This window comes from Mizuhopecten yessoensis, unplaced genomic scaffold (genome assembly GCF_002113885.1).
Source record: "Mizuhopecten yessoensis strain PY_sf001 unplaced genomic scaffold, ASM211388v2 scaffold4537, whole genome shotgun sequence".
NCBI lineage: Eukaryota > Metazoa > Mollusca > Bivalvia > Pectinida > Pectinidae > Mizuhopecten > Mizuhopecten yessoensis.
This window is the reverse complement of record NW_018405596.1, coordinates 468,178-540,266: the sequence shown is the minus strand read 5'-3', so window position 1 is coordinate 540,266 and position 72,089 is coordinate 468,178. Positions and strand designations below refer to the sequence as shown.

At 36.0% G+C, this 72,089-nt stretch overlaps 1 protein-coding gene across 1 annotated transcript; it reads left to right on the top strand.

The window, feature by feature from the left end:
* The first annotated feature begins 27,976 nt into the window (after positions 1-27,976).
* LOC110449257 (thrombospondin-type laminin G domain and EAR repeat-containing protein-like) lies at positions 27,977-57,988 on the top strand. Its single transcript, XM_021496006.1, has 9 exons — positions 27,977-28,822; positions 44,414-44,937; positions 49,233-49,344; positions 50,305-50,448; positions 51,200-51,450; positions 52,698-52,884; positions 54,496-54,725; positions 55,451-55,638; positions 56,562-57,988. The coding sequence occupies exons 1-9, from the start codon at positions 28,729-28,731 to the stop codon at positions 56,821-56,823; spliced, it is 1,992 nt and encodes a 663-aa protein (XP_021351681.1). The 5' UTR covers positions 27,977-28,728; the 3' UTR covers positions 56,824-57,988.
* The last annotated feature ends 14,101 nt before the right edge of the window (positions 57,989-72,089 follow it).

The following is a 72,089-nucleotide window of genomic DNA, read 5'->3' as shown; positions in this document are numbered from 1 at the left end:
GCTACGACTGATAACGGAAGTTGTTTACTTTCGGTGACGCACGAGTGGTTTCCATTCCACAGAGGGACACACAATTCAACCAATGAGCATTGTCGATATCTGCATGGTCCTAGAGTTTCCTTGAAAGACACGAACACAATTTTATTTTTTAATATGCATCAAAATAGTATTATTATTATAAATTGTATAAAAGAAAACACTCGTATGGCTTTTGTAGTATGATACTATGATACTACTAAATAAATATGATATCTATTAAGTTTTTGCCACCTGTATTTGGGAGTCACACACGGCAGAGTTCCGGCGAGAAAGCACTTGAAAAACATGACAGTAGCAATACCGATGTAGTACCGGCGTCCCCGTTATCTACCGTTGTCCTACCGATGTAAGAGCAGATCTGCTACCGAATACCACTTTCCTGTCACCTTAGTGATACCGATGCGCCGCTGATGTTATACCGAGGCATCAGTACTACAGTGTACTACTTCGGTGGTACCCGGTAGTACCGGATAGCCGCCGATCCATTAGGGGGCGCTACCGGTGATCTATCAACATTAACGAAGCCATACCGGACTACCGAGTCGTAGTTCCGTTGCTCGCTCTGGTAGCGCAATGGAAATTTCTGAACATGTTAAAAAAAGGTCTACCTTCGCCTGCCGTTGCTAAATTTTTCGGCGATGTTCTGGCGATGTACTACCGTTCTTAGCGATGTTATCTATACCGCTGCGCTGCCGAACTAGTACCGATCCCAAAACCGCCAAATTTAAGCTCTGGTATAGCTCCGGCGATCCAAATCGGCTAGGTGTGACAGGCCTTTTACAAGCAAACATATTGACTGGATACAATATATATCTGAATGTATGTGAGCTTGTACCTTACAAGTCAACAGCTTGACCGGAGTCGACATTTATCTGACTCTATGTGAGCTATACCATGCCAACCAACGGATTGACTGGATACGATATTTATCTGACTCTATGTGAGCTGTACCTTGCCAACCAACGGATTGATTGGATACGAGTTTTAGGTGACTCTATGTGAGCCGTACCTTGCCAACCAACGGATTGACTGGATACGATATTTATCTGACTTTGTGTCAGTTGTACCTTACAAGCCACGGATTGACTTGAAACGATAATTAAGTGGTTAATATGGGCTATATCGGCTGAGATGAAGCCACAGTCAGATATTCCCAAACGAACCATTGCAATACCGTATTCAGTTAAAGCTTGACACAACCCGCACAAACTAATTCAATGTCATGCTCAAATAATATCCGATACGGCCCACTAAAACAGTATCGATAAATATGCATATGTCAGTTTCAGCGCACAAGAATCAGGGTCCATATTCATGAAAACGGCCCTGTGCTCAAGCATGGATTCTGTGCGCAAACCAACATTCTTGTAACTCACCGAAATCATGTCAAACAATAAAAATGTCAAATATAAACATTGGAAACAGTTTTCTGCTTTAAATCTCTTCAAAGTTTTTCAAAATCGTTTACAGAATCAGTTTTTCTGATCAATTTACAGTCAGAACAAGAAATTGGAGTTGAGCACAAAATCCATGCTTGAGCATGAGAACGGTTTCATGAATACGGGCCCAGGTCTCGAAGCGAATACGAACAACAGGATAGGAAGATATATCGAAACAACTAATGCTAATGCTAATCTAAGTCTGAAGTAAAACACATATATAATGTAATAGAAAATGATTATAAGTACTTTTATGGATGTGTGAGTGTGTGAGATGCTTTTTGATAGTTATGGGTTAGTATATTGGCAAAATATTGGTAAAAGAACATTTTTCCGAATGAACAAAACACAATAACATTTAATTACTAAAATGTAATAGCGTTATTTCAAAATGATTAAATCATAGTACTGAATATTATCTTCATCATATAAATCATCACAACGTTTAATAACTCACCGGAAGTGTTCTGTTCCAATCTAGTTTCATAAACACGTCATTTCTATTTCCTGTTGACACTTTGCTGTCGGTGTACTTTCCCATAAAACACTGCAGGGTTTCTTTGTTGTAGCTTAAGCTGACACATTTTGTTCTATGGAGACAGGCTATCTGACAGGATGTTAGACCCGCGGTGGTCAAAGTCTTGAACACTCCACTTGGTATTTGGTATTCGGGTAATAACTCGCTCCCATCCAGAATAAAGTCACAAGAGGCTACTATAGACCTTATCAGCCCAAATAGCATTAAGAGTTTAGCATACATTCGTCCCGAATTAATCAAACCTTCATGAAAAAAATGTGTTCCTATAGGGTTTTTTAGTCCAGAAAAAACCCTTTCACAGCTAGAATGTTAAAAAAATGAAAACAATTTAGGATAATGTTTAAATATAAACAAATGAATGAATAAATAAAAAGCAAATTAACGCATCAATATATGCATCCAAACCACTTGCTCTTTTTGCCTCACGGTAATTGGAGTGTAACTTCCAGCGTGTAACGTATCAGAGCCAGGTAATTTCCTGGAACACAATGTGTAAACGTACTTCTGCAGCTGATTTTACACGTGTTTGAGGAATGTATATTACTTACAAAGAGTAATATTCAATCAATGGTTCAACCTTCTATAAGGCGTTGTCATACCAATGCCAGACCTGGAAGTTCTGGCTTTGTTTACTGACATCGACCAATGATCTCATGTGAGCACCAGGCTTAACATTCCTGCTGTCATATTGTTTAACATATCTATGAGGCTATTTTAAGGTTTGTTCACGTGACCAGGCTTATACTATATCAAACAGTGCGCACTTACTTATGGACTTATAATAATAAATAATAATACGAGGTTCTTATATACCGCTTTATCACAACCCAGTTCGTAGGTCGTCTTAAAGCGGTGCACAAATTATTATCCGTGGTTATAGGACCTTTGCAACCAGTCAATATCTTTATGAACTCATTGGGGAGCATACAGCCGGAGCTGCCATTTCGGCGCTAGCAGCTAGCATTCCACAATTCTAGCGCTGCCCAGCCACGTACTCATTTACAGCTGAGTAGACTGGAACAAGCGGAGTAAAGTGTCTTGCTCAAAGATACAACACAGTGCCGTGCCGTGAATCGAACCCACAACCCACAACCCTTATGTCACGAGTCCGGCGTCCTACCATGCATTAGACTATCGTGCTTACTTATGCATAATTGGTTGTTAAGTAAAAAATCTTATTTTGAATAAATAAGCAGAATAAGGGACATACACTGGAGTTTAGAAAGCTACGCCCCTGTTTGAACATTTTTTTTTATTAACCGGAACAATTGAAAATTAATTTTATATTGGATATTTAAAACTTGCAAAAAAGACCTCTTAGTCCACAACATATTACAGATTTGTGTATACATGCCTTTAAAACCAGTTAGAATATCAATAATAATATCTCAAGGTGTTAGATGTACCCTTAAGTCGATATGCGTTTTAATTAAATATTACTGTTTCAGCATTTAATACAATTAGGTATTGGAGGATATAGTTTACATTCACCTCGTGACACATAGTTTTTATATGTAATATACAATTAAGTGTTTTACCGAAATCGATAAAAGAATTTGAAAGGATCCGGGGAGATTGAATAATCTACATTTTTCCAATACAAGCTGCGGAGGATAATAGATTTTTCTTCTCAATTATAAATGATTTCTGTTCTGTTTATAGGAGTTGTTCGTGGTCAACAATTAGTGAAACTACCGGTTACTGTCGAGTGTTCAACTAAGATAGACAATTTTACAATGACACGATGATGACAGGCATTAATCATTTGGATTTCACATTGAAATGTTAATTTTCATTTCCGTTGTAAAGCCTTTACATAAACCGGCAAGCAATACATTTTTGTTTGTTTAATCATAAAACATCTCAAACGTATAGCACATGCTTATTTTCCAATCGAGCACTGTTCGAGTTTTCCTGCATACTGTTTAATTAATTGAAAAACCCCAATCATAGTTTGAATTCAAATTCAACTTACAAAATTTCCGAATTGTTTCCTATTGAAGTTTGCTGTCTGACATAGATGTTTGACCACAGGTGACACGGCCTCCTTTCCACAATAATGCCTGTTCCACCATTTCGTTTAACATGTTTAAAATACTTCATGAACCGAAATAAATCACCCATATGCAAAGACAATGATACGGAGAGATTATGTTTGAGATAAAGTAGGCGTAAACGCTGTTAGATAACATGTTTGTTTATTAATGATAAGATGAATTTTATTACCATCCCTCTCAAGCCCTATACAGAAATACCTTAATGACACAACCTTTAAAGGTTTTACTAATAATTACAATACTTCGCATCAGCTATATATATCCAATGAATCGGCATACTTAAGTGACATATCACAAAAGTAGCAAGAAGCGGTCTGATGATATACAATAGATATACTTTTGAATTATTTAATGTCAAGGGTCGTTTTTTAATACCTCCCCTGTGTAGAATAGTTATAATAGTGACATTGTCGATCTTAATTCAACTATGAGCATCCATATACAACGATTTGAAAACAAAAAGTCTTAAACAAGTCTATTATCGAAATTCACCTAACTTTACATGTCATTATACGCTTACCCTCCTGGTACACCTGGTCTTATTCTCCTTGCTACTTTTAACAGGTCTCCTGGTGACGTTTTACTGGTTCTTTCAGACATACCCGGTTAATTTGACAAACATACCAGGTTAATTTGACAGACATACACGGTTAATTTGATTTCGAGTCCGAATTATGGTTTTGTTTAGATATGGTATGCTCTGGATGATCGTGCTCATAAATACAACACAGTGCCGTGACTCGAACCCGCCACCCTTCGGTCACGAGCCGGCGTCCTACCACTAGACGTCCGTGCCTCCAATATAAGAGATAACAACACTAAATTACAAACAATAACGTAGGTTCAATAAATCATATCTAAATGCTGAAAATGCTATTTTTTCACGAATGAACAACAACAGGAACCAGTCAACAAATCACATGAAAGATAACAAATTCTTCAACAAAAAAAGGGAAATAACCGGCATCAAAATCAAGCGTTTTCCGTATAACGTGTTGCTCGACAGCTTCCGTCTCCTGTTATGTATAAAATCAATCTACAAACAGGTTTAAATGAAGTGTATCCTACACATTTAGTCAAGAATGAGATTCTCGAGTTATCTCCCTTGCATTGACTTACAACCATCCACCGAGTGATCGAATGTATATCTGTACCAGTTTAGTAACTGCAAAACAAAAACCAACAACCTTTCCTTCATTAAAACTAACCATCAAAGTTAGATGGGTAGAACATGATTACCAGCATGGTCTATATAGATCAGCTGTAGACGGCTTTTGATATTGTCAAAATTCAAAGTGTACCTCAAGTAAGTAAGTCTTGCAACTAAATTTCTTATTTTTCACGCTGTTTTAGCGATACAATTCATAAAACCCGGAAGAGGAATTATCTTTCGTCAACATTGTCAAACTATCGTCTCGAACCTGCACCAAAATTGGTGGCAACGACCCTGAATAGTTCTTTCCTGGATAGGTCAAATGGCTCGTGTGTCTATTTTTAACCACAAAGCAGACGTCAACCAAATAAACCATGGGAAATCTCTTCAGGAAATGAACAATTTTATATAAAATAACATAAACAAGTTTTACGTGTTTATTGGCCTGGAAGGATACAAATTGAAAGACCAAACATTATTTGCGTATATTTGTCAGCAAGTTTTTAAGAATTTTAAACAACGAGAAACAGTAGAAAAAACCCTGCGAACTGGAGGGCCGAACATGATAAATCGTGATCACAGGTAATCTTTGACGATTTGACGTCATATTTTTATAATTTCAATCCTGTTAATATGTCTAAAAGAACTGTGCAGAGAAGACTTCATTTAGAGGAACATTATAGGAGGTCTGTATGTAAGACCCTACGGTTTCAGCTGTCAACCGTGAAAGATGTCTGGAGTGGTGTCACGCTCATAAAAAGTGACTGGAATTCTGTGATATTTCCTGATATAATACAGGTTGATCTGGGTAAAACCAAAAAAGTTTATATATAGAGAGGCCGAAGAAAAGATGTATCCCGAGCGATGATGTGACGTTCATCACTACTTCATGACAGTGGGCGTGTGACTCTCATTTTGGGGTTGTGTTTTTTCGTCGGAGTTTTGACACCTATTGAAGAAATTATGAATACTGATAAGCGTATTGAATTGTTGGATCAATGTTTTATGGCAGTTGGAGCGAAATATTGTAATAACAAGCCCTGAATGTTTCAGGATTGTCTCGCCCACATGTCTGCAAGGGCACAGCAGTGGAACACTGAAAACACTATCGTTTGCTTACAATGGCCTTCACAGCACCTGATATTAATTAATAGCAAATGAGTTGAGAATAATTAAAATCCGCATTGTTTCAACGAGTGACAACACGACACCAAAACACAACTGGAACTAACTGAAGCCGTACAAGATATAGATGTCTCTTACATCAAAGCTGCATAAATGAATTTTATTCCACATTGCATAGATGAATACAGACTTTAATTACTGCTTAAGGACATGCAGCAACGTTTTTAAATCTTTCAGGTAAATCTTTCTGTTATCATTTGAAACAATGTCTCCTTTAAAACGCTGATTTCTACAATCGTTTAAACATGACTTAAGGAAAATGTGAAATATGTTTGGCACGTAGCTGTAGATGTAGATCTTCCGTTTGGGAGAAGGAATTAAGTAGTACACTGTAAGTTTCGTGCCATCTCCCTTACAAAAAATATCAAAAGGCAACATTAGGGATACCTCTATGACATCAGCGTATATTGAACGCTTTTTAAATTCCATTTTTACCAAACTATTACCGGTACACGCATCTTACAAACCCATGTTTCAATGTCAATATAGATAGTTTTGAAATACCTCTTTTAAACCATGACAAAAATTGACAAAAAACGCAAGAAAGTAGTTCAAATGTGAATTTCAACAGATTAACTTGTTTGAAGTTAGTTTCTTTTGATGCTAAGTTTTTTAAGTATGTTATTTTCAAAATTATTTTATCATGTGTTTTATGCTTGAGTTGTTATCATGCTGATGCCCGGATATCGATTAAGCTCATTGGACATGTTTAAACTACAGTGTGGGCGTCACATGGTGAGGATATTCTGTAAGAAGGGGAATAACTCTTTCAGCTCTATCACAGTAACAAACACATATATTTTGACAAGAGTAAAATGTTAATAAATCAATGTTTATAATGAAATAATTACCAATTAAATAAACATGAAGCACATTTTATTATTGAATGCCTGTTTAACAAAAACAGTGTTACCTGATCTCTTTTCCTACCAAGTCAATGTTTATTAAGTACTCTGATGGGCGCGAAATACGATTCGGGAAATCTCTAACACATTTAGAGAGCATTCACGTTCGGTTTTCATTTCGTCGCTTATCAAATAATAATAATATACAACATTTATATAGCGCCCTATATAATCTGTAAAATTACTCTAATGCGCTTTTCCACACATTTATAATAGTATTTCTACAGTGACAGTTATGTGTACATGACGTCCGTGCCCAACAGCCTAAATTGAAGAAGTGAAGAGGTGGGTCTTTAAATCCTTCTTGGATTTAGCCATGCTTTTTAACTGCTCCATTCAACTCGCCCTGTACGTGCCTGCTCGTACAGTATCTACTCGGATATTCTCTCCCAGCTTGTTTGTGATTTGGCATATTTGTTTACTATTTTTCTATTTCACTTAACATTCATTTGTCAAAAGACAACATTGCGAACCTATGTCTTGATAAAAAGACGAATAGGAAGGGAAAAAACGTGTGTGTTTGCCTCACATGTATTGAAATCATCAAACATTCTGTAGATTGGCCGAGGATGGTCAAGATAAGCTTGATGGTATCATGAATACACCAACTGATCTCGATATTACTTACTTACTGCCTATTACGCCCGGTGGAGTTTAGGCAAGCAACGAAGTTCCTCCACACCTGTCGATCTTTTGCTTAACGCTCGATAGTTCCCTAGCTGTGATCCATGTCACTGAGCTCTGTTTCCACCGTGCGTCGCCGTGTGGTTTTTGGGCGACCTCTCTTCCGTTCACTTCAGGAGTCCAGTGTACTGCAACCTTTGTGATGGAGTCACCTTCCTTTCTTACGCATGTCCATTCCACCTCCAGCGTCTCTTGATGATGTCTCTCATACTCTCCGTGTTGAACTGTCTCAGCAGTTCATCATTGGAGATTACTCTTGGCCAGAAAATCTTCATAATCTCGATATAGTTATATTTAATTTCATCATGTATAATCGACTAGAAAACGAATATTTATGGCATGCATTATATTGTTGAAGTGTTATATTTTAATAATTTATGTTTAGCATACTGTATCTAATAGCAAATTGTATAGATGCAATTTCTGAGTGTGTACTATGTTTAACAAACAGGTTTTTCAATATACAGACTTTGTAACCTCACAATTTTTATTCATATCACAGTCCTAATCCGATAACTATCAATTTTGGAGTATGGTTTATTTCAAAATGATAAATCATGCTATATCAATATTAAAAACAAATCATAACCAACAACCAATGTTTTAATTCCTGTTGAGAGGTTTCTTGTATGGGAACAATGGTACACTTACATTTTTTTCATCAACGATTTGACCAAAGTGTATTGTTTTATATTTGTATTCTGAATTAGTGAAGACGTTGCGACTGAACTTATGAATTTTGATTTATTTTTTGAACCGATAAAAGTTTAGAGAAGGCGAATTTCTCACACTTCAAACTAAATGATCTTGACAGACAATTAATATCCCGTCGTTGTTTAAGAGGAATTCAATATTCTACTTCTTTTTTACAAACTCTTCTTTTTTACATTTCTGATCTTCCCGTGATGTTGATACCCGTCGTCTAATCTCCTATAAGTGTTGAATAGACAATAAATTGCTAACAAATTTAAAAAAATGTTTGCTTACATCTCGAAACTAGGTAGGAAGTGTTTCTGTTATAGTGTTGAAACAGAAGTACTGAGAAACAAACTACAAGATAATTAACTAGCTTTATAACTTATAACTCTTGACTCAATTAAGACAAAAATACAAAATGGTCAAGAACATTTTAAGGAGGCTGGTGTTGTGTGAAGGAGGGTGTCAATGCCAAGTTGTAGGCTTGTCCATATTTTACTTGATGGTGTACTGTTTAATACTTGTTGATCCTTCGTGTCATCTGTGATATGTTTCTTTGCTTTTTGTTGTTACGTTTGTTTGTAATAGTTATTTCGTTTCAAACATTAAGTATTTACACAGAATATAAACGAATTAGTTTTATAAAACAGAATATGCAGCTTCATAGTGTTATCTACAACAGGAATCTTCTTGTCTTTGCTAAAAATAATTTGATATTTTCAATAAAAAGTTTGTATTTTTGTAACATCCCCGGCAGATTTTTATGTTAAAAAACAATCCTACATTTTTTTTACAAGTCGATGTTACTATTGAAATCCTTCGATGTTCTACATATTATTTTGATATTTTATTTTTTCTGGAACTGAAAATTGTTTCCATGTAGAACATGCGCTTGGTTTGTCCTTAGCTGCAAAATAGCATCAGATGTTACTCATAAGTCCGTATATATATACCAGTCATACGTACTTTGCATTGAAATATGCCGAATTGACGTTCACAACATGCTGTGACGCGACTGTGACATCACTGTTAACACGCGTCATCATATAGTGTTGACAATATATTCACTGAAGCCAACTCGAATATTCTGCAGCTATACCACTGTATTTAGAATATTTTGATTTAGTTTATTCTTATTCCTACAGTTCAGTGCACATTTTTGATTTGTAACTACATTGTAGGCATGGACACATACTGGATATCTTTGATGTAGTGTACGTATTTCATGCATTTATGGAGCCCTAGTTTCCTCTAGCCCTGATACATGTACAAGACATGGACATTTTCTGGTACCTATCTGTCAAAATGTCTTTTGTCAAGGCCAGAGGAAACTCGTGCTAGCATTTATGTTATTTTTAAAAAATTCTTCTGAAGTCATTTATCACAAGTTCAATTACAAGGACATTTTCTTTCTAAATTTTCATCTCGGAATATTGTCATAGTTGTCCGTTATTTGGCTTTTTAAGAACATGATATATGTTTTAAAGGCGCATTTTGCTGTGCCATCTGCTTCTTCTCCTTACCAAATTATTTTAGAGAAAAATATGCAGTAAATTATCTTACAGTGATTGTGTGTATATATGATTTTTGTAATATGACCACCATTGGCATCAGAATAATTGAATGAAAACAGTGGAAATGCGGCATGAAATAAACAGAAAAGTATAATTATGGATAGGAAGACATTTCCGCTTGAAACTGACATGTATAAATACATGCCGTTACAAGAACACCAAATTAGGGACTAGGTCAAAATTCTTTTTTATAAATGTATTCATTATTTGATATTCGATTGTTCCTCAAAACTTAACAATTCCTCTGTTCTTTCGTGTCTATGAATGTTATTTGTCGTTAAAAACTGGAGAAAAGGCAGAATCTCTTCAATATGTACTGCGTAATGTAATCATATCCTAATTATATATTTACATACAATATTTCACTGTTAAAATGTAAGCATCAATTCTGGAGTAAGACCATTGATTCTTTTGACTGCATGTATTGACAAACACTAGTCTAAACAAATTGTGTAAATCAACTTTTTTATTTTCGTTCTTATACTCATCTAAGTACCTTACGATACTATCTGAAGGAAACAAACAAATAGACTGGTAGTTAATGCTAACAATTATTTTTGACTCCATACAGCCACTGATTTTAAACCTTCTTCTGATTTCTTGAGGCAGTCTACCAGATCAATAAAAATGTGTTTGAAATTGCTATTAACAAGTGTTGCTAGATCGATTAAGTTCTGAGATGTCCAACATGCATGATCTTAAATTATTCAAAAACCATTCATTTTGTTGTCCAGTTCATATTAGAAAAGAAAGAGATCAGCTATATGGGTCTTGTGATCCTCTGCTGACTATCTTCATTACAATTGTTACGACTGCACAGAATATAACGTCATGATCACTTTTTAGCAGAATGATTTACAAATTAGAATATTCAATACAAAAATAGTTTCTCTTGAAAAATGGAATGGAGTAATAACAGAAACAAAAAAAGCTATGAAATATTTTTTTAGAGTTTTGCGTCGTTGCAACAGCGAAGAAAAGAAACTCGAAGGAAAAAGAAGGAAATAGATAAAAGTACAAAATATCCCAATATGAACGGCAGCTCGATTTTTGTTATGTATAAATCCCTATGCAGATGATATCAAGATGAGTGATTTAATAACGCCAATACTTGATTTGCATGTATTTCTGAGGTGCGTTCAAAACAACGAACCAGGGCAGATCCATTGTGGCAGGGTTCAATATGGGTTTTGGGCAACTTTGGGGAGACCGGGGCAAGTTCGGCCCTTGGGTAACTACGGCCACTCCTGATAATTTTGGTCTTATGTTTACAACTTTGAAGATCTTCTTAGTGTAGTTCATTAGACAGGACATTCATACGTTTAAAATGTCGAGAAAACTTTAATTTTAGATAACGAAAAGCGAGAAAATTTATTTTTGGGATGATAGCAAGAAAATCATGACCTCGCTTCTTTCTAGTTTTGCAAACTTTCTGTAAACCGACATGCTACTTATTGATGTCAAACGTGTAACAAACCGACAGCTTCACATGATGGTATACATAAAAGCCTAGCATTCAATTTAAGTTTTGTATTGCTATTATATACAGATTTCTTAAAACATCAATTTGGGTCAGGTTCGTTTCATGACACCGTGGCAAGTTCGGGCCATGCCATACAGGGGAAGCGGTGAAATTGGCTGGAAAATAGGACGTTGCATGCTTGATGACGCCATAATTATGCTAATTCCAATGTGGGCCGAACTTACCCAAGACATCCTGTCCGAACGTACCCCAAGACGGTGCACATTAAGCCATACACTTTTCCGACGGTAAAGAGTTAAACAACTCTTCAAATACGATATGTTTTACCATTCTGTTATAGTTTTATGAAGGGCATGGAACATTTCTCTTCCGAATGGAGTAAATACATATACATTTAAAAAAAATGCTATCCAGAACGATTTTATTGAAAATGGGCCAAACTTGCCCCTGTCTACCCGATATTGCGAAAGAAAATTCCACAGGTTAGCAGAAGTTTGGGGAGGGATGATGAATCCCAAGCTACCCCCTACTCCTAAATACCTCCATTGCATTATGCAAGGATTGGATTATAACTATTCCACCGACTGTACATAAAATGAAACAGTTGTATTATGCAGAAACTGTTTTTTCATGTGTGCCCGCTGACTAGGTCTCACTTATACCATATTAAGGCATGTTTGCAAGAAAAATAATCGATTGTCCTAATTAGAGTATAATGGTGAACACTCCAGGCATTTGCAAAACCATATGCCAGTCTTTGTTATAACATCTTGATAGATTCACGCCTTAAACCGAACTCTTTGAACTTTCTTTGTGGGCCACAGTTTCGTATCATTGACCTTTTATAGTTTCGTATCATTGACCTTTTGTTTGGTTTCGAATCATTGACCTTTTTATCCGTAGAAAAATGTCGGACATGAAACAGATTATCAATAAAGTGATACATTCAAACAAAACTGAACAATGGCAATATCTTGTTTGTTTTAGATTTGAGCATGTTTTGTTAGCTTAACAAGGAAGAATTAGGAAAAAGAAACGAAAGTATATTTATTTAAAATAAATGTGATGTTTAGATTGTATTTGTAGCGCGATGCAACCTCCAATAATTTATAGATATTGCGATATATTAAGAAAAAAAACTAAGACAGTAATAGGGAGCAGTTTGGAATGTTTATGTTAAGTTCAAGCTAACATGTACGTGTAGTGTTGTTGGCAGGCATTTGAATGTCCTTTTGGTTATAATTGAATGTATCAAATATTTTGTTTGTTTTTGTCAGTTCTTTTTTATTGATAAAAATGGCACATGTTGCCTTTTAACGATAACCACCCACCGAGCTGTTGACTTTAAATTGCTATATTTTACAAGAGAGCGTTGTAGAAGAGCTCTCCACATCAAAGGGTCGATTCGGACAAAGAAACTCCCGTAGTGTCGACAGTGGTTAAACCTCCGGGGGCGAATCGTCTTTCACTCTGAAGTGGACATGAAGTGCCTCGAGATCGATCACAAACTCCTCGCAGAGTGTGGCTAGGGAACGTCTGACATAAAAAAACGAGTGCTTTGAACTTTTCATATGTATGGAAGCTCATGTTTGTCGGAAATGATATAGCTACTATGTACATAAAACTACGTTCAGACGTGTTACTAAAGGCGGTGACTTACACGAAACGGAAACTTATGTTTTCATTCCAGTAATTTTATTGATTTGGATTCGTTATTTGATACGCTTTATCCGTCATTTCAATTTTATTTGATAACTTAAGTGCTATTGACTTTGCAGATGAGTTACAAATTCTAGAAATCCAATTAGTTGGGACTTTTAACGTTTGTTTAAATGGGATTAAACTTTAAACAGAGGCGACAAAATAATTAAGCACCAAACAGTTTCAATATTTTGTTGAATTAATCTTCATAGGTTTAATAGATTTTTGGATATATGATCTTATTATTCTGCTTGTTGAACATAATTCAAAGTTGAATGAACTTCATATGAAAGTGAAGATTAATTCTGATTAAAACGACATCGATCATTTGATGTCAACGACTTTCTGGGTTCATTGGTCAGAGCCGGAGTTAATAAACACATTGGTAATTCAACTTACAGAACTGGTAACAATGTTTCGTTTAAATATTTAATCAACTCCAACAGTTGCTAAAGTTGATGTTTATTTCATAATACAATGTTTATCTTTGCGAGAGAATTTTTTGCAATCTGTATCAAAACATTTCGAGATGTTGAATACGCATTTATGTAAATATAAGAACTATGTGAACATAATAATAGCATAGAAGTAGCAATAAAATGAATGTCCCACAACTATGTTGAAAACCATGAATACTGAAAGCATAATTCATTTAAACACTTGATTGCACAGGACTAGATTTCTTCATTGATTGTTATGTATTTATCGCTTTTCACTTTTGCATCATCTGTATATCTGGAAAAGTCAACTTTTTACATTTGTATTTTTCATACTATTTAAAGATGAGTTCCAAACTTGAGTGAGGTATGAATTCATGTTTCTGAAAAGTAGGCCTACCTTGACGTAATACTGACTTCACCTGTTAATCTAACCTTACCCGTTCCCTTTCATCCTCGCCGCATTATCACCTGTGTACAGGTATGGTTGAGCCTACCTATCCGCTATCTATACAGGTTTATATACTAAAGACTTACTTGTATGTATATAAAGATGTAAGATATAGGACACAACAACCAAACATTTCGCATGTTACATACATTGTTTGTAGCTCTTAGACAACACGGACATCTTTACATAGAAATATGGTCTTAATCAGACAGAGGTGTTTGATCCACCTGACGTATACCACATGTGGTGACGGAAATGCTTCCACTTCCGGTTCACCTAGATACATGAACGACCTTGATTTCTGTAAAGAGTTGAAATCTTTATGTCATGTTTTTGGAACCACCACATTTTTTGTTGTTGTTATTTTTTTATGTTTTTGTTTTTCGTTTTTGTGAGTGTTTAGTGCTATGTGATGTTTTCTTTACTAAGCACTGATGTATTTTGAAATATTTCCATTTTCAATCCATCACACTACCTTATAAACACGTGATCGACCAAGTGTTGTTTCAACATTTATAAACGTCGCACTTTCGTGAGTTTTATAAGTCAACTTTTCAATGTTCACACTTCATATTTATCATTCTGTTTTCCGCGATTGATTTATTCCGTAGTTCAATTGATAATTGGTAGACGAATTTATCATTCTCCATTCCGATTTTTGATAGGATGATATCGCTATTATGACATAATTGTACATAATGGGATCAAATGATATTTTTTACCAAAGTTACTCCGTCGTAAATACTTGTTAATGACATAATCACTGCTTGACAAAAAACTACGGAAATACGGACCATTTTGTCGGATCAATGAGGCTGAATAACGATCAATCACCACATAAAATAGGCAAAATAATTTTTGAATAAATAAAATTCCATGTTGCATGTTTCTGGCATAATAATGCATCATCTGTGTGATTTCCTCTTTAGTTCAGAAGCGGGCAGATTTGTTTAAGGGTTGGATTAAAATCCTTCACCTTTTTGTTTTAAACTTTACAATCATCTCTCAATAGTTTGATTATAGAAATAACAACATTATTATAATAACGAAAACACCTTACTTTTAGTATTATTAATGAAATTGTGACTCAAAAACGTGAATTTATTGATAAAATAAACCTCTCGAAGCACATACAATTATAAACCATATTAAATATGATATGAAATTATATATAACACTTGATATAATATAATAGATTATGATGTATATTATTTATGAAATTTGTGCTCTTAAACGTGAAATTAATGATAAAATAAACCACTCGCAGTATGTACAGCTATAAACAATATAAATATAAGATGAAATGATAAAAATAAAATAATAACAGAAAATATATAAAACATTATAACAAATATAAATCATTTCGTTAAAGAGGAAAACGTTTGGTTCTAAACTGCACTTTGTATCGAAGCCATAACCCTTCTCTAAAGATCCGATGGCTTTACCTCTTTGGCATTATGTACATTGCCTTTATTATAGACAGTATGTTATTAATCATTGAAGACTCAATAAGTTTCAATGTTATCTCCTTGTGGGGTCAAACACAATATGACATTTGTACGCGGAGGTAAACATATTAAACAGAATTAAAAACCGCGGTGCATTGTAGGTTCATTTGAAAATACCTGCCATAGATCATAACCGTTAATTCTCTACTCAACGAGTTCTATTTGTCATCAGCACACAGTCAACGAGATAAGCCAAAAGTAAGAGATAATTTAGTCTCGTCCACAGAAAGTGAAGTGGTCAAAGGTCATGTACGCAGAACGTGTGTAACATGTATTTCACTTGTAGTGTTCGTTTTAACAATTTACATCTGACTGATTTATAATTGGAATGGATGATTTTACGAAACCAAGGCCAGACATTATATTTTTTTCGGTGTTAAAAATCTTTTATACATTTTTCATTATTTATAACATATTTGCAAAGCACTAAATGTGATATATAATTTTCGTTCATTCGTATTTTCTTTGACAACATACACACATATGTATTGCTCGACATTTTCTACAGAATGTGTTTTATGTTTGTACCGAGTAACCCCACGACTGCCTTCTGTTTTATGTCATGTAATGGCTGATTTGGACAAAACTATTTTTTTTCGTTATAGCAAACCATATTGTTTCTGGTTAAATGTCAACTTCCAACAAATACAGGGCTTCATTTACTAATTTTAATTTTTAGCTTTAAGTCATTTATATTCGAGTTACTTCACAGTGATATCATAGGTTTCAGCCAAAGTTCTTTTTCGAACTATCAGAGACAGCACTTTCTTCTCCAAGAAAGTACAAACATTACGTATTGAAAACAAAAGTTAACCATAAAAACGCAAAAATATTCGTTTATCCGATGAAAATTATTTCGAACTTTTACAATTATATTGATACTCTTTTATTGATTTCACGAAATCGTAACATATATCAATTTTCTTTTTAAAAGGACACTTGCAATATACAAGGTTATGTAACATTGATCAAATTCATCAACAGGATAATACTATGAAGTACTTAATCTTGTAACAATTGTCTACTTCCATCAGTAAGAAACGCGCTAATATATTTCATATACTTTTTCCTAGAAAAAAACAATACAACATTTATTTATAAACAAAAACAATGTGTATATATGTCTATTTACTGTATACTGGGAAATTTTCGCTGCAGTTAAATTTCGTCTGTTTCGCTCTCCCTAATTGAGAGCGAGTTTATACATTACAGCGAATATTTGTTAACAGCATAATATACGTAGCAATTAGATTTGAAGGGCGAATTTGATACTGGGCGAAAAACAAATTTACTGTCGAAGGACGAAAAATCGACTGGCTGAAAATGTCCTGATGTACAGTAGATTGATCCCGAGATCTCATTATTTCATAATTTGAAGACTAAGAAACTGGATATATGTGTCAGTATTACTTCATACAATATTTGCTACAAATACGAAGTCAGTATTCACCAAGAACAAACTTTAGTCTTGATGCAAAAAAACCACCCCAAAACAAAGAAAAACACAAAAACAAAAAAAGAAGCCCCAACGAGCTGTAATTTTTTTATCAATAATAAACCCAGAAAAGATCAGTCAGCCACCGAAAGAAATATTGAAAATATCACTGAGGCGGCAACAACACCAACGATGTTTCTCAATACAGAGAACGGTCATGCTTAACGTTTGATGTGGGATTCTAGTGAACATTTACGGTACCTACCTGGCAAACATCACAAGTATACCTCTTACCTGTGGGTCATGATATCCTTTATACGTACCTTGTACATACCTTTTAACTGTGACCAATTTCTCACAAACAATTTAGAAAGTAAAAAAGGCATGAAAAGTCACTTTGTCGTGAAGCCGAATACCTTATTGCATACACTTCAAGCGATAACTTTCAATTAACAGTCAATTTGGACAACAGCCAAACATGAAAATAATTCAGATCAGACGGGGCAAGCATTTCGTGAATTGAATATATACGATGAATAAGTAAATCTTTGATAATTGAATTCATGCATGTAAATCGAGTAAGCCCCCGACCTTTGAGGTCAAGTTGATAGACACATTCTACAGGAAGATTACAGACAAGAGGAATTCCTCGTGCCTAGTCACACGTGTATAATTAGTTAAGTACTTTATGTGGATGTTTAGATGATAGGTTCAATATCAGTGGTCGCCTTGAACACTTATGAAAACTTTCTGTGTAATTTCCTCAGAAGTTCTGTTGGTGAAAACGTATGATTTATCACAAATAAGTATTCTTATAATGAGTTTTGATAAAAAATAACCGTTTTATATAAAAATAAATGATGCATGTAAACATTATTACAAGCATATGACAAATAAAAATAATCAAATAAACCTTTAAGTTTTTATAAATATCGAATCTTTGTTATTCCATACTTATTTAAATGTTTAGTGTATTAAATCATTACTTATTCCCGAAAATGTATTTGGAAAGAAAGGATAATATTGTCCACAAACACAGTTTTATTTTTTTGCAGCAAGCGAAATTTGTTAGTTCGAAAACGTCTGTTTTTGTTGCAGTAGAGACAAAAAGAATGAAGATATATCATCGAGTATAATTATGATTTAAAACGACATCTACAAAAACAAATATTTGTTTTAATATGATATTAATGTGTGGTACTATTACGTTTAACAAATCTTACTAGAATTTAATTCAAATGTTTCTGTCTATTCATTACATCCTACAGTACTTGTACTTTGTTTATGTAATGATCAACACACGTATACAATGGATTCAAGATTTTACCACTTAAGTGTATCCTTCTCTGAAAAGTGTTTTCTTAGTCAGAGGTAAGATTTATTCTTTTTTCCATGCGAATTGTAACGTTGTGACTTTCGGAACTACATTGCTAGTGATTAAAATAGCTATTTATTTAATTTAAATGCGGTCGGACTTCCGTATTAATAAGAGTTAGCCTCAAATCCAAGTGGCATTTCTTAGTTTTACGCACTTTCTTTGACTATATTGTGCTATTGTTAAACATATCGTACGTGACGTTTTATGGCTGACATATGTTTAACCTCTAGTCAATACAAGTGAATAGTTTACATAATGCTTCTCTAAGTACTTGTCCATAAGTTGTGACGTACAACAATTAATTCAACATTACTGTTTTTGTCCTGTACGTAAAAACGAATTTGCAGACAAATTCAAAATGATCAAGTGATTACAATTACAGTAAAAAAAAGAAAAGATAAAATTCAACTTGTAACATAACCAGAAGCATCAATTTGAAACAAAAATAAATGAATACCAGGGCACAGTTGTTCAAAATGGGATCAGTAAAAAATTTAAATTTTGTGTATCTTTAAAACAAAACCATTGAATTAGTTACGACTTTCCAGATAGCAAATATTTAGTAGAGTGAATTTACATGAAAAATGATGTCACCTCATTAAATCATTTTAAGAGAAACGTTAGAAGCGCACCATACTCTTACGTTAAAGATATCACTTATATTACATACAGCTGACTTTAAATATTATTATCAAGCCTTTGCTACATCATCAGTTATATGCATTGTTTATTGTCAATTTACACTGTAGTTATCAACTAGGAACACTTGCTATATTACAAGGAATGTTAAAAGTAATTAGCTGGGTGAATATTCTTTTGGTTTGTGACACAATGAACTGAAAAATAATGAATGGCAACCGGAATTCTTATAGCACGCTCTATGGTACATGTATGAGGAGAACTCATGGTAAATTATTAACACGCCGAAAGTCATGAAAACATAATCTATTATAAACGTTAAAAACGTAATCATATAGTAATCTTAGAAAGCAAATAGTAAACATTCGAGTTTTACAAACTTCAGACATAAAGATAAAAAACTGAGCTGAATCAATTTTGTCTGTATTTAAAACTGAGAGAAAGAATATGAAGTCGACCATCGCCTTCATGACAGATTCAATCAATAGATTATAAATGGGATATTAAGATTTTGGTACAGATATATCTTGATTAAAATATGTTTATTACAATTTGCTTGGTAATTTAAAGTTATTTTCGATAAAAGTAGAAATAGCATTTAACAAGGTTGAATGAGTATTTTATTTAAGGTTTTATTTTGTTGGAATGACATGGCAATTTTGTTGAAAGTCATGTTTGTTATCAGTAAAACCAAGGTAACCACGTGCACTTCCCATGACCATTAAAACAGAAATTATCTCTGGTCAAAACTCTAAATATTCTTTGAATTCTACAATTTCAATTTTCGTTAATAATATATAATGCCTTCATGCATGATGAATTACAGAAATGAATATTGAATTTATACTTTCCATTAGACAAAATTATACATGAATATAACGAATAATTTAATTCACTTTTAACTCAAAATTCGTTTTTTAAACTTCAGTTAGGTACGTTACATCAATCACAATAGTTTTTTGACGATTCGAAATAGGAACGCATGGTAAGCTTAACAGTACATTTGCCAGCTAATGTAATTGAATTTACAAAGGACAAGAGCATATGTGCAGTGCATCTGTATTATCATAACAAACTGACAATGCTATCAGGTATTGTTCCATTGTTCTGAGAGGAAGCAAATCTCAACAGGTGTGGAGCGATGGAGTCACAAACTTTTGTCGGCATATGTAAATTGTCTTTGATCATCAGGCGAGCATCTAGATCAGCAATTACGTACATTAATATTATACCTTTTCCCCCTATTAAGTATTCTAATAAAATTTAATCTTTCAATCAAGACTCTTGATTTCCTGTCGATGGTTTTGAAGCGTGTTAAGTACACGACACTCGCTCCACACATATTACGACTGTTGTAACCAGCCAAGCATGGCTGACCACACACTTCAGCGATAAGCAGTCTGCTATAGTCGTGTTATAAGCCAGATAGAATATCGACATGAGAAAATGGAAATGTTTCTTTTTCTTCACTTGGCAAACATGTTTATTCTATGACTCAAAGATGAAGTTACACATACACTTTACAGGTTATTGCACCTTTGAAAATTTGGTCATGGATAAAATAAACCAAAAATGTGCAAAAAAGGTATAATTTATGAATTAGAGAAAAACACGAAATAAATTGCCATAACATCATCATCATCAGTAGGCCGAGGAAGCTTTACATATGGGTCCTGCTTTCAAATACATACATTGAAAGCTCGCTAGCTCCTGTTGGCTGTGTGAGAGTGTATGATTAATTATTTCAATTTTACTTCATATTGAAATATGTTTCCCATTCGTGTGTTAGGTTGTCTTGTTAGGTATGTTAAATCAATGACTTCAGCTTAGTATTTTGGATCCTGGTTTCATATCTCACCAGTAAAACTCGTTTGGAAATTAAGATTCGTGTATCTTGCTTAGTAATGTCCATGTCTGTTATTGATACTGGAACTAAATATTCGTATACTGGTTTGTTACTCTCTCTCTCTGTCGTACGAAGACGTCACCTGGTCTGTTCAACGAATGAACATTTTCAGGGTAAATGGTCCATTGATGATAATAACTAGCATATTACGTAGTCAGGGTATTTCAACGTAGACGTTTCAATGTACGCTATTGTGCGGTACATAAAACTATTCTTCCCAATCGTGATCTGATTTATACCAATGGTATATCAGTATTACCTTGATGTAGACATGTACTAATATACCTTCAAGAATAGGACTGGTGGCACCGTGACCTTACCACATGTGGTAAAAGGAACGCTAACCTTTCAAGAGCATTTACATCTGGTCTTTGTGTGGTTCATGATGTATTTTGTCTCGATTTTTCGACAGTTTCAGTTGTTTTATTTTTCACCGTTTGCGGTCGGATTTCGCCCTGTTGTATTGACGATGTGTGATGTGCCTTTATGTAATAAAGTCTTTCCCTTCCTCGCCAATCACTTGATAAACCGTAGCAGGTATGATACACAGAAATGTCAAGAGACAGTTATGAACATTTTTGTGTTTCGTACATGTTCAATTGGAAAGAAACGTGTTTGTGTATCTATAGTGCAATATATATGTACTAGTAGTGAAAGATGTGTTTCTTCCTAAGGACCAAGGTATGCAGATATTAGTACAGGTGATATCACGGTGATAATGACCTTATATCCCAGTCAAAATCAACCGTCTCAGATTACTCGGTATCCAAATTCGAAGACATTTTGACCGTTCAAACCAGAACAGAAACTTAAAATTCTTGTTCATTTGTATAAAGATATATTTCAATGTAATGGAGAAGGCCAAACCACCTGCAGTTTTCATGATGTTTAATTTTTGTTTAAAGTTAAACGTTGATGACATAATTGAATTTCCTTCATGTGAAGGTTTTTGTAGGTGTTAAACGACCGGTTATACTGTTGGAATGTCTATAGCAGTCACGACCTATTACAAAGATGACGGCAGTTAGCGCCGCTGGATTGGGCCTTTAGAGCAATCATTTGGTAGTTAGGGGGACACATCCTGATAACCGTGAATCAACGGGTATATTGTGTATTTAAGGATGAGTTTTATTGGCCAATGTTACCATTTTGTAATCCGAGTGAAGTTACTAAGTACCGACATTTTATGTCAGGAAACATTTTCAAAGTAATGTTATCCTCACGTGGTGCTGTTCCAATTTTCTTCTTTCAATGTCATCATCTTAGACCAGCGTTATGGGGTATCATTTTTATCAGGTTTCAATATACACATTCTGACAATTGTTTTCAAATTTTACTATAAGGTTTTATTTACTTGATTAAGAGAGACCTAAAGAAACATTTTCCATAGTTAAATGCTACAGGCATTGTAAAGACGTGTTTGTGTAACTGGGTCGTAAGCCAGATGTTAAAACAGAGATGTTATCATGGTAAAATGTGTTAAAGGCTTCCTCTTAAATAAATTTACAAGATAGTAGCATTAAGGTCACATTTTGTTTCAAGGTAAGATTGTTTTATGACTAGATGATAATACACCTGTCAAAGTAAATAACACTGTTGGATGTGTCCATTTCACAGGTAAATAGCACTGTTGGATGTGTCTATTACACTGTTAAATCTAATAAAAAGCTTGTTGATATCATTTTATCGGTCAGGTGACAAAACATTAAATGGGCAACGACATTATAAGATAAAATGAAACTAGCGAAATGCAAGTAAATCGTAAATCTGTATTAGTTACCATCAGGTTATAGAACACATAATAATACATTGTGTGACGTCATAGATTGTATATTGAATGACGATTGATTACTGTTTTTCGTTATTTTACCTATATAAATATCAATTAGAACATTACATGTACGCACAATATCGTTCAAGCGGAATAACAACTAATGTTGATATAGAAAACATATACAAACTAAGATATATAAAAAAAAAAAAAAACCTTTCGTTTTTCAATCAATTAATTATCCTGGCAGGAATTTTCACTTTTAGAGAACTGTATTCATTAATCAAACTACTCAAAGTGACATTTACAGGCAGGTGGTTATTGCACTGGATTTTTTTATTATTAAAGAATATCAGGAGTGCTTGGGTTTATTGTGGTAGTTACATTTTTTCAACCTTGTGCATGTAACGGGTTAAATGACATCCCGTCCAGTTCTGTTCTCAGAATGTTCCGAGGAAGAGTCCACCGAAATTGATGAGTAGGTAAGAGAAGAAAGACATATTGTTTGATTGTGTAGGGTTACGTTTCTGCGCAACGACTTAGATAAGAGATCCGAAGCATTTGCAAAGCGGACAGCAAATCAGTTTGGCCATTTATGTTTTCAAGATGGGATATGGGAGGCGGGTCGGGTAGGGGTGAGAGGCAAAAGAACGGATAGTGCTTACAGACACGGGCATATTCAAATCCACGGAAGAAACCTGTGTCAATATGCAACGTACAAAGCTGTTAAGTAAAGAAAAACAATTGCAGATCTTCACTTTATACGTCTATGTCTTCATGATAATCGAGTATTCCTGGACAATTTTGGTAGACAGATGTGGCTGAGCAGAGCTCATTATCGCAAATTAACTTCGAATAAATCCAATTTCTACAAGAATTACACTTAAGTGAAATGTTCCAAACTGAATCTGGACAAAAGAACGGTATTTTTTTTATTTAAATATATGTTATTGCCTTTTTTACAAAGCAATGAAACTGGGCACATGTTGTACAACTTATATCAAGCCCTTTCCCTGTACATTTTTTTTTTAAATTTCATGATGGCAGAACTACGACAATAAGCTATGTATGATAAATTAATTAATAAGTTGACATACATACACCCACACATTCACACACCCAGCCACACGCATGCGCACAAATATAAACATGCACATGTAGATAAAGGAAGAGTGAGAGATAGATGGGTGAGAGTGGAAGGAGAGAGGGAAGAGGGGGTTAGATAGTCCGATCTTTTAAGATTACTGGATAAGTACTGCAACAAAACAGTAAATTAAAGAAAATATGTATCAGACCACGTGGTTGTTCTTTCTCCATGCGAACGGAAGTAGTTATACTTTTCGCTGTTCACAACTTTCTTCTGATCAAATGGTCATCACATCCCCTGCTTTTTATCTTCCTCCTGTTCACTCCGCTCTTGCTGGTATTTTCGTTTCAACTAGTCCGTCCGCACAGAGAAAGACCAAACACACGGCTTCATTATATTTATATATACGTATATTTGTTTGTTGCAACTCGTGTTGTCAATCTATTAGTATTAGTAAGATATACATGTATTAATAAAGATGTCGATTTTGAGGGGTGATGGGTATTACAATCTGTTCCAGTCATGTATAAACTGCTGAGTATGCATGAATATAATTTTGTTATATCTCCAAAAAGAAGTAGATTCTATGTTAGGGGGATGTATTCATTCAGTTCATGATAAAATTTAATTCTCAGTACATTATGTTCTTAAAGGGCAAGTGTGTATATTTTCAAACCACAATGAACGCAACTCCAGTAAAACGACAAAACACGTCTGCACACGAAGGTTTGTCATTATTCGTGAGCTAGTTACCGATCAATACGGAATGAAAATATATATAGCTACAAAACAATAGTATACTATTGCATCCTATATATTAAATTAGTACTATCGAGATACAGTATACAATAAAACTGTTTTTATGTATATAACATATGTGTATGACGCTTGCCCGTTAAGCATTCAACTCATAAATATTACCTCTTGATAACCTTTAATGAACGTCAGAGTTAAAATACCACCTTAGAGAAAACTGAAAATTGAAGGAATGTAGCAATAATCTTCAAAGATCAAATGTAAGAAATATTTGTGTGTAAAATTAAAGCTACATCATAGCACACCTGTTAAATCTAACCATAGCGATACAGCCAGGTTTTCGGACTACAATATTTCTAACATGTAGGTTTTCGGGCTACACTATTTCTAACATGTAGGTTTTCGGGCTACAATATTTCTAACATGTCGGTTTTCGGACTACAATATTTCTAACATGTAGGTTTTCGGGCTACACTATTTCTAACATGTAGGTTTTCGGGCTACAATATTTCTAACATGTCGGTTTTCGGGCTACACTATTTCTAACATGTAGGTTTTCGGGCTACAATATTTCTAACATGTATGTCATACGGTGACATAACAAGATGGTGTTTCACTCCATTAACTAGTTCTCCTCTTTGACTTGAACTTTTCAGTTATTATAAACTGATCAATTTGATGAATCCTCGAAACATCAGTAGACTCAAAACATTAAAGTGCCTTATTTACACAAATGTGGCTTCGTCATTCCTTCCTCGACGTCATAAATAATTAATTTTTATATAATAATTAAATAATTTAAATATATAATATTTCAAAGCGCCTTATTTAATTTGCAAAATTACTCTTGGGTGCTTTACAGCACATACAAAATAGTATTCCTACAGTGAGAGTTTTAAGTAAAATAGCAAAAGTCATACAAATCTTTATTAAACATAAAATACATTTGTACCAAGATATTTATCTTCATAGTGTGTAAATGACGTATACGCAAAAGAGACTAAAATGCTGACGTTACAAAATTGTTGTTTAGTTCAAAATATACGCATAGGGATTAGAAATATTTTGTAGAAAATGAATATGTTTGTATATGCATGTAGAAAAAAACAAAAAGTTGGTATGCGAAAGCAACACCGCACGTGTGTTCCCCTGACAACAGATATTGTTCTTGTTTATAGTGCGGATGGATCTATTTCAGAAAAAATATTGCCCTAGTGAAATAGATACGTAATTCGTTAGTGCAATCTGCGACATTATATATAAACCTAATAGTAAATCAATTATAAAAACAATTGGTTGATTCGCGAGATTTATTGAATAGTGATCATTTTGAACACCAAAACGTACCGTATGGTTAACATATAACGGTCTCAAGGAGGTGTACAAGTAAAAATATGATGTGCTGCCCCTAGAAATGTGCAGTAATCCATTAATTTATTACAAACCTCTGTTTAAATGTACAAGTTGCCTACGATGCCGGGAGTCGAACCTGCGTCAACCGACACAGTGGGTTCAAATGCTAAAGACCTCATCACGACCGGCCGGGGTTGTTAAGCTAATGGAACTAGATACGGCTGATGTGTATTCTTAAGTGTGGCCATCACTTACTTACTAGTTCTATTTGCACTCCGTAAATTCCTTTAAGCAGGTCAGGACTTAAAAAGAAAAAAGGTGAAAATTAGGTTGTCTTCATGCGCATCCAAACCATCGGTACGAATCACGCTTCGGCGAAATTTAGGAGAAATTAGGACCTAATGCGTTTCTAGCTGTTAGTCCCGACATGGGCGGCCCGGCGTTATCTCGGACAGCTTAAAGACCCTGCCTTTAGGAATCAAAAAAGATTCTTGACAAACAACTGTTGATTGCCAATGCGTTCAGAAGTTAACTGTTGCCGAATTCAGCTTGATCATTTAGCCGATTATATTTTCTCTTTTAACCGCAACAAAACAGAAATGTTAATTAGAAGCTAAAGTTCATTTGAAACACTTAAAATCTCGCGGAGAAAACCCGCAATGAAACGTGATCTCAGAGTTCGCGAGATTCCATCGGACGCCCCGCCCCCTTTCAAAGAGACTTGGGGTTTTGTTCACTCACACGAAACCTTTAAAGGATCTATCGCGATCGGTGTCCTATCATAGAAGCAGATCTCCCGTGTTTTACATAAAATGTGTTAAATCAACCGATAGACTTGAGGTACGTTCGCGAGACCCAATTGACAGAGCAGTGCATCGCTTCGGTCAGAGATATACAGGACCTAGCTAAGCGACGTTCTTAACCGGAGTCTGCTGATGAACAGCACGTTTCCACCCACGACAATCGATTTCGGACTTACATTTCGGTACAAATGATGATAGACCACGGCAACAGTTTTCCTTATATGGACATTTGTGCAGTATAAGAGAACTCTTTGATACTCAGACAATCTTCATTATTTTCATCTTAAGTGACTTTGTCGTTAGCTTAAAACACGAGAGAATTTGTTAACTTCAAGTAGTGAAGTCTGAAGAGCAAACGTTTAGTGTCACCAAAAACAGATAGGGAAGTTTCTTGTTATGAAAAGACTCGGGACAAACCGGAACTTGATCAGTCTGTATGGTCGAGTAGACATTTCTGTCGAATGCCTTTATAATAGGATTTGTTTCATAGAGAATTACATAGAATATCGTGAATAATATTGAGTACCGTATCCGGAATATTGAGTACGTACATTGCGGAGACTACGGAGTACCGTATCGAGGACATGTAGATATTGTACACTTGGGGGTATTTAAATACATCCTAAGCACACTGAGTACTAGAGAATATGTGTATTACATGATACTAAAGGATATTAATTTCTTAAGGATATTGAATACATAGGTCAGGATATTGTGAACTTCAGGATTTGACGTATTAGCAATTCGGACATTTAGCAAAGGAAAAATGCCATTTCCTGAATATTAATTACAGAATTAAGATATTCAATAAGTAGATAATATAATAAGTATATATATAGTATATATTAAACGTAAATTTGGTACTAGATAATATTGCGTTGATGGTTTATGATAGTAAGTACAGGATGTATTAGGCGAATTTTACTTCCGTCTTATGTGATAACGAGTATGATTTAGGGGACATTGAGTATCAAATATAATATATTGATAACTGCATTTAATATAATAAGTATCAAATTATGAGTATCGTATAAGTACTGGTTACCCAGTACTCCGATATTTGGAGTAAAGCTACCCAGGTTTTGATACCGTGGCCTCCCGTTTAAAGACCCTTGTCGACGGTGGCCATACGTACGTGTCCCGGAGATAGTATTTACTCTAGATGTATACTGCGGTATTATATAGGTGAAACTTGATGATACGTCAAGTTAATGGTATCGCCGGCCTGATGCAGTGAAGTGGCTGTCGGGATAGACTAGATATCTATACTCATATTAATGATTTACACGACTCATCAAACTTAGAGAAAGGTCGTCTTTTCGCTGATACATCAATTCTAGAAAAAGGAAGGAACTATGAGGTCGTTTACATCGTTAATATACAGACAAGGAATTTAATGCACAATTACTGGTTATTCATCAAGGCTTTCATCTCTAAAACAATAGATGAATCATCGAAGATGACGGTGGGACGACAATGATGATGATACCGGAGAGGAGTACATATCGCTTGTTTCCACTAATTTTTGATCTGCGAGTTATGGTTTCTATATGAAGTGCATTTTAGCATTAAGTTTCGTAATGTTCAATATAACAGACAGTAAAACGTGACTTGGTGAAATCATACAAAACAGAAAATAACTTCTCTGGTTAGGTCTCACTTGAAACATGCAACGCATGAGTGATCACGTGACAAAGTAAAGTAAAAAGATCAACGAGAGATGCAATGAATTGTCCGGAAAAGTGAAACGATGGATATATCAGGCCTCTGGGCCCTCCTACAGATCGTAGTTTTAGGGATCAGTCGGACTGTCTCGGAGTCCGTCTATAGGAACCCTTGTGCAGGTGAGTGTTTCGTTTATTACCTTCAGAAAGGAACCTGGAAGATAAAAAATGTTAACATTATTTATTCAACAAAAAATGTGAAACAAGGTATTTCAACTTATATAAGTCAGTCTTGTTGGGCTGGATGTCGCGCGGGGGATGGGGGCGTTTGGTGGGAGTAGGGGTTCTTAATGTGGGAGGAAACCGGGGTACCCGAAGAAAAACCGATGAATCTAGTACTGTATTTATTATTTCGTTCATTTGAAAGACACGTAATTGTTTTAAAGAATATATATTTAGCATCCAATATTTACACTGTAAAGAGATATTTCTACTTTTTTTCCAGAAATATTTTAAAACTCTTCAGAAATTTCGGTGATGAATACGTAACATTTTAAAAGTGGTATATATGCTTTAATATTTCACCCATAGCTAAAACGACAGATATTGATCAATTTTAAGATAAAAAATACTTAGCCTGAAGCAGAATCACTTAAAATACCAATATTTTTCGTGGTAGTCATTGAATTATTTTGGTGTATATACATACATACTGTACCTTTCGGCTTCGAATACATGCGATGTATACCTAACTACAAGCTCTCCATGCATGAATAACGTATCTCCGCAATCTGTGATATAGACGTTACTCTCACCTGTCATACAGTAATGATTTCTCAATTTACTTACCTAAATGTGTGTCAGATTTCACAGGTAATGAATATACCTTACCTGTCATTTTTGGTTGTTTTCACATGAATGATTCAAAGCATAATGAAAAATTTGTTCATCGCTATAAGATGACAAACACTTGTAAATGCGTATAACGTTCTGCATGAATTTTCGTCAAAGAGTCATTTCATATTTAGTGTAAGAGAAAGACTTCGTCAGTGCGACTTACTATACAAATATGAATTTAGCGTTATAAAAATAAGGTCTTTCATCAATTGCATCACCTTTTGTCAGGGCGACATTTTGTACTTAACGTTAGATAGCTGGTTCGTCAAGGCAACTTTGTTTCCATATATCACATCTATAGACTTTCGTCAGGGCGACATTTCGTACATTTGTATGTTGCGTTATACTGAGATTTTGCCAGGCGACGTACTATCATGTACGTACATTGTATATGGATTAAGCATTATAAAAGACAGGGCGATAAGTTTAAAAATTGCATCACCCTTCGTCAAGGCAACATTGAGTATTTAGCGTTATATGCAATATAGATACATCATATATGTATATGTTTATTTTGCATTTTGCCAGAGCAGACTTATACGTACATTGTACATGACTTTAGCGTTAAAAAAGACCTGTTTATTAATGTCGTCAGGACGATATTTTGTATTTAACGTGATAGTCAGGGCAACCATACGTATATGAATTCAGCGTTATAAAAGACAGGGCGTTTAATAACTCAAGTATCCTTTCGTAAAGGCGATTTGTTATACGTACATGTATTTATTAGGGTTGCAAAGATATATGAACATGACGATACGATACGTATCTCGATACTGTGGTCACGATACGATACGTATCACGATACTGTGGTCACGATACGATACGTATCACGATACATATAGTAACAGTAGAAGAAAAGCGAAAGATGTGTTGTAAATTTGTAATGGCAATATTACAACTGGAAAAAGACTTTGAAGTTTCACACAATACACGCCTTTCGACGTGCATGCCGAGCTGGAGCTGTCACTCGCCATGTTGAAACCGATATGAGTAGACTAAATTCAGAAACGACAAACTCCTGAAAATATCATAGGTGAAAAGTAACCTCCGTAAACATATTGTGTATCATACGATATTCAAAATATCGCGATGTATCGTCGCACGATATATCGTTGAAGCCCTTGTATGTAGACATATAAAATATATAACATAAGAAATTGCATGTTTTTTTTTACCGTGGTGTAAATATTTCGTCAGGGGTATGATCTAGCATTATGAAAGACGTGTTAGTAATTCACATCACCTTTCGTCAGGGCGACGTGTTGTAGATACCGTTATAAAGAGATTCAGTCAAGATGATTTACTTCACGAACATGATTTCATTCCTTAACATTTAAAAGACATGTTTGAAAAGTAGATGACTTGAATTTCGTTTTCAGAACCCTTACTTTAATACTGAATTGAACGCGTCAGATAAAATGCAGAATAATATTATCGCGAAAATAATATTGCCTACAGTATTTGGATGCTACGGAGCTTGAAGGTACATTTTCGAAGTTTTACCTGATTCCAGTCATAATTAAGGGCATGCAAATAGGTTTTTTAATGAAAAAATAACCAGATGTCAAAATGAAAAACATATAAAAAGAAAAAATGTGTATATGAATATATTCATAAATTCATAAAATGGATCAACTAAAAGAAATATTGTGTCACGTCTCTTCTTCCGGCACTTGACAGGTATTTCCATAGTGTCTACAAGCATAAGTTACAGTAAACGCATCAGCTGTACTGTATAAGTGTGTGGCTAGATAACGGATCTTTATAATGTCTATAATTACTCACTGCAGTTTCCTATCTATATGTAAAGTGTTGATTATTTCGCCCAAAACATGTCATTTAGCTGCGGTGGCAGGATGGCAAACCGTCGCTACGGCTAAATGGACAGATATAGATTGTATAATTTGAAGACACTTGTATGGAATTTCCTTTTATATACCGTATTATTTTAACATGACGTTATAACGCACACGCGTGGTGATGAATTGTACTTTCATGCAGAAAAATATTTAAATTATTTCCTTTTTAAATTAACAGTAACCTTGCCTGGTTCTCTGAGTTACACATTGTAACTGGGTCAGTGAGATAACTGTGTTATAACAGTGTGGTTTTATCGCGAAAAAAATCTTCTAACACATTGAAATATGGATTTAAGGAGTTATTTGTCCCCCCCNCCTGCGTTCAATTCCTTTCGGCCCAAGTCGAAAGACTTGCGACAATAATCTGATGTCTATGTTTGGCCAATCATAGGAATAAACTATTGGCGACTTGCACTGATATAAAAAATAAAAACACGTCTAACAAGAGTTTTTTTGAAGAGATGTCAGATAAGGGAGATTAAAAACAAAACAAAAAAGGAATTGGAGAGGTTTTTGAAGGGAAAAAATGAATAAGAGTGTGAGGCAATTTACAACCGTAGTATCAAAAGAGTATTCGTGCTATCTGTATGACCGTACGATAAGGAGCCGAGGTAAACCTCATACTTTGCACGAGACAAATTAACGTTATCGAAATTGGCCACTCTGTTAAACATATCCAATAAATCTACTGATGGACATTGTAAATATAAAGTCGGGGAGCCCTGACCAGACCTTGGTCAGTTGAATGGTCAATATTGACTCTTCAAAAGAAATTTGGCCATATAATGCGCGCTCATGGCTGAATTGGTTATGCCTCTATTTGTTTGTCAACATTGCAGAAGGGTGATTCCTTATGACGTTTTGGACAGTGTAAACATTACATAGGGGCGTTTTAGGGTGTCGATGGTTTATGGGTATTGCGTCAATGTGATAATTTAGTTAGGCACCGTTGGTCAAACATTGCACGTGCATGAGATGTTTGTGTAAATATGCGCGTCTTTGTAAGTTTGTTTATGACCCCTAAAGGGTCTTTGCCATGGCTGGGAATCATACACTTTGTGATACAAGCGCATACGTAACATTGACTATTGGAATCGAAATAGCGTCAACGAAACATTGATTTTCAACTTTACAAAGAGACGATGCAGCAAGGGTCCTGTTACACCTGTCGTAACACGTGGCAGCTTATTTAAACGTGTACAAAAAGGTCGGTAATGAATTGATTGAAAAATAAAGGTATGCCTCATATTTCATGAAAACATGAAATATCCTGAAAACATGAAACGATAAAAACTTGCATGAAAACCCCGGATTTTGCATGGCATTTAATCTTTATTTAGAGTCCCCTTCTCCGATCTGATACTCAGCCCGATATTAATAGACATGCTAGGTATTTTGTGGTTACATAGTCGAATACTATGTCATAGGCTCTGTAATACGACCCAAATACCAAACAACTAACCGGAAAATTGAATAATTATATTATACGAGCGACCTCTAGTGCCAGAAACGGCTGGTTACTTAAGAAGAGCTACTCCGCATTTTTGAGGCAAAAACTATTTCTATAAAAAGTGCATTTTGTCTCGTTTTTATAAAGCCGTGTCTCACAGTTTAAGTTATTGAGATAAACATGTATAAAAATGCACTCGAGACGACACGTTCTGGTGCACCTGTAGTGTGCTTTGACTAGGTCCTGACTAGGTTTGCATGAACAGTGCGTGCTCCTAACCTCCTTGTATGATACACATGTCACTCACATTTAGTGGAAATCGAGGCTGATCAGACAGGTTTTAATTAATGAAGGGTGGTTCATGGACATGCCGTTATCTTTTGAATCAGAGGCTTTCATTCATCTTGACTAGATGTTGTCTTGAACCAAAACACTCCAACCACTCGTACTTAAAAGTAAGTATAATAAGGTTATTTTTTCTCTAAAAAAAAATATCGTATGCGAAAAAAGAAAAAAATAATATTTAAAGGACTTTCAGTGACGTAGAAAAAAGTACTAAACATGTCAGATGAATACGGATCACTTTCAATATTAGCCTCCCAACCTTAGCCACAGGTTGTTTATTTTACTAAGGAGTATCGTTTTGGACACTTGACGTCTACATTCGAAACTCAATTTTTCATTCTGGCCAAAAATCGGCGTTTCAACAACGTACATACCTCACTTATTCACCTCTCAAAACTATCTCGCAGTATTATAGTCACAGACTCATATGTTACTGCATAAAAACACGGGTTATCAATGTAAGCAATACATAACGCACGAATTTTGTTTATAATATGCAAGCTAATATTGAACTGCAACATTATTCAGACTACCAAGCAACAATAGCTGATACTAACCACGTGAAGGTAAATTTCGATATCAAATTTCTAAGTAATTAAAACTTTAAAAATAAACAAAAATATATATTGTGTGTGCATATAAATTGGGTGAATTTCAGTTATAAAATAGTATCACGGATGCTTGATGTCAACGACATGCTCTTATGAAAGAGTTATACACTTAAAAACTCTCATATATCTTTATTATGTTAACCAAACGCAAGCCTCCGTTTCACAAAGGTTCTTAACCCTCGAAAACGTTATTAATTCTCAAAGTCAGGGTAGGGTTGGGATTTGGTGTTGAGTGGAAACGTGACAAATATATGAATCATGTTAGAAATATCTTCTGGTTCACAATGACAGAATTTTAGAAAATGAAATTGAAACATTTGAAGGGAATATTAATATTGAAGACGTTTTTAGACCAAAAAGTGAGACAAGCGCTTGATATTCTTTAAAACGTTATGGTAAAGTAATCATGTAAGGGAGATAACTCTAACACAAACCATATATACACTGTTTAAGGTAGGATGTAACCTTAAATCTATTGAAGATCCACACAACGATGTGCAGCAGGTGATAAAACAGGAAATAAACGTATACTTACATTTGCTCTGTATCCTTCCATTGCAATGCATTGGGAAGGCAAATGTTGTTATGAGACTATAACAACATTTGCTATTTTAACGTCATCAATCTCTATTGTGACGTCATCAATTTCATTGTTGTCAATACTTTTTAAAATTTGCTGCTCAAAATTTGTTCGAAATAACTAAATAAGTAATGAATATTTTAGCAAATGTTGGTATGGTCCTATAACACACATTTCCATTGCTGCCAAACTTACATAAAGCCCTACCGGCTAAAACATTCATTGCTTCAACTATCTGACGCAATAATCATTTATCATATTTCGGAAGTATGATAGGTCGATATTTAGATTAGAAATGAAGTGCTTTAATTGAGACTTGTGTTTGTTAGTGTACACGTAATGTTCCTTCAATAATAAATAAAAGTGATGAAGCGTTTGATTTTATATTTTCTTTTAAAACGAATAGAAGTTTTTTGTTATCGAAGATAATAAGTAAAATTACATTATATGCTCTTTCTTATGAATTTTATTAGAGATAAACGATGAGATTTTAATTTAAAAAGAAGTCAAACATTTCAAACAAATCATGAAATATTCTTGTGATAAGATTAAGATACTCAAAATAATTCAAATAAATAATTCAAAAAATCTCATAAGATCGTTTCGGGAGTGAAGTAAATTTTGTAATATAGAATTAGCATAAGCGTTAGATTTCCTGATAAAAAAACTTTAGAAAATAAAAGAGTTGGGCCTTTGATCGATAGTGCAACGGCGATAGTTATCTTTATGACTCGTGGAATCTGTAATCAGAATGATCACGTGGTCCTCAGATTTTAAAGTAAAGGATTTTAATTCTACGTTTCAATTTTTAAAGGTGAAATCGCACAGCTATGACAAAGGATCAAGTTGGTCGTTGCACGACTGTGGTCGTACGGATGACCTACGATACAAGTGCAAGAACCTAAAATCTTTATTTAAGTCTCGTGTGTGCAATTTGTAGATAGAATTTTATTCAATATTTATGTCATGAAAATAAAAGTTTAACATTGAGCTCTTTGCATCATAGTTACGGCACCGACATTAATTAATACTTTATAAACCCGAGAGGTTAAAAGTTAATCAGTACATTTACCTGTCGTGCCATACCTGTTTATGATATCGGTCATTCAGCTTAACGATGTCTACTTAACTGTTGACGTACATTATCTGTAGATCTACGAATGAAGTCCACACTGCAAGTTTAGTTCTAGCCTATTTTATTGTACAAAGACACCAATGGATTGGACAACAAATTACTTCAACTTGATGTAGACCTCTCCTCAATACCTTACAAGACATACAGTGTATATATATATATATATATCTTTCTATGCATTAAAGGCATATAGGTATATGACAGGTACACATAAGATACTGTAAAGCACTGGTGAGTTAACAATAACATCATGTTCGGAATGAGATTCATCAGTTTTGTATCAATGATATCTGCTAAGTTTCTAAGGAACACAAAAAGTAAATGAAAGTTTAATTTGCGAACTTTCGAAAAGGTCTGTTTCCTTTGTCATGCAAAGAGTGTAAATGGCCGGTGTCTCGACTCTATACCGCTCAAAACAATTCACTAAGCCACAATGTGCCGAGTTCGTAAGGTCAGCTCACCGGCGGTCAGAATAATATCAAGATAGTTTGTCCAAATGACACTCTAATACTACAAGCAGTTATAAGGACTGATAATATGTTTACCTTTGCTGACCTTTAGCGGATATTAAAATCCAAAGTGCTTGAAAGGGAGTGCAACTGGAAACTGAGAGACGAGGGGGACACTGTAGCTAACTCACCTTTACCACCTCATTTAAGCATCAGAAAAAACCCTGAGCAGGTTAAACAGAAGACAGTTCTATGAATGGTAGGATCTGTACCGTTAGTGGCGGACAAAATACTCTGAAGGTTTTTTTTTTATTAAAAACTCCCGTCATAGACAAATCTATTTATTTTATGAAAGCAAAGCATCCATAACAGATTGAACGCGAATCGGTTACATCCAAGTTGCATACAGTGTGCTTCGTTCATTCCGGCATGAATGTGATAACAATGCATTCAATATGATTCTTTACATCTTGTTATTAGCTATCTAGAAACGTTTGCTCTTCAATGCAAGCAACACTCTTTGGACAGCCTTACGTCAACTTAACGTTTGCTTCTAACGATGGTATTGTGTTATCTGGGCGGAAGGAGAAGCGTCAAAATGATACGGATGCAATTGCGTTCATAGCAATGAACTTGACTTGTTATGGTAGTGCTTATATAGACTTGTAGTGGAAATGTAAACATAGGTGTAATTGAAAATAACTTAACTAGCATACATAGAAAAATTTAAAACTGACTTCCAAACAATTTAAATACAGTAAAATGCTGTGTGACGTTCGAGTGTTTAAAATGGATTTGTAGAATGAATATGTAGCTGTGGAGATACTTTTAGTACATTAATATGTTACACCACATTTACTATTTGTTTAAATAACGAAAAAAAAAAGATATTTCTATTTTTAAAGCATGCATGCATCCTTGAAAGACACATCTAACATGCCGTGTTGTACACGTATTTAATATGATCGATGTTCCATCGGCTGAGGGTCGATTGGAAGAATAGAAACTAAAAACTTCAGAACGGAACTTGAAATTCCCCGCTACTATCCAGCTCGTCTACCACAGGGAGGAGTCACCGACCTGAACAAACTAGCCAGGATCAAACGGTCTGATCACAGAGAATACTATAAGTGCTAAGGGACAGGTATGTCTTTGATATTAACGAGTACATCTGACGATACCTCGCTCGTACACGTACTGACTGGTCACGGAAGTCACAACACGACAGCATCCAATGTTCCAAATACGCCCGATGACGTCCTTTCTGTTTACAAGAAGGGTGGTTCGAGTAAAGCATTCTTTGTTTAGAATAATCACTGCTTGTTTTGACCTGTGTAATAACACTTAAGTATATATCATACATATGTATGATAATATATCATACATATGTATGATATATGTATGATATATACATATATGTCGTTGTGTTTCATTGGACGACTAGTCGTCTTGGTGCATTTTCGATATAGAGCAGAGCAAACGAGCGTTCTGATATTTAGACTATTAGCGTTCCTTGTCCGCGATGCTCTCAGCTTATAATCAATTGCTGCCTTCGGCTGTTTTTAGCCGAGGGAACTATTGGTTTTATATAATAGCTATATTTTCAATTATAGTATATCAGTTCTATCTTCTTGTAAAATGATGTATATGTACATGTAACTGTTCTGTTTCACTGTGTCTTGATAAAAGGAGCGGAACGCTTCGAAAATTTGACAACCTTAACTTGTCCACACTGTTGGAATAACTTCTTTGCCCCATATACATATGCATAGATATATATTTATAGGCAAAATATTGACACGTTGCATTAATTTTGAAATAAAATAATACATACATACGATACCCAGTAAGAAATGCACGTGCAACGCTCTTCCGAACTCCCCCTCCCACACCTCCCCTAATGCGAGTTAGTTATCTTAGACGAATTAGCTTTATTGACTCAGGGTACATATGGACACGCGTGCTTATGAATTTACATAATTAGCGGTTCCTTATAAAGTCATGTAGGATTCGAAAATGTTGGAAATTAATTAACTCTGACCGAAACCACATTAAATTGTAGAATTGAACGCAGGAATTTGACACGGGCGAGGTAAACAATATAAAATATCGGCGCTCCTTTAAATGTCGTTACAAATGAAGGATTATCTAAGCTGGCATGTAAATAAAGATGTCCGTGCTTAAAGAGATATGCTACGTTACAAAACATACCTGAAATCTGTGTTAGAGTGAGCTCCTTTTTTTCCGAAATTTTAATATTTAAAGCGAGACGAAATTGATCATAGTTTCTTCACTTTTATTTACAAAATTGAAAAAAACGGGTTCTCAACCGATGACCGAGCGATTGCAAGAAACGAATCATACATTTTCTATAACGAGGATGAGAAAATATTGCAAACAATCTCTCCAAAAAAAGCAAAGCACTCATTATGTTTACGCTGAAAACAAATGAGCCGAGAGGTCAGGTAAGATTACAATGCAACCAAATGGTATTTAAAAAATGTGGATTTTTGTTTTCAAACTGAATTTAATACACCTTTGTAAGGATTAAAATCAACCAGATCAACTCAGAAATATTTAATATATTTATATTGTTTTGTGTAAAATGTAAATATCTTAAAATACTCGGACGAGTTTGCATACCCTCAGATTGGAATGCCTTTGATTCGGCGTATATCAAACAGACGAACGGTAATGTCCAGACGGTAGCTCAAAAGTCAGGTGCTTCAAACGTCTCTGGAGTAAAAGATATTTAACTTTAAACGAGAAATGGCGAGAACACAGGCGCTTGATATGGGCATATTTTGCATATAAGAAACGTTAACAGGTACAATGGTCATCATTTCGCCGCGATTTTCTTATTGATCAGGATTGACCATAATATTGTTCTTATTTTAAAATCTAAAAACGAAACAATAGTTAATGCATTATTGGAATGCGAAAAGGTAGTTTTTCGTGGCTCTTGATAGCACACACCAGGGTTCGTTAACGTACAGCACAGTCATACAATGTATTTATGTTTTTGAGCAGCAGAATAAACATATAAACTGTATTTATGAAAGATTCTTGTTGGTCGGGATGTTAGCGCACGGGGGGCTCCTTAATGTTGCAGGAAACAGGAGTACCCGGAGAAAACCCACGTGTTCGGGCAGGTGACTCAATACCTTTTCATTTCCGATCGGGGAATCGAACCCCCGGCCGCCTTGGTGAAGGCAAATGCACTATCCACTGTACCACCCGACCACCATGCAGCGGCAGAAAACTTTCTTCACAAACGTCATATTCAAATTTCGGATTGAATATATATATATATATATATATAAATTTATTCCGATGTTCATATTTGGATTGTTTTGGGGAAAAAATATTAGAAACCACCTTAAGGAGGTACGCTACCTTTACTGTGGAATGCAACTTTTTAACCAAAGGATTTCCTCTCATTCTAAACCAGTAATCACCTTAAGTGGGTTCTGTTGTCATAGTGTAACAGCTTGTACATGTATGTTACATGTAATTACATATATTTAAAAGGTAGACCAGAATGATTGTAATGCTCGAATAATTCTTCAGTTTTAACCAATTACAAAAAGCATGGGGGATAACTCTTACACAACTTTATGTATGATATGAAATGATGTATATCTCTTTAATTTATATATTTACGTGTCAGCTTAATTATCCTACATACGTATGTGTCATTGACCTGGCAAAGTCTTTTACAACAGGGTACATCTAGATTTTACATATATTCGTGATCGATTCTGCCCTTGTCAAATACCTGTGTTTCGGTTACGGTTTAACGTCACGTGGAACAGATCTAAAGTTAGAGCTGTGTTCATATAGCCGGTAATCAAATCTTATTTCTGATGAACTGTTCATGTCAATATCCCCAAACAGTATGTAACACAATCCGATTTCTTATAAACGGTAGATTCAATATATATAAATTGGATTTGCCTATTAACTTATATATATCCCTATCGAGGATAGACAAAGTCAACAGATTTAGCCCTTAACGGGACGAGCGTTACCGGCGATTGTGGACCCGGAGTGTAAGGAGGGTTAGCTATCAAAGGCTGGGATGTAATCCTATAGCGAATATATCAAGATTGTCAGCTTCAAAAAGCATGGTCAGCTTTACGAAATCATCACGAATTCTTCTTTCCTGAATTTTAAAACAAGTTGAAAAAAACACCTAAAAGTGTTTAAACAGTTATAACTTTATAAAATAATGATTTTTACCAAAATGTAAATACGTATGAATATTCGATCTCAATTTTTAATTTCATCAAAGAATGCTTACTTTTGAAGGAATAAGCTTGACTGTTTATTTTGAGTGTAGGACCTGGGATGGAAGGGTGTTTCCTATACGGCACTATTTACCTTCTCAGTTCACCTTGATGACAGCCCTCCGTCCGTCGGACTGGTACACACCATACCTTAGGTTACCTGCCCTGGCGGCAACATCAAAGGCCACACTCACCCTGAAACGGCGACTCCACTTTAAATGCATGTTAAACTCTGCGCTTCATCACGGAATAAAGCGAATTGGCTACGGTAATTGGAAGAGGGCGTGCCTCTTGGCTGAGCCGTACTGGAAAATATCGTTTTAAGTACATCTGTACAATCAATGATTGGTAAGCCGATTTAGAAACCCCGTAAAATATGCAGCGAAAGGCATAACTACAGTAGTTATATTAACTCAAAACGACCGCGTGATTCGTCCAATTTCAGACGAGGTATATGGTCACTTTGATGTGAAACATGTTCAATTTAAAGAAGGACAATCAATGGGCATAGCAAATATAGATGTGTCTGCTTTATAACCTTTATAAGAGGCGACTTATATGTGAGACCATGTTAAGTCGGCAGCTTCCTTCATTTTACAAGGCAATGACAAGGCCAACGGTGCCTTCACCGCATATTTAGACTCATTTTAACGAGATTCCTTAATTTGTTTGATAGATTATTTAACTTAATTAACTTCTTTAATTAGTTTGATAAAAGATTTAACTAAACTTTTCAATTAGAAAGCAGTGCTGAGGTTATGGAAATCAGCAACTCTTTCTAATAGAAAAACGTTCCAATGAATATTGGGTCTAGACTATTAATTACTTTTGCGCCCCCCCCCCCCCCCCCCTCTTCTNTTCCTAGCGTGTCTCCCTTCACAGTTTTGGTTGGAAGTTGAAGAATATTTGATTTGATACTACTTTTGTTGTCAGATAAATCACAGTGAAGTAAGATTGTACTGTACATGTATATAGCAGACTCTAGGTTGGCTACTTAAAATGACCAATGGTGGCTTCACCACCTAGTTAGCCTCATGTTCATGAACTTCCTTAACTCTATCCAATCAACGTCCTTAATTGGATAAAATGGCTACTTAAAAATGGGTCTTTCCGTTTTATCGTCTATTGTGTTATGATATATGTATGTATTGTGAGGGCGTTAAATTAAATTAGCATCCGTTTTAATTAGGAGCTTATGTTTGTTGATAATCCGCAAATTCATTGTTTTCACGTGTTTCGGGAACAGCAAAAATCGATTATTTATGTCAATGGCATGCATTTCATTATTGTTGTGATTCCAATATGTCCGCTATCTCAGATTAACGCGAGCACCATTGCAATCTCACTTAGACACCTAAAGCGTCTAACGATACTATTATAATGTAGCACACCTGGAACTGTCAAAATGTTTAATGTGTCTTAATGTTCGAGTTCCTGTGGGCTAAACACACGTACTTACATGAAACGAAATTGCTCCCGAAAGCGGATCGTCGCGGTTTTTGCGGTAAACCGCAGCGACCAAAGACATAAGCCAAGTACTCTCAACCAATGTTGAGGACAGCGGGTCCCGTCACAGTGGAGATAAACCGCAGCGACCAAAAACATAAGACCAGTACTCTCAACCAATGTCGAGGACAGCGGGTCCCGTCACAAGTGAAATTAATACATTCATCGTGTTCAAGTTCAAATATTTCATTTTCGTGTCAAACACATAGTATTCCTAAAATCACAATATCTATTCATTTGAATATAAAATATGTCTAGCCAAAATGACTTATTAGACACGTTATAAGAACAATCACATTATTTACTATCTCCAGACATGTAATGGTTTTAACCAGTCTTTGTAAAAGTCTTAAAACAATTGTGCTTGATAAAAGGGCCTATTCCTAGCGACAAATTATATATCCCCCACCCCATACCTGCACATATGATTAATATACGTATACCGCTAAGGCGGTGGACGTAAAATCTGTCGAGAAAATGTTGAATACTTTAACGCTTTGAATTAATTATCCCACAAATTGCTGCAATTATACTACGTCATGTCAATGTTTGTTTTAGATATTTGACCTCATGTTACACACAAGAGTGTGTCCGAGTAAACATAAAATCTGATTAATCTGAATATGTTAATGCTGTACACAGTTGACAAAGAAAACGATAGTTATCACATAAATAATTCAAAATGGTAAAATAGGTAAGAAAATACAAGTTTTAAATAAGTCATCTTAACCCAAAAATAATTGCATTAAATTGTATTTTCTATGAGGTTTTATGTAATATATACCTATTTCATTATTTGTGAGGCGTGTTTAGTGTAATAATTGCTATTATAATGTTATAATGTTAGCTGTGAGCGCCGAAATGGCAGCTCGGCTGTATGCTCTCCAGGAAGCTGAGAAAGATGTTTGCTGGTTGCAAAGGCCCTATAACCACGGATAATAATTTGTGAACCGCTTTGAGACGACCTACGAACTAGGTTGTGATAAAGCGGTATATAAGAACCTCGAATTATTATAATTATTATAAACAGAGGTGTTCAAATTAATTTTACACATTTAAGGTGTTTGGACCAATTGAATGCGATGGTATATGCTCGTACTTATGCTCGTATTTCGAAAATTGATCTTTACTCCTAAAACGAGTAAAATAACTCTGAACAACTGAGTTTAGGTCATATTACAGCTGTAACAAATTCTCTGGTCCCTGTGGTTTGAGTCACCAGACGTTCACACCTGTAAACCAACATTGCCACCCAGGCATCTAAACATGGCGAGTTACACGAAGAACACGAGGGATTTTCAAACATCTCAAACACCCTGACTAAATACTAAACTAGGCACAGCGATCCTTGTGCTGACCCCAATTCGCTTGCTCGTTAACCCGACCCCAATATCACTGTCAGCAATCGCCCGTGTCTGATGCTATCGCATGATCCCTTAGATCCGGAACTGTCATTACCGTCATTCGGTTCTAAAATTACTGACCCCACAAAAAGACATGGCGGCGTATTTGACCTCACGATTACCCCGTACATCAAGCGGCTGTCAGCGCGATTTATGACTTGTTGTTCCGAAAATAATGAATTGTGTTTGATTAATCCCTGCCAGATAAATGACAAGTTTTAATGCTTGATGTAAACCGTTATAGATTGAAACAAGTAACTAGAATGGATCTGTGAAATAGAAATGGCATTGTATTTAACCAACACTGAATGAAGGCAAACTCGTTAGAAAACGCATAAAATTACGTCACGTGGTGAAATAAGAAATGACTTGTGCTACAAACGGAAAACATTTCTGGATCGAGATAAGGGTAAATATCAATAAAGAATGTTAATTTCACGACGTCACAGCATACATGTTTATGTTTACACAACCATGTATGCTAGGACAAAAATATGGACATAATACATTTTAAAGCTTGAAGTTTTAATTCAAATTGTTAATTTATTAACGCTATACCATACATACGCATATATTGGCTTTGATGGATATGCTTTTTAATGTTTCTAAGGGATTTGTCTCCCGTTTAGCGGTGATATCTGTTATCTCTTTTCGAAACTACATTATATATCCAGCACGCGCTGAACCGGAAGCTCATTAAGGAAGTCATACTATACATTTGTTGATGGATTACTTTAATCCATATAAAGTTCTAAGGACTACACGATTGATACGATTGTTTAGAAACCAATACATTATTGTAGAATGTATTTGATAACTACATTGTGTCGCGTATTTTTACATATAGGCAAAGTGTCTGAGGCAAAGAGACGATTTCCGTGTGGTTCTGTTTACAAACGGGCAGATTTTGAGTTTGTATTCGATTGAGGGGATAGAAGGAAACATTTTTTCTCTACATTGAAGTTATGATGAAGAAATCTCAACCCTCTTGGGAAGATTTTTGAATGTAATTGTTTCGACAAACCTTGCCGTAACATACATTGTACAAGAAACTCACAGGTTGAGTACACGTGCCTCAATGTCGATACACCATTAATCCCAGACAATTGACTGTTCTAAAATGAATGATTTTTTTTCTTTAACAAATATTCACAGTCAATCTCTGTGATATTTTTTGTTCCTATTTATCATGAGATCGATTCACTTTTAACTAATTTAGGTATTTCGTTTCCTCTATTCCGCAGGTCTTAAATCGACAGATCTTCTCGAGGAGGCGATACCGAGAAATGGGAAGCTTCCGGTTGGAGTCAAGGTCATTTACGATACTTCAAGTCATGTCCATGCTTTTGAATTCAACGATGAAACCACTGATGTGCAATTAAGGTCACAGCCTCTCTTTCACAAATGTTCCAAGTTTCCGGAAGAATTCTCCGTATTTTTTGTTATCAAACATAAACGTATATTTGGGAAAAAGGAGTGCGTTTTGAGAGTGAGAAACCAAATGACGTCTATAGTTTCTATAAATTTGACGAATAAGTATATAATGCTTGTGTATAATAGTCGCAGAGTGAAATTTAGGAATACAGTTTTACTTGACAACAAATGGCATACAGTTGGATTAAGTGTAACAGGAAGTGACGTTATAATGACGACGGACTGTCGGAGCAGGAAACGGAAACGTTTAAAGAGGAAGTTTCCTGCAAATATTCCGTTTCAAAATGGGACATTCCAATTAGCAAGCTGTAGACCAGGTTCTGGTGTTGTCAGGGTAAGTATCTTATATATATCCGACATTAAAATGAAAACATATTCAATTACATTTTGTTTATATGCATATTTGTGTTTCTGAATACATTAATGGGAAAGGAAAACGTCCAAGCTTTTGAAATAGTGATCGAACTGTAACTAAGTTCAATAATGTAATAATCAAAAAACTCCGGATTGAAGAGATTCTTCGGTATATCGAAGTATACATTTTATCTACTGACGAAGCTATTATTTGTTTACCCCAGTCTTTAAAATTCTCTCTAATTAACAAACTGGAGGTTTATTTATTTCAATGTTTTTATTTGTGTGATAGTAATGTTCACGTACATATATACTACTACAAGTTTCATTTTACGAATATCGACTTCCCGTATCATGATATGGTCATTTGACAAATCTTTGGAAACAACTGTTATTGTAGCATTGGTAGACCATTGCTTGGTACAGCATTGTCAGCTTTTGTGTGTCTTTCCATGGAGCACAAACATTGTACACTTCATGCGTACATTTGTTGCTTGTTTGTGATATATTCCATAATATAGGCCTCAATCACTGCATACAAAGCCGAACATTTCCTGGTCTGACCAGAACACGGTAGAATCAGTGCCTGTTTTGGTGCATCTTTGCTACTCGTAATAATATATTTGGTGGGTTTCACCAAGGCGGCCGGGTTCGATTCCCCGATCGGACGTGAAAAGTTATAGGGTTACCTGGCCCGACTACGCGCGTTTTCTCCGGGTACTCCGGTTTCCTCCAACACTAAGACCCCCCGCCCCATCTCCCGCGCTTACATCCATGCCAACAAGAGTGATTTATATACATGTAAGCTGAAATAACTTGTTTCGTAATTGTTGTAAAATAAAAAAAAGATTACATTTTAAGATATTTACTTAACTACGCAACTAGTATAATTTTATAAGTAAGCCTTACCAAATGATCAATAAAAACGGTACAATCGAGGCGAATAACCCATTCAAAATGGTGCTTAGCCTTGCTACGTCAGAATATGACACTTAAGATAACGCTACTAATTCCAGCACTGTTTTGATACAATATCATTTAAGCCTGTGTCATTAAATGTTATGATTTTCACGCTGAATACTTTAAATTGATCTCGGAGACATAAACACTGTATTAAATGGGAAACTTTTTATATTAGTCAGGTTTTGTATATGAAGTAAAAAATAAATTATACATTACCTTTATTTAATTCAATTAAAAAGAAAACGACTGAACCTATATGGATAATGGAGGATTATTACAAACTGCATCTTCGTAAGGAATACAAAAAACTATATAATCAATGACCTTACTATCAAAGGACAGCGACATAAAAATGAGTAAGGATACAGGGTGGCTTTTGTGGTTTGTTAGGATTCTCGAGGTCAGGTTACTATGTCGTGACCTTGTCTGTGTATCCGTCCGCCGATCTTCTTACTGTGGTTTTACACATATAGCTCTTTGTTCTAGAAACGTAATCCTTCCGCAATAAAAAAAATGTTATGATGATAAAATCAGGTTTATGAGAGATAACGTCCTGTAAGTTGGTTATACCACGGAATTAGATTATCTCAGTCCGTGGTTATACAGAGTCGTGCGTTTTGATCAGTCCAGAATAGTAGATATCTCACTCAGCGCACTAATTACGTCACATTATCTGTCATTCACATTAAGCCACGCCCATCTTTACATAGCCACGCCCACATCGTAAATCCTTTACTCAACCCTGCTGTCGACCTTTGGTGACTTAAATGACACTTTAGACATCAATTTGTGTCTAATTGAGGAATAATTACAGGCTTTTGTGGCGGATGATTAAATCTACCCAGGATCCATGACAAACTTCCGGCGGCACTTGGGTGTTATGGTGCTGACTCAGAGATAGATAACACCGCGAGATTTCTCAACGAGATTACAGAACGTGATTGTCTGATGGCGTATCTGTTGACTTTTGTAACGGAAAGGCGGCCTCAGAGGTCAACAAAGAAAAAAAACAAGAAAAAAATAGATTTATAAATGAAAGAGCTTAATGTTATGCTTCATTTAAAACTTAATTTCTCTCCAAGGATCGTTTGTTTGTGATTACGGTGTACACATTAATGTGAGACGGTGTGCGGCATTATTTGAAAACTCAATTAAAACCTTATCACGTATCAAACATTTAAATTAATCTAAGGACGTATACTTTCATACATTGATAGGTGTCTCCTAACAATAAACAAATTTTTAAAACATTTTTTAACGAATGTTTTTTTGGCTTCAATAATAAGTTAGCTGCATATTTGAAACTCATTAATTAGAGAATGCTCAAGGATAAGGATATATAAAAGTCTTATATAAACCACAGTTATATAACGTGTATTCAATCTTAACACTCAATTCAAAGGCATAATGTGTCAGGTAGCATATTACTTTATCTTTGAAAAATGAGTATGGTAGTATATATCCTTTACTCTAGCACAAATTGCAAGTTTAAAGGGGCTGGTCGGGGGAAAAAATACAAAATAAATGGGTCTAAATGCGTTCTCTGGCCTTCCAAAAGTTATACGACGGCAATATGATGGTCGAGTTCTGCTTGCAATGTCCAGTTTTGACCACTGAAATCTCGGGGAAGCCCCGCGTAAATTTAGCGCAGATCTATTTATAATATGTCACCTGGTTGTTTCGAAAGTGAGACAGTGAGGATAACAACAATAGCACGCCGTCATGTGCCAGGTCGGACTCAACTAGCGGACAAGACAGCAATACTATACGTAAATAATTGTTTTAAAAGCTCATGTATGATGCAAGTGTTGTATTTCTACCTATCTGTTGTTGTTATATATAACGGTATTGATCCCTCGTGCCTGTCATGACTTTTGCATGCATCTTTTTCTTTCGCCGCGATGTTTACATTTGGCCTTGTTGATAACGCGCGTGCGGTAAAATTACATCACTGATCTGGATCAATTGTGAGTTTTAGACTGTCAGGTGACGATTTAGGATTTCTTTAATATAATTATATTTTTTACTCTTAGGGAGTGAATTTCAGCAAAATTTGAATCGGTATATTTCATAAGAAGGTATTTTAAACATGTGTATGCCATTTTAGCAAATATGACATGTTTTCCCCGACCAGCCCCTTTAATGTGTTAGGTAGTATATAACCTTAACTTTAACACAAATCACAGGCATAATGTGTAAGGTAGCCTATGACCTTTACTCTAACACAAAGCATAGGCATAATGTGTAGGTAGCATATAACCTTTACTCTAACACAAATCACAGGTATAATGTTTAAGGTATCATATAATCTTAACTCTAACACAAAAAACAGGTATAATGAGTCAGGTATCATATAACCTTAGCTCTAACACAAATCACTGGTATAAAGTGTAAGGTAGCATATGACCTTAACTCTAACACAAAAAACAGGTATAATGTGTAAGGTATCATATAACCTTAACTCTAACACAAATCATAGGTATAATTTGTAAGGTAAAACAAATCACAGGTATAATGTGTAGGTAGCATATAACCTTAACTTTAATACACATCACAGGTATAATGTGTAACGATATATGAGCGTAGCATATCACATTTACTCTAACACAAATCACAGGTATAGCGAAAGAAATCGACTAATTGATTACAACACACACTGTCCTCCATTTAACAAAATCTGAAAGACTTTGCGACACACTCTGGTGCCTTATAAGTACTAAGTTTGATATAGAACGCGTGCATCCTTTGTCATATTACAATATAGGTTACATACCTTGGAGGAATCTTTCATACAAGTTATATGAATTAGATTATGAAAATTTAAAATTGCTTTGTGTGACATTTTTGTTGATAAATTTATGAAATTATGTCATCGATAAAATCGTAATTAAACGTGCGTATATCTGAGAATGTATTACATGTATACTGTACCCCAGTCAAGACGTGCTGGAATTTGATCATAGACACACAATGTCTTTTTATGTTTCATGTTATTTTTGTACATAAGTATTTTCAATCATAAATAGACCTCTAAGCAACTAGTAAATAAGTATCTTCAAATTGGAGGAAATACAGAAATAATTATAGCAAGTACAATACCTACTGTTTCTTATTTCGGGTACAATATAATAAAAAAATATAAAGTCATATAATAAAATTATGTCTTTATACAAAAATAACCGTTTCAATTTGTATTTATCGCACCGGGTATTTCTGGCATTTCATTGGTAATAATGTAACACGCCTTGTATGTATTATTTTTTACTTTTTATATTTTACATGAATACTTATGTATTTTGTGTGTTTTCGCAGGGTATTATAAAGGACCTAGTGTGGGTTCCCGGGGCTGACGCGGTGAGAAGGGCGTGTCCACCACGAATACCGAAGCATACACACATGGACAATCGACTGCCGTCTCTACCAGGTAGTGTACATATAAATATACATACATTTGGTCGGGTAGGTCTAGTGTTTAAAACACTCATGCCTTCCACGCAGGCGGCCGGGATTCGATCCCCAAAGTCGTCGTACGCATGGATGTTCAGAGAAAGTGTTTTTCTCCAACAACCCAGATGGAGTATACATTGTTCTGGGGTGGATGTTGCGGTATCTGTGCTGTAACATTCAAGTGATGTGTCACTATAAATGATGCCGTTGGAAGCACGGTCCCACTACAAACAGAACACAATACATCTCCAGCACACACGCAGGCATACACACATAGGGACGTATTAGCCAGGTGGCATAGGACTAGTAGTTAGCGCCTGCTAAGGGAGCTCATGCGAATTCCTCAAAATTGTATTGAATTATGCATATGCTAATTGTATTAATTGTATATTTATGTACGTAAAGCGCTTTCGAGTGGTTGAATTGTTAGCTAGATAGTGCGCTATATCAAATGTTGTATATTATTATATTATTATACATAGTTCATACATAAACAACCATAAATGTTAAACATACTTCTATAGGACAGTGGTCGTACACCTGAACGTATGGACATAGGAAAAGACATTCCATATTTTTATTTTTTTACCTCCAATTTGAAGAGTTACAAGAACGTATATACAAGTTAAATGATAGTCAATTCATGATTAAATAGACTTATGTACAAATATAACATGAAACATGAATTGTAAAGACATTGTTCGTCTATGATCAATTACATTTTTATCGAAGACACAATTTCATCATTTTGTCAACAAAAATAGTACAAGTCAACAATCTAATTCACATAACTTGTAATGTAGGATTTCCTCCTAGGAGTATGTGAATTGTATTGTAATCCGACAAGGAGTTCAAGTAAACATTTAGCACTATATGGAGAAGAATATGTGCTAGAATTACTATAAACTAAAATTAAAACGAATTTGTGTGGTTGTAGATCTGTACGGGATTGCCTCCCCTGGCCCGCGATGGGAGGATTGTACCTGGATGGATGTTGGTAGCGTGGCGTACGATCTCCACTCCGAGTCCCTGAAGGTCTGTGTCAACGGCATTTGGCAACATCTCAGCGTCACCGTCCCAGGTATTGTAATTTAGTTTTTTCACTTTGGTTATATATAAAATCCTTCCTCACCGCAGACCTATACTGATGAAAATCTAACTAACGTAAAAAAATGACCAAGTCTGGCATTCTGCTTACACTAGCCCTCCACCACTTCGTCGCGGGTTCGAGACCCACGTGGGGCTGTCGCCAGGTACTGACCGTCGGTCGGTAGTTTTTCTTTGGAAACTCCGGCTTTCCTTCACCACCAAAACCTGGCACGTCCTTTAATGACCATATAGCTGTTAATAGGACGTAAAACACAAACAAATCAAACCAAACTAATATTGATTAATTATGTAATCTTATATATATTCGTTCTCATGATTAAATCAAGATTCATTTTGCATATGCTAAAACCATCTTCCTAGTTATGCATCGACATGATCAAATGCAAACAATTAACACAAGAAATAGTTCTCAGTTACGCTAGGTGCCTACACAATATTTAATATGAAATTTCTAACAGGTACTGAAATTTCTAATCTAAATTATAAACGGTAAACAGACTGTACAAACCTTGAGTAAAGTGATCTAGAGATAGGTGATAGAACCTTGATATATCTTGCTATTTTTCAAATAACTAATCAGCTGATATATCGAAACAAGGTTGCAGGGAAAGTAAAGCATTGCATAATTCAAAACGACATTTTTTTATTTTTTATATCAATTAAAAAATAAATAAATCCAATCTTTTTAATTGATTGTTAATCAAACACTTACATATTTCCAGAAAAAGAGCCAGTACCCAAACGTCTAGACTACTTGGAACTTTATCAGGACTTGCGTACTCCCGGGCCCTCAATTGACGTTGAGGTATTTACTATCCCGGGGGAGGGGATGTTTGCGGTGTTCGCTAACTCCGGACGGAAACGCCACGATGTCTCCGCTTTGTATAAATGGACGGACAAGTCCATGACCTTGTATCAAAGACTGAAAACCAACATGGCGCAGGCATGGGAGTTCTTCACCATAGATGGCGGTGTAAGTGTTTTTGCTTTTACATATCCGCATATTCGCTCTAACAATCGAAAATGAACTCATTTTTTTTTATTATTCATTGTACCCGTAATATATCCGCAGAATCTCGTAAGACCTGATCCATATATGTATATTGTTTCTCTGTCCAGTTTATGAATACGAAAGTCCAGAAATAATGTTTTCCTGATGAGCTGTCCGGATTAAACACGCTTCTCGATTTCTCTCTCTCTCTTTTCCCGGATTTTGATACAAATAGGGATTGATAATTTTTCAAACGTTCATGCTGATATGACTGCAAATCGGTTACGTCCTTATTGCACGAAGCCTGTTAGTGTTTCATGTTCGTGTTATATACAGATGTAATCAATTTGTGTTCATAGCGGCATGAATGCTAAAGACAACCCTGTTCACTCCCGATATTAATGCCATCTGATTTTTGAAGAACTATGATATTGGTTGTTAAATATAGTCCCATGAACGCAATTAATTTGAGCTGTTTTACGCCCGCTTTGCGAACCAAGATCTCGGTTATCAAAACAGACGATACACGTTTGCAACTTCTTTTGGTATATGAAGTGTTCATATAGGGACTCTCAGTATATATGTAATAATTTATGAATCAAGAAAACCTTATTAAAAAATTCAACAAAAATGGTATTTAACACCTTTGTAGATCATAACCAGCTATTAGCGATGGCTTTGTCTTATCCAAAAAAAACAACAAGGGGCAGTGTCAATCTGATTAAAATCATCTGTCACATGGCTCCGTTCATTTCGTACTCCGCCAAATCCGGCAGATGATTTAAATCAGATTGGAGCAATGTATAATTGCAAGGCTGTACAATGTCTAGAATGGGAAGAAGGTTGCTTTAAAGACGGCAAATTTATGATCACATGCCATCACAATAACAGTGCGTGATGCTAATGACGCTAAGTGGAGTTCTTTTTAGCTGTCGTAAAATAAAAATAAAAAAGTTTTTATATTGATATCTTTGATAATTCATATTTCAGGAACGACTCGCTTTGATTACATTAAAATGTTGTAAAACTGGAATAATCGGTTGAATATTTTGTTCTAAACCAAATCAAAAATGAAAGGCTTTTGAATCGTCACCAAGGGAAAGAGTTGTCGGAAACAAAGTTAAGAAATCATAATCGAGATAACTTATGTGTACAATATATTACAGAATCGACACGTCATATTGACTCGGATTACATTGTCAAAAATACAGCATTTATTATATTTTCAGTTTTTCCTTGCAGTTGCTAACTACGGACAAGACGATGGTATCCTGACAAACTCAACTATCTTCAAATGGCAGCGCCGGAAACGGAAGTTCAAGGAGTACCAGCAACTTCCAACTTACACCGCGCGTGACTTTGAATATTTCAAGGTCGATGGAACACATTACCTCGCAGTTGCTAACCATGCCCAGGGTATGTACATTACATGTACCTGTTGCCATGTCTGTTACGATGATAATAAATTAATCGAGGACATATTTGAGATGTTCTGAACAGAATTCTACAGTAAGCCTTTTTTTTTTTTTTTTTTTTTTTTTTTTTTTTTTTTTTACTTTTTTACTTTAAACATATTGTAATGTCCAAAATAAGTACAAAGTATTTGGTACAAGTTATAGCAACTAATGAAGCCATTTCCTATCAACAAAATATTTCATATATAAACAAGCGATGACATTGACAATACATTTCAAATTCAACAATTGAAAGAAGTCAATTGCATGTAAATTGAAATAAACATATGTATACAGTTTATGTTCCAAATCTTCAACTGGATTTTATGAAGGACTGCACATGTTCGAATACATTACAATTTACATCCAAAACCAGGTTTTCTTTGTCAAAAATTAACATTTTTAAGCTAATTTGCATATTTATGTTATTAAAAGCTTGAGGCATTACTGCACGAGCATTTGAGTAACATAGGCACTCAAAAAAGAAATGATACGGATTTTCACAATGGTGCCAACAATTTACACAATTAGTATCCTGAACTAAATTAATGCGGAAGAGATCATCTTTAAGAGAGCTACATTATTGTCTTGATCTAGTATGTATACGTGTATCTATTCCGTCTTTGCGTATTGCAGAGTTATCTTCTCTTGGGAGCAGGTATTGATTGTTACGTCATTGGTTTGTGCGAGAAAATTACGTCGTTTTCTCAAAAAATTATGACGTTACTCTCACAAACAAGTGACGTAACAATCAATATCTGCTCCCAAGAGAAGATAACTCTGCAATACGCAAAGACGGAATACTTGTAAGAAACGCTATTGTAACATTTGCATTTACGAGCGTTGTAAGGGAGACAATTCTTATACAATATGTGGCACACTCATATTATCTCTTGCTTTGCTACGAAACGGTTATAACGCGATAAATATGCGGGTATAATATCATTTAACACGTGTTGAGATTATGCACGTACATATGACTCGTATCAAGGCCTTTGCATGTTCATATACACGTATACATTGCTACAAACACACATTTCTTTCCGTTTTGTAAACCATGTTATTGGTAACTATTTGTTCAGACTTGTCTGGAGTTCAGCTTCCTTGTAGTAGCTAGCTTAAATCAAACGCAGACGGTGTTTCAGATTATAGGGTCATTTTAAAACACAATTTCACTTAAAAAGCATGATGTATACACGGTAACATGATTCGCCACTCGGTCACCTTAACACGTCAACTTGGGGAGACGCTATTTAAAAGAACGAGTAGGCACATGATCGAAATAAAAAAAATACGTTCCAAGCGTTGCTATATCTATATATATTCCGTCTTTGCGTATTGCAGAGTTATCTTCTCTTGGGAGCAGGTATTGATTGTTACGTCACTTGTTTGTGAGAGTAACGTCATCAATTTTTGAGAAAACGAAGTAATTTTCTCACACAAACCAATGACGTAATCCTACCCTCGTATTTTAATGAATATAAAATAAGATCCGAAACTGACAGTGTTATCGGTTAACATGTATATCATCGTAAATCGCATGTGAAAATTGTGTATATTATATATATTTCAGGTAACAGTCAGACGACGGAATCTGTGATTTATGTGTGGAACGTCACGAGTCACGTGTTTCAAGAGATGCAGCGTGTGAACACCGTGGGGGCGTATGATTGGACCCACTTTACAGTAGGGGGTTACACATTCCTTGCCTTGGCCCAGGCTTTTGACGGTCTTACCACCCAGCTCGACTCGAGAATTTACATACTCCAGGACGACCAATTCTTCCTTTTCCAGACGATGGAGGTTAGTGCAGTTTTGTAATTTTACAAACATCACCAAACTTTAACTGACATTTTTTTGTATACATTTTTACAAGAAAACAAGATCGAAATCCTGACGTCAAAAACGTATCGTCCTTTTGAGCATGTTGCTCCGTGTTGAAAAAATGATGCAGATACGTGTATGTCTCTCCGAAACATGAAGGAGCTAGGCTAATTATTATTTGTAATGTAATTTTGATACCGTCATTTAGTGATTGTCATTTTTATGAAAATGTAAATTGTTGTTCATGAAATGTCACATTGGAAAAAAACGGTTGCTAACAACTTTTCAAAAAGAGAGAAAAACCTAATCGTTCTTGTGAAGATTATGTTTCATATGTGTAACTATAAATCCTTGTATTCCGCCTTTGCGTATTGCAGAGTTGTCTTCTCTTGTGAGCAGGCATTGATTGTTACGTCATTTGTTTGTGAGAGTAACGTCATCAATTTTTGAGAAAACGACGTAATTTTCTCACACAAACCAATGACGTAACAATCAATACCTGCTCACAAGAGCAGATAACTCTGGAAGACGCAAAGAAGGAATTCCATCACCATACTACTACAGTGTAAGACAGTTCGCATCTTATTTCCTAAATTATATAATTATACATACATCGTGGGAGTATTGGTTATAACTGAATGTTGATACAGTACACAAATCCTCGAATCTTTATCATAATTCCTCATACGTCATTTCCGGTACAGACTAACGGAGCCACAGACTGGGAGGTGTTTACCATCAGTGGAACTGTCTACATGGCTGTCGCGAACGCCTACAACTACGGACCTCAAAACTTCTCTAAGACAAAGACACACTACACTAACTCTACAATATACAGACTGAACATGGACAAACGGGCTTTCGAGAGGTTTCAGAACCTCGGCACGTACAGGTGAGTGATAGAATCGGGGAAACGTTTTTCTTTACATTTCTTAAAATTTTAAAAGTTACAAGTCACTCGACCGAATAGATAATGTGTTAATCTAGTTTATGGTACACTGTTCAAGCCTTAAGGGACTAGATTGCAGGCGACATGGTACCGAGCTTAAAAAAAGGGGGAACAACGTCAGCAGTAGGCATGGTTCAGATATAGACATTGTACTGTCAGATCACGGTTTTTATGACGTCACCTAGTGACATCTATGTTCCAATGAGATAAACCTGCTCTGGACACAGGAAGGACTGTTCAGGTTTAACCTTATCAAACGTAGATATTCGTGTTTTGTCTAGGTGACAGTTGTTGCCTTTATACATTGCACATCTGTAGACAAAATTGCTAAAAAAAATGCACGCGTTGATCGTCAGGTAACTAGATTGCTCTCTGTTGTTTCTGCCATTCTTAAGGTGACAGTACAACATCGGCCTTTGCATACAATCCTCAAAGTCTTAAACATACCATGTACTGGACCACTGTTCAAGTATCAAGCCCTAGTTTTATGTACGCTCCTCAACTTATAGAAATAACATTAGTTGTTTCATAGGAAAGCATCACTGGAGCTAAGCTACCCAAGTTACGATAAGGTTTCCCTAACTTTCTTACATGTAATGCTTTTTCCTACGAAATATTTTATGACAAGGAATTTCGTTAGTTAGGGAACGTTTACGAAACCGAGGCTTGTATTACAATACTATCTGGGTTGCTCAGCAACTTTGAAAGCAAATTTACTAACCCAATAGTCTAAGAGACTCTTTCATATCCTGTTTTTGTTTGTATCATTGGTAATTCTTTTCATCTTTTGATGATCAATTTTAAGACATACTCGAGAAAATCGCCATTTAAGCAGACATTTTAATCGTGTTGTCTTGCTATTTTAGTGCTGTTGACTGGGAATTCTTCACTATTGGGGACGACAAGTTCCTCCTGGTATCAAATGCTCAAAATGGCGGGGAAGAGCGCGAGCTACGCAGTACGATGTATCGTTGGCAGGGATTGGACGGATTCGTTCCCGTCCACGTTATGGCAACACTTCCTAACTCAGACTGGGAGGTTTTCACAGACGATGACGATGTTTACTTTATATACACTAACGCAAAGGGACGTAACTCTCAGATACTCAAGGCAAAAATGGTTTTATAGTTATCTGAATACAGCAAAAGGTGGCATGCAGTTATACAGTACCAAAATCGGCTGATTCTAAAGGAGGCAAAGTGCAAAGGGAGGTAACCCAAAAAGAAGCTTCGACATCGAAATTCTCATCTTCAAGTTGTCACATTTAAACGTTTTGAATGTGTTATTGATATATATCAGTTAAAGAGAAGTGAATGTGCAATTGACGTTTTCTGTTTACAAAATGTTATTTAGGTTCGTAATTATGTAGAACGTTTATCTGACAACTAGTTTAACCCTTACACCCCTATGTAACTTGAGTAGACTCTACCATGCCTTGATCTGGATGAGTCCATAATGGTCTACAGTGGTGAGATGGTTAACACCACACTATGCTATGTACACCAAGTTTACGTTGTATAAGGCTAACACACTTAGTATCTTTATACTTTTTGAAGGCGGAAATAAAAACCAATCAAACGGATAAACCGTATTGTGAAGGGAAAAATGGAGAACAACCAACCGTTTATGTGAAAAGGGGAAATACAGACCAACCTATCAAATTGACCGTTTATGTTCAAAGGGGAAATACAGACCAACCAATCAAATTAACCGTTTATGTTCAAAGGAGAAATACAGACCAACCAATCAAATTGACAGTTTATGTTCAAAGGGGAAATACAGACCAACCAATCAAATTGACCGTTTATGTTCAAAGGGGAAATACAGACCAACCAATCAAGTTTACTGTTTACGTGAAAAGGGAAACAAGACCTACCAATCAAATTGACCGTTTAAGTGTAAGGGGAAGTACACACCATTGTAAGTGAAAACACAGACCAATCAATGTAATTGAACAATCGTGAGTGGGATGTTTGTTCTAGAAATCATGGCAAACAGACGTCCCACTTTGTATTCTGTTGGAACAGCAAATGGGCAATGATAGTGTTTGCTGATTTTCACAGTAAACCATCGACTTGTACTATTAGAATTACCTGGAAAGAATATGCATGTCATGGGTAAGATAGGGGCCCTTATATGGATTGGGAGGTAGCATGACGTCAACAAATTGTATAGTTTCTATAGAAACAGGTCAGTAAAAGAAAAACATCAAATAGTTGTACATTTTGTAAGTTATAAGCTATTTATGTCTATATTTTGTGTATTTATTATATGTTACGAATAAAAAATGACCTTAGAATATTTCGTGATATTTACTGCGTTGTGTTTTTGGATGACGTCACACGTTACCTAGCGAAGAAATGTCATTATGACAATAACGGTCACCTCATTACCAAACGATGACATTTACGTACAGTATGGCAAAACTGGTCACCGCGCTATCACGTTCTATGGTCTTATCTCAATACCAAACTCTTTGATACTTTCTTACTTAATGACTGTAATGGTCACTTCAGGCCCAAACTGAATTCCATTTACCTACATTTGTGTGTTAATCACCTTCCTTAGTAGCCCGAGTTTCCTCTGGCCCTGACACCAGACTTAGACATTTTGACAGATAGATGTCCGGTACATTTATATGTCAAACATGTCTAAGTCTGGTGTTAGAGCCAGAAGAAACTCGGGCTACTCCCTTAGCAATATATATATATATATATTACATTTATATACAGTATGAAAATTACGGTCACCTTATGAACTAGCCCGAGTTTCCTCTGGCCCTGACACCAGGGCCCGTATTCATGAAACCGTTCTTATGCTCAAGCATGGATTCTGTGCTGAACCTATTTTCTTGCTGCTGGCTTAACATCATGTTACACGAACAAAAAGTGAATTTAAACCATGAAAATAATATTCAGCCCTAGGACTCTGCCAAACTCTTCCACATCATTGACAGTTTGTAACTGTTCAGAATGTTTTCACTGGAATAAGATATATTTTTTGTAATTGTTTATTTATCGACGATTTTTTCATAATACATATAATCATGAAAAGAAACACACACACATATATGTTAGCACGAGATAACTTTATAATCTACTCATGCACAGGTTTACATTATACAACCATCATATTCTGCATATTTATTTATTAAAATATTTCCTCGTTCTCCTACCCCTAGATGATATGCGCTAAGAAGAATAGTTCAAACTTCCAAGCCTAGCATAGTATATGTATCACTGTTCACCAACACAAACACACATATCACAATGTGTACATGATCATTTGAGCACTGATATATCTACATAGTGGACACTAATACATGTTACTGCACTGTATACATTTTGACATATATAGAATATCTAAGTCCGGTGTAGGAGCCAGAGGAAATTTGGGCTACTTATCACCAAACTCATTGTTATTTACTTACAGTTTGACAATATCTGTAACTTCAGTACCACACTCTAGGATATTTACATACAGTTTGACAATATTGGTTACCCCACTTCCAAATTCTGGGATATTTTCCTTTATAGTATGACAATAATGATCACCACACAAGCACAATCACTGACATTTACCAAAAGTATGACTGTACAGAAATATAGATCAGTCTTCTATCAAAATATACCTACATGTAGCTTAATGCATATTGTATTTTCCCTTCCGTGTTGACGCCGTGGTGGATTTGGTTCAAATACTATTTAGAAAACAGTTGTTACTGAAAAACAAAACACACAACTTTTGTCATAAAAAGATGGTTACTTCCTGTATAGATCGAAAGAAAAAGTTCTCCCAACTGATATAACTTGACCGATACTCGCGGAAAAGTGCAACGTGTTATTTGCAAGCTTTGAGGAATAATTTGTATAGGGGTTGTCTCTCTTGATATAGAAAAAGTCTGATACCCTGTACATCCTCCGGGAATATAATGCACATTTTGAGGAAATGGCTGATAAAAATAACACCAGGATATTGCGATACCAAGGACTGACTTTCTCTACTCAATTGAATTTATGTATAAAAGTAGATTTAATAAACGAAGAGTTAATATCACGGAATCTAAAAATGTTATCAATAAATGTGCCAGCTTGGATAATGTATTAGCAAATCACATTAAAACCGAGATGGTTTATCTTATTTTGAATATATATTGTAAAACCAACGTTAATTTTAAAAAAATGTGATTTATATACTTACTAACGTATGTGTGTCCGTTATTGCAAACAAACAGTTTAATGTGTATGTAACCCTGTAAACAAGCATTTACATGGTTACGTACACATTGGACTATTTGTTTGCAATTACGGACACTCACCTCTGATATTGTTTATCACAAATTACTTCAGAAATAGTACACTCTACCTATTGAAAAAGAAATCTGAAGTTATTAGTGGAAATCTTGTTTTGATGGTTAAAATGAATCTAAATAATATTAAGAAATGTGCTAATTAGTGACTGGCATAATGGGGAAAAAACACTTTTCTCAGATAAGCCTTATTAGGAAGACAAGTAAGAGTATTATTATGTTTTGATGTTGACGAATAGTGATAAGACATATGCTTGATTTTGGAAATGTGCGAACTTAACTACCAATTAATTTATATCAATCCTGTTCGGTATGACTGCTTGACGCTTAGATTCCTGATTTTACCGAGATATTTAATCCATGATTCTAATATATGCATGACATACCGACCTATTTAAAAAAACCCGCCTCATTGCTGGTAAAGGATAAACTGTTTTTATGACAAGACCAAACTCAAACAAGAGGTTGGATCACCAACCGTTGCTGACATACATGTACATTGCTGTTCGTGGTAATCCGCACCTCCACTGTTGCTGACATACATACATTGCTGTTCGTGGTAATCCGCACATACACTGTTGCTGACATACATGTACATTGCTGTTCGTGGTAATCCGCACCTACACTGTTGCTGACATACATACATTGCTGTTCGTGGTAATCCGCACATACACTGGTGCTGACATACATGTACATTTCTGTTCGTGGTAATCCGCAACACCACTGTTGCTGACATACACACATTGCTGTTCGTTGTAATCCGCACCTACAATGTTACTGACATACATACATTGCTGTTTGTGGTAATCCGCACCTACAATGTTACTGACATACATACATTGCTGTTCGTGCGAATCCGCACGTACACTGTTGCTGACATACATGTACATCGCTGTTCGTGGTAATCGGCACCTCCACTGTTGCTGATATACATGTACATTGCTGTTCGTGGTAATCCGCACCTACAATGTTGCTGACATACATACATTGCTGTTCGTGGTAATCGCACCTCCACTGTGGCTGACATACACACAGTGCTGTTCGTTGTAATCCGCACATACAATGTTGCTGACATACATGTACATTGCTGTTCGTGGTAATCCGCACCTCCACTGTTGCTGACATACATACATAGCTGTTTGTGGTAATCCGCACCTACAATGTTGCTGACATACATACATTGCTGTTCGTGGTAACTGCACCTACAATGTTGCTGACATACATGTACATAGCTGTTCGTGGTAATCCGCACCTCCACTGTTGCTGACATACATGTACATTGCTGTTCGTGGTAATCCGCACCTACAATGTTGCTGACATAAATACATTGCTGTTCGTGGTAACCGCACCTCCACTGTGGCTGACATACACACATTGCTGTTCGTTGTAATCCGCACATACAATGTTGCTGACATACATGTACATTGCTGTTCGTGGTAATCCGCACCTCCACTGTTGCTGACATACATACATTGCTGTTCGTGGTAATCCGCACATACACTGTTGCTGACATACACATGCATTGCTGTTCGTGGTAATCCGCACCTCCACTGTTGCTGACATACATTCATTGCTGTTCGTGGTAATCCGCACATACACTGTTGCTGACATACACATACATTGCTGTTCGTGGTAATCCGCACCTACAATGTTGCTGACATACATACATTGCTGTTCGTGGTAATCCGCACCTACACTGTTGCTGACACACATGTACATTGCTGTTCGTGGTAATCCGCACCTACACTGTAGCTGACATACATGTACATTGTTGTTCGTGGTATTCCGCACCTACACTGTTGCTGACATACACAGATTGCTGTTCGTGGTATTCCGCACCTCCACTGTTGCTGACATACATGTACATTGCTGTTCGTGGTAATCCGCACCTCCACTGTTGATGACATACATGTACATTGCAGTTCGTGGAAATCCGCACCTACACTGTTGCTGACATACACACATTGCTGTTCGTGGTATTCCGCACCTCCACCGTTTCTGACACACATGTACGTTGTTGTTCGTGGTATTCCGCACCTCCACTGTTGCTGACACACATGCCGACACTGTTGCTGACATACATGTACATTGCTGTTCTTGGTAATCCGCACCTCCACTGTTGATGACATACATGTACATTGCTGTTCGTGGAAATCCGCACCTCCACTGTTGCTGACATACATTACATTGCAGTTCGTGGTAATCCGCACCGTGGTAACTGCACCTACACTGTTGCTGACATACATGTACATTGTTGTTCGTGGTATTCCGCACCTACACTGTTGCTGACATACATATACATTGCTGTTCGTGGTAATCCGCACCTCCATTGTTGCTGGATCACCAACCGTTGCTGACATACATGTACATTGCTGTTCGTGGGAATCCGCACCTCCACTGTTGCTGACATACATGTAAATTGCTGTTCGTGGTAATCCGCACCTCCATTGTTGCTGACATACATCCATTGCTGTTCGTGGTAATCCGCACCTCCATTGTTGCTGGATCACCAACCGTTGCTGACATACATGTACATTGCTGTTCGTGGTATTCCGCCCCTCCACTGTTTCTGACACACATGTACGTTGTTGTTCGTGGTATTCCGCACCTACACTGTTGCTGACATTGACATACATGTACATTGCTGTTCGTGGTAAGCCGCACCTCCACTGTTGATGACATACATGTACATTGCAGTTCGTGGAAATCCGCCCCTACACTGTTGCTGACATACACACATTGCTGTTCGTGGTATTCCGCACCTCCACTGTTTCTGACACATATGTACGTTGTTGTTCGTGGTATTCCGCACCTCCACTGTTGCTGACATACATGTACCTTGCTGTTCGTGGTAATCCGCACATACACTGTTGCGGACATACATGTACATTGTTGTTCGTGGTAATCCGCACCTCCACTGTTGCTGACACACATGTACGTTGTTGTTCGTGGTATTCCGCACCTACACTGTTGCTGACATTGACATACATGTACATTGCTGTTCGTGGTAATCCGCACCTACACTGTTGCTGACATACATGTACATTGCTGTTCGTGGTATTCCGCACCTCCACTGTTTCTGACACACATGTACGTTGTTGTTCGTGGTATTCCGCACCTACACTGTTGCTGACATACATATACATTGCTGTTCGTGGTAATCCGCCCCTCCATTGTTGCTGACATACATACATTGCTGTTCGTGGTAATCCGCACCTCCACTGTTGCTGACATACATTACATTGCAGTTCGTGGTAATCCGCACCTCCACTGTTGCTGACACACATGTACATTGTTGTTCGTGGTAATCCGCACCTACACTGTTGCTGACACACATGTACATTGCTGTTCGTGGTAATCCGCACATACACTGTTGCTGATATACATACATTGCTGTTCGTGGTATTCCGCACCTACACTGTTGCTGATATACATGTACATTGTTGTTCGTGGTATTCCGCACCTACACCGTTGCTGACATACACACATTGCTGTTCGTGGTAATCCGCACCTCCATTGTTGCTGACATGCATACATTGTTGTTCGTGGTAATCCGCACATACACTGTTGCTGACATACATGTACATTGCAGTTCATGGTAATCCGCACCTCCACTGTTGCTGACATACACACATTACTGTTCGTGGTAATCCGCACATACACTGTTGCTGATATACATACATTGCTGTTCGTGGTAATCCGCACCTCCATTGTTGCTGACATACACACATTGTTGTTCGTGCTATTCCGCACCTACACTGTTGCTGACATACACACATTACTGTTCGTGGTAATCCGCACATACACTGTTGCTGACATACATGTACATTGCTGTTCGTGGTAATCCGCACCTCCATTGTTGCTGACACACACACATTGCTGTTCGTGGTATTCCACACCTACACTGTTGCTGACATACATGTACATTGCAGTTCGTGGTATTCCGCACCTCCACTGTTGCTGACATACACACATTGCTGTTCGTGGTATTCCGCACCTCCACTGTTGCTGACATACATGTACATTGCAGTTCGTGGTAATCCGCACCTACACTGTTGCTGACATACATGTACATTGTTGTTCGTGGTATTCCGCACCTCCACTGTTGCTGACACACATGTACATTGCTGTTCGTGGTATTCCGCACCTACACTGTTGCTGACATACACACATTGCTGTTCGTGGTATTCCGCACCTTACACTGTTGCTGACATACATGTACATTGTTGTTCGTGGTATTCCGCACCTACACTGTTGCTGACATACATGTACATTGTTGTTCGTGGTATTCCGCACCTCCACTGTTGCTGACATACACACATTGCTGTTCGTGGTATTCCGCACCTCCACTGTTGCTGACACACATGTACATTGCTGTTCGTGGTAATCCGCACAATAACAATGATCCCATACTCAATTACGAAGATCGTTGTTGCCATTTTCCATATACCTTGGGTCATGATTGCCGTCGCAGTGTGTCATAATTGTGAGAAATGCAAATCTTTCATATAAAAAAAAAAAATCAAAAAAAATCGAACGAGTTATGGTTTGTTGTTTTAAACAAACACTGATGAAATATATCCTCAAATTAGTAAAATTAATGCTTTCTGCTTCGATATCGGAACATTTGGTGAAACATTGATTGAGGTTCGATCGAAGATCAGCGAAAAATGATTTAATGAATATATTCAAAATGTCGTCACAAAAACGTCAGTCATGAACATTAACATATTTGAACAAGGTCATATATTTCAGTTAAATATTTCGTGTTAAGTTGCAAATCATCTGAAAAACCCAGTTCCCCTTACTACGATGACGTGACGCATGTCCTAGAGTTCGTTGTCGATTGCGGATGGTATGATACGAAGTTTCACAACTGATTTGATCTTCCGACCGGTCAAGCTAACAAGCTGTGACGCTGTTAAGTCGATTTAACTCTACTAAGAGACCAGGAACAGGTCGGTTAAAGTTTAATTAACATTTCATAAACGATGTTATTTGAAATTCTCATTAACGTAATTGTCTCATAGTTTCGCTTCATCAGAGGTTAGTGATTAAATCCATGTGTAGATAGCCATCAATGGCTTTGATTTCAAAAATAAGAAAAACAACAGCTTTTATAAATTAATTAATTTCTTTGTTTTAAGGTTTTCATTGCTAAACTGTATGCAAATGAAGCTAAGTGGGACCAAAACATCAACAGCCTGAATAAATGCTTATTAATCTAGCGAAATTCGAAATTCAATAACACCTATGTTAATTGTTGACATTCTTTTCTGCTGTGTATTGTTTGTGAAATTAGAATATTTCTAAAACCTCATTTTTTTTAATCTATGGAAAAAAGTTGATCATTTTCGAAACCGAACTGTGTCACAGTCCACTATTATGTATCGTCTCGGCTGTCTTCTGTGTAGAGAAGATACAGATTTCTACCACAATTGGTGGGTGTTATTCAACTCTCAAGGCATTACAACTGTTGTATAACATATTGTTTATACCACACATGGTATAAACTCTAAACGCGTTTTGATTGGCTGACACGGTGAACTTTGACCGGGACTCCTTTGAATGGACAATTTGGCGGGAAAGCAGCTTCATGCGGTGGCAGAAATGATAATAAATTTCTTATGATGGTTTCTATAAATTTATTGCTTTGAAGACAATACATTTGTTACGTACTTGTTATGGCTTGTAATAAATCATAATATTTCCACATATTCCTGAAATTGTCATTTTTGCATATTAATTAGCGGCATTTTACTACAGGTCATATCCTTACGCCCCATCTGAGTGAAAGAAATACCATATACAACAACTACTCGTTGTGTAACCTCTATTTATCACATAATGTACTGTGTTATCCAGAGAATATACCATGTCATATATTTTTGCTTGTTAACCCATGTGATATGCCCTATCAGCCCTGTGATTGGTTGTAAGATTCAATTGTTTCAATTGTTACGTCACGCCTAGGACAAGTACATGAAGTCATAGACTTACGCACTGGAGTCAAATTGGAGGCTTTTGGATTTCCAGGTTGCATGCAAATTGTTGTTTTACACGAATAAATGCCACAAATCTTGGTAATGTGATAAAATGGATCTTGCATTCGGTCTAATTTTATATGAAATTTATACCAGAGGCTCGCTAAATTGAAAACTTCTTAGACTCGTTTCTTAAATATCATATGAAATGGAAACTCATGTAAGATCCTTTGTTTAACTTTTTTGTAACATGCATGTTGATAAGCTAACAAGGTTTTGCGCTAGTCGGGTCAACCGTCTGGACTTGACAGACACCACATTAGCAGTAGACACCATTAACGTCAAACCTCTAACCCGGCACACTTTGATATATCCGAGTTATACTAATAACCGTAGATAGTGGTTCTACGGAAATAATTACCGAAGCACCTGGGTGCCAAAGCCTTGTCCAGTAATACGACTAGATCATTTACATATTTCTAAGAATATTGGTCGCTGGTTCTTATCTTGTATTCTGAAAAGAAATGGGGAAATAAGACAAATCAAAGTTTTCAGCATATGCGTCGATTTCTTTTCTTATCAAACATTTAAATATGTTCGAGAAAATCGGTGTCTGAATAATCTCGTCTGTAAATCGAAAGTACAGTACATTTGCTGTAAATCTGACAGAAACTCAAATTCACGTTTCATATTGTGTTCGAGAACTGCTTGGGTTTCTGTTCGATGCCGTTCTGGCGAAGATCACGGGATATTCCTAAATATAGATTAATGCTAATAGTACAAAAATAAAGCGTGTCGTGATTTCCTCGTTATTATGAAGAAGCCGCTCAACTTCGCTACAAGAGACAATCTCAGTTGGAACTCATTTGACATGAAGTGAAACAAAACAAAATGAAAATTCGTCTAGTAAGACTTAGATTTGCATATGCCCGTAAGCGCTGCCAAATCGTTAATCTCTCACTGATGGGAACCTATATACAAAATGTACAAAGCCGCAGTGACCGAGTGGTTAAAGGGTCTCACCATCTACGATCACGAACCATCCACCACTGATTCGTGGGTTCGAGGCCTGCATGAGGAAGTCGTCAGGTATCGTTCGCAGGTCGGTAGTTTCTCTGCGGGTACTCCGGTGTTCCCCCACCACCAAAACCTGCCATGCCTAAAATGACCATTGCTGTTAAAAGGTTGTAAATCACAAACAAACGAAATATACAAAGCCAATAATAGCCGGAAGGTGAACCCAATGCTCTATCCCTGACACAATTTGCGGTCCTGAATATCCTGAGCCAAATGATAAATAAACCAAATAATCAATGAACTTAACAACCAATCATTTGATTATGAAAAGGTCTTTTTACACAACCAATAACATTTTCTATGTGACGTTTCGATGACTAGTACGATATGTACACTGTCATCTTCATCAGACAAATGACCAGTGAAGAGTATACACACACACACAGGTGTAAAATGTGTACGAGTTACCCACGTCACATAGAAAAAATTATTGGTTGTGTAAAAAAGAACTTTTCATAATCCATACTTACCAACCCGAAGAAAATGTTTTGAAATAACCAATCATTTGGTAAATATAAATATTTTTAGATCATATCTTTGATTTCTTAATAATATATATATAACATGTTATACTGGTAAAGCTTCTAAGAGTGGTTTTACAGACAAGGTAACGTGCTAAAAAATGTTGGAAATGATTAACATTTACCTGTGGATACGTACAATGTCAATGAAACATTTCTATAAAACCCCGCAATTTCGTCATTGATATAATTTTTTCGTCGAATACTAAAATAAACCCTTTAAAAATGGATTAAGTTGATGTTTTCTTCCTACAAGTAAAGACATGTACCAGCATATTAGAAATTATCATGTACATGACAGACTAGCGTCCCTTCACGGCTTGTTTGTTCTCGATTTAACTTTTACGCCCCGTCAGCGGACTAAGATATTGTCGCTTCGCTTGCTGACGTTATAGAATGTATTGTTCAAATAAAGGTATCCTCTGTCTATAAACGGAAGCGTAACAGTGACCCAGATGGAAAATAAACCTTTATGTAACCCGGATTTTATGTTATACTGTCCTACAGCTGACTTTGATTATTTCCGAATCGACTTCACTAATACGCTTTTATCTGAGAGTCGTAATAAATCTCAAGTAATCTTCGCCTAAGCACCAAGCGACCTCCCAGATAGCAGCTTCACGCCGCGAGCCGGAGACGTCGGTAAGAAGTCTTGATTGTTTTCTTATCTTTTATAAAACATGTATACTGCTCCATTCTAATTAATTTTCATGGCAAAAAAAACGATGATCTGAAATTTTTTAACACAATGTTAGCAAATTAGAATCTCAAAATAAAATAAAAACAGGCAGTAAGTTGTGAAGGCTTAGCATTGTTTGATTGAATTTCAGAGTATGTACCGTTTTTCAGTACTCCACTGTCTGGACAGGGCTCTGTCTTGGAGTGAATACCAGACATACACCGGCAGTAGACATGGTATATTTGACTGACCTCTCATCATATCCATTATAACTGAAGGTTTCTTGTTCTTCTGTCAGCCACAGCTGGATGGAGATATTATGGTTCAGTTTCTTATCAAAGAAACCTGTTTTCGCTGCTTGTTTGTTTATAAAAGCTCAGGGCATTTTTGATCAATATCAAAATTCTGGTTAGAAATAGATTCCTTTTGCAATAAGAATCATCATTAAAAGGGATGCAGCGGGCATCAAGTCCGAGCCGGAAGTACATGGCAATGCTACTTTTAGAGAAACCGGAAGTACATAGTGTATTACTCCTACAATCAATTATTTATGAGAAGGGGATTTTTGGAGTCATGGCCCCGAGTGTCTCCCTCTCTCATTTAAAATGATCTTATCAATGTAAGCATATGTTGCACAGTATTGTTTAAGTTTCCAAATCAAAGCAAGGTACCAACGTAAATGGTTCAGTAAAGCATGTTTATCGTGGATTAATCAGTCCCTGCATTGAGAAAAACGAGGCGAGTTCCAGCAACAAATCTCCGGTTCAGTCACACAGTTTCAAAACATACATCATTTACCCCAGCAGCAGCTAAAGTCATATAAGGACAGGTACCTAGGGAGACATTTCGGAGAATAAAAAGCAGGTAAAGGAAAATATAAACGATATAGATCCCAGGTTTTGAAATAAGGAATGCCTGCAGATCCATTTAGTCTATTTAGTGCTTCTTTGGAGGACAAGGCCGACTCTGTATGGGCCAGGGGCCACGATGGCCGAGTGGTAATGGCATCTCACTAGCCCTCCAAAACTGGGTCAAGGGTTCGAGTCCTACAGTTTGTACGTGGGGCAATCGCCAGGTACTCGCCGCAGGTCTGTAGTTTTTCTCCGGGAACTCCAGCTTTCCGGGATACTGCTTCGTGTAATTAAGAGTCAAGACATTGTCAAAGACTTTGAATATAACCGTTCAGCAGTTATAATGTTCTATAGCCTATCTATTATATTTAAACTTCACTGATAACGATGAATTATAAAAAGACAGAACATGTACCCATTTCTCTTGATGTTTGTAGGCAACGAGTGGCAATATGTATTTGTGTCTCTAATGACAGAATTGCTGCTTTCTGTACGGATTTATGAGGGACCAAGTACATACATTTTCCATCGGAGACATCCTTCGTAGACACAGCCTTGTCATGGTGATGATACCGAAGCAATTGGTTAATTTCTCAGTTTTAATGATTCGTTTTCTTGTTGGACATCAGGGTCTTGAAATAAGAAATTAAAAAAGTCTTAGAGTTGATACTAGTGTAAGGAAAGGCATGCCATTTGTGTTCCTGGCTATAGAAAACTAAATGGAATTCGTCATTAAATCAAGTTACTTCAAAGTGAAGAAAATATTTGCATATGTCCACCTGATCACAGAGGTATGCAACCTCTGGAATGCTCTATGAAATATATAACTTTTAAAGCATACACAAAGTGTTAAACAAGATTTGCTCTTGTCCTACGATCTCGTTAAAGGGCAGTCCTGATAACCGTCGACCGCAGCTGGCTACCAGTAGAATTCCGTAACCAGTACCATCCTTAAGGTCCAAGAGTTCCGGTCTCAAAACACATATCTTTCATATGACAAATCTATCATATGACAAAAGCAAAGGCTCTTAACGGGACATTTGTCCCATAATACAAGTAGACTGATATATCTCTATTGAAGATCAACGGAATCGCTTAGCAGCGTTTTATACCTGAAACCAAAAAGCTTAATGAAATAGCAAGAGCACTAGCAATGATGCATATCTAGAACGATTTTATTGGTTTCAAGTATAAAAAGCTGAACAATCGCTGGGCAGATACCCGTCCTTTGAAGGTTACAGGAGAGCGACACCCGATTTCAAAGCCGGTCAATTTTATCGTTACGCTGTTTGATGTTCATCACTTGACAAGCTTGTCGACTCGTGTCGTCCGCAAAGTGGCGCATAGTCTTCAAATTTGTCTTGACCTATTCCATGGGTGAAGATTAGGCAAGAGAGCGAATTTCATGGGGTTTCGAGGATGGGGCTTTTTATGCAGTAATCCTCTTCTTGGCGATTCTCCATAGTGACAAAGGTACTTTGAAGCCAAAGGTATAAATATACAACAGCCTCCCAGCCATCCTTCGGTTACGTGGAGCGTCCCTGAAATCAAATCTCCAACCATGGACACTGGTAGTTGTAAACATCTAATCAATGTTATCCTAAACCGGCTCCCTATTTCACTATTGTGAAGTTTTTCAAGAAAGATAACTCTTATATGCAATTACTATATGTATATGGTTTTAATATAAAATGTCAATTTTGAATCGTTTATAAATAATTAATTTTACACAATTTCATCATTTATTAAATTGATATACATTAATGCAATACGAATCTATGTCAGTATTATTTTTAATAACATTATTTTGCAAAAAATTGTGTCTTTCATTTTATTTTCAAAATTCACTCCTTTTTACATAAATTCTCATTTAAAATCCTTAAAATTCTGACAATCTATAATTTCTTTTTGTGGCAGGACATTTTCTTTACTTGGAAGCAATATAACTTCAAAATTTGAAGATATTCTACTGAGATATGGTGACACTATCCCATTACCTTAATGAGTACCTATTCCGAGTTGAAATCGCAAAAACGCGCGGGAAAACACGTATAAAAAATTATTACAAAGTGCAAAGGACACATCGCATACCAGAAAAAACGTGCGATTTAACAGTCGAAATGAAATTTTGAAATGGTTTTCCGTGAAATTATAAAATGTTTATGAATTGTGTTCACGTGGTTGTGACGAATTTGTTAACAGTTTTGGGTATCTTCGGGTGCAACTCGACGGTAGTCATGAATACTTTATCCGGGGTTTTTTTCATCATCTTGTTATATATTCCAACACAATACACCCACGACAGGTCATGAATTTATAATTCAACTTTATACATGTTTTAGTTTTAAAATATTTCATTGTATAAATATACAAATGGATTGGACAACAAGTTATTTCAACCTAATACAGTCATCTGGTAAAAATAATGTACATATAGCTTTTACATTTAAAAATATCATGCAATATAATAATGATATTAGGACAAAATATTTTCCCTCCCACGTTATACGGCTTGAATCAGCCCTGTCCAAATTGTTTATCTCCAACGGGTGTTTTTTCTCTCTTGAAAACCCCAGGATACATACCGACTTTATATATAATGTTAGATTGAATATCGTTCCATTGCGGGGAATTGAATTTGTTCTAGTGTCACTAATACATTATGTAATAAAAACATTACAGGCTCGAGTTCCGTGTAACGAATATTGGTTACGAGACGGAGATTAAATCATGTTGCTCCTAATTAAGTTTTGCACATCACAGCATTGTGGATTTTTTAACGTACGCATGGCTAAACAAACACCCATACAGGAACGCAAGCTTGTTGTCACAGCGCTAACCCACACAATCACATTAGATGAGACGCTTGACACTGATTTAGTATTGATGGAATATAACTTGGGCGGCAGGATCGGATCTAACTGATACTACGAATAGGTCTTCATTTTATTGCTGACGTTCCAAGAACCATCA

What these genes read in the sequence shown, in the direction of transcription:
- LOC110449257 (XM_021496006.1), top strand. Translation starts at nt 28,729, where the DNA reads ATGGATATATCAGGCCTCTGGGCCCTCCTACAGATCGTAGTTTTAGGG. An exon ending in TCGACTGCCGTCTCTACCAG is followed by an intron (nt 49,345 to 50,304) that starts GTAGTGTACATA and finishes GTGTGGTTGTAG; the next exon opens with ATCTGTACGGGATTGCCTCC. An exon ending in AGTTGCTAACCATGCCCAGG is followed by an intron (nt 52,885 to 54,495) that starts GTATGTACATTA and finishes TATATATTTCAG; the next exon opens with GTAACAGTCAGACGACGGAA.